Here is a 72089-nt window from a genome sequence, read left to right as displayed (position 1 = left end):
GTAGCATTTTCAACGGCGACAAATTTAAAATTTTTAAGTGAATGTAAAACTTTATACATAGATGGCACATTTAAAAGTTGCCCTAAACTTTTCTATCAATTATTTATCATTCATGGTGCTAAAAATACTACCTATACTCCTTTGGTATTTTTTCTACTAACAGGCAAGACTATTTCAACATATAAAGATGCGTTTTATAGTTTATTAGAAAAAATGAACGATTTGAATTTAAATTTGGCACCAAATATAATTTATGCAGACTTCGAACAAGCTATACACTCAGCAGTTTCAGATGTTTTTCCTGGTGTTATACGCAAAGACTGTAGGTTTCACCTAGGACAATCAATCTGGAGAAAAATTCAAAGTCTTGGTCTGACTACAGTTTTTAAAAATAAATCTGAAATTGGAAAATTTTTGAAATTATTCTTTGGTCTTTCATTTTTAAAACCCGATGACGTTAATAAATGTTTTTATGAAGACCTAATGGCTATAAAACCTAATGATGAAAGAGTCGATAGTTTTTTTAATTATTTTGAAAAAAATTATATCTCGCTGGAAAGTAAATTTCAACCGGCAATATGGGTAGATTTCTCTAACTCGTTAATGCGTACCACCAACGCATGTGAATCGTTTCACTCAAAATTAAATGGGATGTTTTACTCGTCGTATCCTAACATTTTTCAGTTTGTTGAAGTATTGAAAAATGTTCAAACTGACATCTATATTAAAATACGAAGTTCAAATTTAGGAAAAAAACGAAGAGAGGATTTAGAAAAAGAAGAGTTTATTAAAAAAATTATGACTGAGTTTGAAAACAAAAAAATAACACGTCTTGACTTTGTTCAAAAATTGGCCAACAAAAATTTACCAATACATAAATGATATATAAAAAATCAACATTACACTTGAAAACAATACATAATTTATAATATACAATTAAAATGTTTAACCACTACACCATTTATATAAATTACTCATTACATTTTAGAACAATAAATAATAAAAATTTTTAACCAAACCATTTCTACAAATGACAGTCCTCAGTCTGTAAAATTGGGAAGGAAAATTTGTATATTATTAATCAGGACGCAACTCGTATATGTAACGAGAAACGCAACTCGGATGTGTTGTGGAAAAATCACGGACGCAACTCGGATATAGCGATTTATATTTTCGTATTTTGGGACGCAATTCGTATGCAGCCATATATACAAGTATAAATATATTTATAATATAATATATTTATTTATTCTATTTATCTGCGACAATCACGGATTGAGAGTAACAGAATGACCACTATTACCAATTTGATTACAAAAAAGTAGGTAATTCATTCAATTTTATTTTTTTTTATGCTTAAATCAAATATTTTATCATTTAAATCATAAAAAAAAAGAAAAATATTATAATTCGGAAATTAACAATTTATATGATTTTTTATGTATAATTTATTTTATGTAAAATATTTCAACCTTAGGTATAAAATATCAAAATATGTTATGAATTTTCAACTACAAAATTACTAGCCAATTTTCGTGTTTTGACATATTTCGTAAATATTTCAAATGTTTATGCAATTTTTTTTTTTTATGTCTAGCACTGACACCACCGACCAATTTTTTTACCATTATTTCTGGTCAATGTAATGTAGTTGAAACGTTATCTCCACCAGATAGTTCCACCACTATGCTAGAAGAGACGATAATAAATTCACCATGTTCGAGTTTAAATAACGCTAATAACAGTTTTTTATCAATTATTAAAACTCCGCGTCGTTCAATGAAAAAAAATGTACAATCCCTAGTGATGTCACCATCTCAAGATTCAATTAATGAAACAGTAAATAACTCGAAACTTTTTATTGAGATGGACACTGATATATTAACATATTAACACCAAAGTCGACAAAGAAATTACATGAAATGTCAGGGCGTAGAGTAGTGGATATTTTTACTTTTATCCGAGATATACAAAATGAGCTTTGTGATCATGGACCATTATTTGGATGTTCGTTCAAAGATATGGATATAGTATTTGAAAAAAGATGTGGACTACAAAGTACGATTTGTTTTAAATGTAAGATGTGTGGATTTAAAAAGTTTATTAAAACAAATAATTATGAAAGTTCGGGAGCAATAAATGTCAATGAGGCTGCGATTGTGGGTACCCTATCAGCCGGAGGAGGGTATAGTCATCTCTCGCAAATATTTTCAGCTATGGAAATTCCAGTAATGAATTTTAGTTCATATAGAGTCTATGAAAATAAAGTGACGGACAACTTTGAAAAAGTTGCCTCTATAATCATGCTAAATGCAGCGATGGAGGAAAAAGCTTTAGCTATACAAAATGGCGATATTGATAAAGATGGTGTTCCGTTATTGACAGTTATATGTGATGGTAGTTGGGGAAAGAGATCTTATAGAACTATGTATAATTCATCTTCTGGAACCGTAAGTTAAATTAAAATAATTAAATGACTATATTATTAATTGAAGACTCAAAATTTAATGCACTTTAAAAGCACTAAATAGCATGCATTTATGAGATTAAAAAAGTACACATCTGCTTTATAAATATGCACTTTTTTTTTACTTATAATTTCATAAACACAAATATTTTTTACTAAATTGTATTTTTTTTTTAGGCTGCAATAATTGGTCAACGAACCAAGAAAGTATTGCTCATGGGAGTTCGAAACAAATACTGTCTTGTTTGCGCCAGAGCATCAAATTTCAATAAAGAGCCTGTAGAGCATGTTTGTTTTAAAAACTGGGACGATAGCAAAAGTTCATCAGCTATGGAAGCGTCTATTATTGTAGAAGGTTTTAAAACGAGCGAAGCTTTGTACGGCGTTCGTTATGCTAAATTAATTAGAGATGGGGACAGTAATGTATATAAAAAAATTTTAGAGAAAAACTCTATAAAGATCTTACTGTACAAAAGGTGGAATGTAGAAACCACTTGTACAGAAATTTTTGTAACAAATTAAGGGATATTGCCAAAAACAGAAAATACAATGGTGAATTCCTAAATACTTTAAATGGAAATGTATTTCGACTTAGAAATGCTGTCGCTAAAGCCGTAAAATTTAGAAAAATATCTAATGACATCGCTGGTCTAAGACGAGATATCGAGAATGCTTCGTATCATGTTTTTGGAAATCATAATAAATGTGATTCATATTATTGTCAAGGGCCTAAAGAAAATGAAATCAATAAGGTCCCGGAAATGGAGAAAAATGGTATATTTGGAGAGATAATAACTACTATGAGAGAAGATATTTATTAGTACAATCTAAATCTCTCATTCAGGACTTAGACAGTAATATTGTTGAAAGTTATAACGCAATCGTAGCAAAATGTATTTCAGGTAAGCTCACGTATTTTTTTATATTTATTAGATTATTATAGTGAAGTTATACAATTTATATGTAATTTGTTGTAGACTATACGCCTTATAGTTATTAAATACTTATAATTTAAAAATTTCTAATATTTAACAATTACTTTTTTTATAATTTTATTCATAATATATATAATATGTATATATATATTAAAATCTTATTTTAGATTTTTTATTAATAATATAATTATATTATAATTTAAACATTACTTTTTATAGGTAAAAGAATAAATTACTCTTTAAGGCAATCATACACAGGACGTTGTAATGTTGCTACGGTGACATATAACACAAAAAAACCAGTTTACACTTACCACAAACTTATCCACAATAAGAGCCCTGGAATTTTCACTAAAAAAAAAAGAAGAAAGGATAATGTTAGCAGCACGAGCGACTTCTTCAAGAAGACGTGGTATAGTACGTAGACAGTTATTTCCAGCAAATAAAACAACAATAGTGCGGTCAGATCCTTCTTACGGAGATAATGCTGAAAAACCTGATATGGCAGATGATTTTGAAGCTGAAAAGGAAAAAAATACTTTCTTCCTTAATTTTAAACGAATAAGAGAGGGCAACTTTAGAACGCGAAACTGTGGATCAAAGTCTTTCGAACAAATGGATAGAACGACGAAGGAAAATGCTCTCAGCTTCTAATTTTGGAAAAATTATTAAAATGAGACAAACCACCGGCTGTCAGAGTTTTGTTCAAAATCATTTGTTTGGTGGAGTGACTACAACTACCATGGAATATGGCAAATCAAATGAAGAAATAGCACTGAGCACTAGAAAAAATTTTAAATATAAATATTATAAAATGTGGTATTTTCGTAGACAGTGAAAATCCATACTTGGGTAGCCTCCAGATGGTCTAATTGGTAGTGATGGTATAGTTGAAGTCAAATGTCCTTCATCGGCAGAGCATTTAACGCCAGAAGAAGGTATAAAACAAAAAAAAATAACATTTTGGACATTAAACAAATCTGGAGAAATTGGTGGAATTAATAAAAAAACATAATAGGTATTACCAAGTGCAAGGCCAACTGAATGTGTCAAAAAATATTTTGTCAATTTGCAGTTAGGACTCCCAAAAACATTAAAATCGAAAAAATTGAACGCGATGAAGATTTGTGGAAAAGTTGTATGGTAGAAAAATTAAAATATTTTAATCTCAACTGTATATTGCCAGAATTAGCGGACAGCCGATTTTTAAGGTCAATGCCGATAAGGAATCCACAAAAAATATTAGATGCACAAGAAAAAAAATTGAACAGAACAGGTAAAATTAATTTTTATATTTTGAACATAAGAAACGGATAAAATAATAAAGAAATATTTTTTTTTTTGTTCAGGCAACTTAAAGATAAAATAATAACCTAAAAAGTTATAATCAAGATCTACCTACCTACCAACCAAATACTAGCAATTGTGAATTGATAAAAATATTAAATATGCCTATTATATAATATATATAATATATATAATTACTATAGTATTGTATAATATTTGAAATATAATAATATAATATGATCATAAAACAATTCTAATTCTAATTAAAACTTGTAAATGTGTAATATAAACCATCGCCGTAACCATATATATTTGTTTTTACATTATTTATAAAATAATAACCTGATAAATATAAATCACATTATGTTGTTTTATGTTTCACAAAATTATTATTATGCACTTATCTTTTATGTGATAAATGATAATACTTATTATATTATTTAGGTAAACATCATGTTTAATCAATAATTTAGTTTACAAATTAGAAATATTTGAGCGAAAATATGCATCAAATACGTTATGGTCAACTATATTAATACATTGATGCGAAATTGCGAAACGTCAACACGACTAGAAGACGTAAGATAATGATTAGGAATTTATGATCACCTCTACAGTCTACCGCGCGGTCTGGTCCGTGATTATACAATGCGTGGACTCCGTCGCGGCGCCATCTCTGGAGCGTTGTATGCATTTTACTTTTACTATTACGTCCCTTTAAGGGTCTTCGACAGTAAAACTAAAACGTAACAACGCTCACTAGATGTCGTAAAACCTCTCACGCAATGCTTTATACCACGCCCACTTCGGTCGCTTACCGACGCGTGAGCGAGTGATTGAAACCGTCTCCGGGAGCGGCGCATCATTCTCTCAATACTACTCGTATTGACTACACAATTCAAGCGCGACGCAACGTTCGATTTATTTAATAATTTACGGTACGCTTCGCATACGCTTTGGTAATTTTATTTTTACAGACGCATAACCTATTATACTTTTATTGACCTATTATTATATACGCTTGTATTCCAATATTATTACTATGCAAATCAATAGGTATTTTGGGGATATAATAATTTAAATGTTCCACCTCTCACGGTCAGTCGTCAGTGAATAGCATTTAGTAGAAACCTAGTACAACCGGCAATACGAATGTCCCTTAGTCATTAATTATATTAATTTATGTTTGTAATGTATATGTGTATATATAAGTAAGACAATAAATCATAAACGAATATATAAATAATATTTTTATTTTATTTTAACGTATAGACGATTTCATAATATGTTAAGGTACATTGTAAAAAAAAAACTTAATATTTGTATATACTTAAACTATATACTTTAACAAAACTCAATATTACTTAAAACAAAATATTAAAGAAGCTTTAAACGTTTATTTTTTTTTTCTTCTTGTGCTCTAATTATGTACTCTGGATTCCGTATTGGCATACTACGTGAGTGCCTCGGGTCGACCAATTCCGGCAAAAAGCAATTGAAAAAAAAATTTTGAAGTTTCGGCAACATGATAGTAGTCCAAAAATGAATGTCCCTTTTAATTATTTCATACTTCATTCCTTTTTTTGTCCACACGGCGAGAATACAATAATCCCTTTGACAAACATTTAACTGTCCCTGTACTTGGTAATACCACTTATGATTTTTTTTAATTTCATAAGTGGTCCCATTATTAGTTTTTTTCCAACAGCTAATTTTTTTTTTTTCAATTCCTTCTTCGGGAGTCAGATCTGCAGCTGATTGAGGACATTTTATTTCGACCAAGCCATCTTCATCAATTAATCCATCTGGAGTTGCTCCAATGAAATAATTAAACTCATCAATGAACAATCCACACTCTCTTATTTTTATACTTAGTAAATTTTCTAAACAAATTTTAGCTTCATTTTCATGATTTCTTCCATACTCCATTGCTATTGTATCAACATCACTAGTATAAATTAAATTTTTTATTAGATTTTCACAACCCGTGTCTGGACGACGGTTAATTATGCTTCCAAAGTTTGAAGCAGTAAGTAATTTACGCCTAATGTCCAACCAATTCTGACAAGAACTTTGGTTAACAGTTTGTCTTTCTATTACCTCTCTTTGTGCAGCAATTTTTTTCATGGACTCAATGACTTCCAATTTTTCTATATTATATTCATTTTCATTCATATCTGGTTTCATTGAATTTTCTCCATATGAAGCATTTGAGTCATTCACACCAAATAATTTTTTTTTAAACCTTTTATTTTTCGTCAAGCGATTATTTTGACGAAATTGATTATCTCGTCGTGTTATTTCCATTTTCACTGATGGCAATTTTTTAAAGGGACTATTTTTTAAAATTGTCTTGTGCAAAGAATAAAAAGGTCTTTTAGAATTTTTAGTAACTGTAGCAATCGCACAACGTCCAGCGTATGACCCTTTTAGAGCAAAATTCACTCTTTTCCCTCCTATAAGTTTTGCAATAATGGCATTAAAAGATTCAACTATATTGCTGTCAACATTCAGTATCAAGCTTGAAGTATGTCTAGCAAGATACCTAATAGGTTGCATTACGCTATCTATAAACACTCTATCTGTACTAAAAATTTTTTCCATGTAATTAATATCGTTTGAATTATTATCGTCGGTTATGTCACAAAAATATTTTGAGCAACTACTATGATCACCGAAAACATGATTGACAACATTTAAAATATCATTTCTGAGTCCTATAACTGAATTTTCTTTTTTTCTATATTCAATAGCTTTCACTATACCTTTTCGCATTCGTAGAATATTACGTGATAACAATTTTCTATGAGCTAATTGACCTGCTTGTTTTTTCGTAGTTATATCTCTAAGTTTGTTACAAAAATTACGAAGAAGGTGGTTACGGCATTCAACTTTTTGTACAGTTAAATTTTTATAAGGCCTTGCTTCTAAAATTTTTTTGTATACGCTTGAGTCTCCATCGGCTATCAATTTTTGATACCTTATACCATACATAGGTTCACTTTGTTTAAAACCTTCAACTATTACAGCTGCTTCCATACCCGACGATCCATTTTTATCCGACCAATTTTTAGTGCAACAATGTTCTTTAACTTCTTTTGAACCAAGACCAGAACGAATACAGATTGAACAGTATTTATTTTTTACTCCCAAAAATAAAACTTTTTTCGTTCTATACCCAATTATTGCAGCCTAAATATACAAAAATAAAAACAATTTTAAATATTTAATAAGAACATAATATAATCTATTATTTAATTATAATATGTACAATATTGTAAACAGTATCTAGAAAAATTACAAGGTTTCTCATGAGTAGTTCATATTATAACCAAAAACTCTAAAAAAATGTATCAACACAAGTTCTTATAGGTATAGATATTTTAAGTTCAAATTTCGACAAAATTAGTTATTTAAATGAAGAATAACGATTTTATTTATTTTGCTGTAACTAAAAAATATTATTTATGGGTATATTTGAAACATTAAAAACATATTATATTATTACATTTTATATATAAAATGGGTATATACCTACACACAATTTTCAAATGCAATGTTTTTGGCAAAAATTAATTCAACCTACTGTAATATACTTAGGTATACTAAAAATAGTAAAATATATTACTTTTGTATAGCATATCATAAATTTATTAAATTAAAATAAGAATATAATATCAACTTACAGCGCCTGATAATGAATTGTAAGTTGACCTGTAAGACCGTTTGCACCAGGATCCATCTGCAACTACTGAAATAAGGGGAGTTCCGTCAGTATCTATGTCTCCGGCACTTACGGCTAGTTGAGCTTCTTCTTTTGCAGCTGCCTCCATTTCTTTAAGAGCACATTCATTAAATGATTTGCAAACTATATCATGTGACTTATTGTACACAAACTGACTTAAGGGAGGTATTTCCAAAGAAGCGGTCATAGTTTGAAGCTGACTAAATCCTCCACCCACATTCATTATACCAGCTACTGCAGCAATATTTATATCCGTCATATTCGCTTCTGAACTTTCCGAGTCAATTGTATATGTTTTCAGACAAAAATTGCATTTAAATGCAAAAGATGATTTTAAACCAATTTTTTTTTCATTGACACAAACCATGTCCTTAAATGAGCAACCGTATGGGTCGTGATTATCTTTTTCTTTAATTTGTTGACATATATAAGCTAAATCTAAAATTCGTCGTCCAACTATAGTGTGTTCATGATTCTTGATAGGTGAAATACTTGTTTCTAGCTTGTGCGTATCAACATCAGAATTTACGTCATATTCCATAGACGTAGCTAATGGTTGGGCTAGGTTAACATCATCTTGAGATAATGAAAAAGAGACTTTTGCAGCTTGGGAAATAGCAGGTGTACAATTTTCAGTTAGAGCAGGATTTGGAACTACATCAACAGGTACAGGTGAGACTGAAATTTGTGTATTTGAAGAAGTTTGATCACTGTGCTCTCTGGATAAATTAAAAGTATATACGTATATATAAAACTAAACCACAATTAATTATATATCTTGTTAATCATTAAAATGTTCGTAATATTTACACCATACTAAAAATGTAGAAGTTAATTTAAAAAAAAAACCGGGAACTCGCTCTGCTGTATAGTAGGGTTGTAGTGGACTTCGGTCATAGATTAAGTCACTATAATAATATGGTTAAGTCTATGATACATTTTATTTAAATTGTAATATATTTTATTTTGATACAAGTAATTTATTTTTCAATTAGGGTGGGTTGGCGGTTGCATACAGCAGGTTTAACCAAATTTTTTCAAAAACCTATAGCCTATATAATGAGTAAATAAAAGGCCAAATCAAACATTTGGCGAAGGTTTCCTTTTTATATGACTACTAATTAAAAATAAATTAAAAAATAGACCTATTTATAAAACTACTATTTTTAATAATAACAAAAATATAAAACCGTTTGATAGTGAATCGTTAATAATTCATGTGTAAAAAAAAGGGCAAAAAAATCCAAATTTTGAAATGGTTATTATTTGTTATACCTATAGTATAATAATATTCAATATGACGTCTATTTTAGATTCTGAGTGGAGCGATGAATGTATTGATTTTAACAATTATGTATGTTTTATTTTTTTTTATTTGTGTCTGTGTACACGATAAGTAGTCGAAATAATGCTTCGATTTTCTACTTCAGTATCTTGTTCGATGGGAAAGTGAATCTAGTTGGTGCATTGGGGAGGTCAAATAAATACGTAATTTTAAACAAAAACAAAAAAAAAAAATTTAAACAAAAACTGAATTTTTCACGCAAAATCGGTTTTTGACAAAATCCGATTTTGGTTTTTAGTGTAACTTTAAAACACATGACCATGACATTTTCACTGGTTGTTTATATTAGCATTTACTATACACCATAAAAAAATATAATAATAAAATATGTACCTTGTCCATCGACTTTTAAACAAGCTTTGTGAACCTATTATCTTAGATTTCTTCTTTTTTGATGGAAACCCTCTCTTTTTTTTGCATATTCTCGTATTGGAATTACTCGAATTCATTTCAATGTTCACGTTTGAAGCTCAAGACGGAAATGATTTTCATAATAATAATCAATTAGTAGGCTGTATTGTGTATACAAAAGCAATGGATAAAAATAGCCAGGCGGGCGGGCGGCAGCTGTCGTGTTATCGCTCGTGCCGCGAGTCGCGTCCGTCGACGCATTTCCAGGAATAAGGAGTGGGGGATTTAATAATCTTGGTCGCCGTTGGAATTGTTGAGCAGCACAGGTTGTGCAACAAATTATTTTATATCTATCATTATATCAATAAACATGTTCTAGTATTTCCATATTTACGGCTTCCGAGGCAGGTTTAGAGAAATAACATACCTATACAAAATTAAAGCCAAGATCTTAATCTAAGTTCACACCAGATACATTTTGAAATAATCTAATATTAAGCTTTTTATAGCTGTTTTAAATTCTTAAAATATCAGTTCCTTAATAGCTTGTATTTAATTAAAAAATATTTATTATTAAAAATGATCTGGTGTAAACACAGAAGACTAGGTAACGAGTTCAGAACAGTTTTCAAAATTGAAATCGAATAGATTGAACCGTGTTTATTTTTGGAAATTCAAAGACCATTTTAGCGCTTGAAAAATCTAGTGACGAAGACCCTTAATAACAACACAAAATGTAATAAATATTCACTATTTTAATAATATAATAAATGCAAATGTTTTCGAAAAAATATTAATTCAGCCTACCGTATTAGTATAATAATAATAATAGTAAAATAAATTACTTGAATTTAGCAATATCATAATCATGAATTAATATAGGTACTTTGTAATATTAAAGTTATTAAATAGGCCGAAAGACCGTTTTCGCTCAGAATCTTTTTCGTATTCAATGATTTATCATTTATTTAATATTTAACACATAACAAAGTTCACTTCAACAAAATTACAAAAATGGGAACGTCGATGTTAAGTAAATTCGTAGAAAACTCTAAATCTGTTCTCAGAATTATTATAGTTTTAATAGTTTTATCAATTCGTTGAAAATAGGACACATCTAAATTCCCATGTCGTATGTTGTGCGTGTGTTAGTCGATGACAAATATCACTGCCGTCGATCACCTTTAGACTATAAATATTACAATAAAAGAACTAGCCACTAAGGTCATTACAGAATATTAAATAATAATTAATAAACACGTTCGCAATGTCCACTTCCATCTAAATTAATCGCTCAAACAAATAATAGGTACATTTTTATTTGAATGCACGCATCACAAATTATATGTAGCATGTATATTTTTAAATATGATTAAAATATCAAATCCATCACGTGTTTGTATTCTTAATTATTAATCGTTTATGAATAGTAGGTATACCAATATATTATTAGATGATACTTTTTTTTTAATCACTATTTATTTTTTTATTTGGTATGTTTTTACTGTTGAAGGGGTGAATATTTCACTTTGGTAATTCAATTAAAACTACTTAATTGCCGATTTTGTCTTAATATAAATAATTAAATAATTTAAATAATTGTATTTAATTTTAGTTTTTGTTTCTAAACGACTAAATAATTTAATAGAGACGTAATACAAAATATGCCACCCGCGGCCGAGGTATCGAACCATCGACGGCTGCGACCTTTAACTTTTAACCACTCCGTCCCCCCGTTTGTATATTTATTTATATCTAAAATGTATTATTATGTAGACAAAGACAATTGACAATGTAATGTACTATTAAAATTATTAATCTGCCTGTGTTAAACAAAACAATACATAAATAATAAAAAGAAAGAACTTTATACCAACACAATAATTATAAATATTGAAATTAAAATTATTTAGTTATCGAAAGTCATTGTTATGATTCTGTTTGTCAGAATTTAGCAAGTCATAACCAAATTTTTATGAACTTATAAAATGTACCTAGATGTGGAGTGGAACGATAGGTACCTATTGATTTTACAATATCGATGGCGACAATGCAAAAGGGCATAAGCGACACTTTTTATGAAATTGACTTTTTGTAATTAGGGCATAAGCGACGTCATTCTGTATCGATTGCTCTTACTCATTTATCGATACGATTATTATTTACAATATAAAACGAAAATTTAGATTTAGACATAAGCGCCAAAAAATTTAAATTAATTAACAGGTATGTGTATAAATAGGGAATAAGCGACATTTAGTTTTAAATGTTAGCATAAGCGCCATATGATTTTACTTTATGGGGCCAAAGCGACAACATCATTATTATAGTTAATAATAGACTTTATATAAAAAAACCATTTTCTGTTATCTGTTCGGTTGACGAACAATCTTAAAAATGCAATATCGTATGAAGTTATTAACATTTTTATTCCAAAGAGAATATTTATCTATGTTTCTATTAAAATAACATGTCATTTATTTATGATTTATGATTATGGATTATAATATTATTAGTTTTACGTGTGAATATTCACACAATAAGAAGAAAATTAATACGACATGAGCTCCAAAATACTAGTATTAAAATTGGTGTTGGTGCAAAATAATTTGATACATTTTTATAATTTTATACGTGTACCAAATTTTTACAGATTGCGTGAAAAAGATACGCCAGTTCGTTCTATTTACAACGACGCTGTACGACCTTTAATGGACGCTGGATACGAGTTTGTCGCAGAAGTTCCTACGTTTGACGAAGTGAAAGCTGGGTTTTATCGTGCCCGAAAACAATTTAAATGGTCTGTTCGCGATCCACAAACCGTAGAAGAACTTGAAATACCAGCTGACCTAGTAGCTTTGAAAGACGGGACTTCATTCATTGTTCTGGATGCAACTATCGACCAGACAAGCAGAATTATAATTTTCGCGTCTGCATCAGGTAAAAGTGCATTGAAAGAGTATTCCGAATTTTTTATAGATGGAACTTTTAAGACTTGTAGTAAGCAATTTACACAATTGTACACGTTTCACATAGCTGCAAGCTCTAGTTTTTACGAACGCAATGCTTTCCCCATCGTTTTTGCTCTTTTGTCCGATAAAAAGCAACAAACGTACCATCGCCTTTTTGAGGAAATGAAAAATATTGGATGGAATCCACAGTCCGTACACCTCGACTTCGAGATAGCTACAATAAACGCCTTAACAACTATTTTTCCTAAAATAAAATTACGTGGATGCCATTTCCACTTCACACAATGTTTGTGGCGAAAAATTCAGGATGTTGGCTTAGCATCCGTATATAAACAAAATGAAGATATTCGAATGCATGTTAGGAAGTGTGGAGCAATGGCTTACCTTCCTATTGATAAAATTGACGACGCTTGGCTTATAATTCAAAGTAATGCACCTGATGACGTGAAGCTATCTGAATTTAACGACTATTTTGTTGAAAACTGGCTCGACTCCGCCACTATTTCTAAGGAAATGTGGAATTGTTACAATGAAAATCACCGAACCAACAACATCGTCGAAGGATGGAACCATAAATTTAAAACACTGGTGGGAAGATCGCACCCGAGTATTTGGGTTTTAATTGAAAAACTAAAGACAGCAGCAGCAGAAAGTGACCATCGACTTTTACGCACTGAATTAAATTTAGAAGGGACTAAACGTAACAAAAAATATACAAAATTGGACGAGAGAATCAAACGTATTATTCAAAATTTTTTAGAAAATAACGATTTAGACAAATGCCTCAAAAAATTGTCGATAATCGTCAAATTAGATTAAATTGATAGTCCAGTCCTAAGCCTGACCAAGTGTGAAGGGAAATGAGTGTGTACGCAAATACAATTAATGTCATTCTGGGTAATTACATTGTACGCAAGTGAGAACATTTGTAACTAAAAATAGACTGTACGCAAATGAGACGTACGCATCTGCACCGGATCCATTAAAATTATAGGTAAGGAAATGAATGGGGCGTAAGCACCAAATTATATAATAATAGCCAATTCTAACTAATACTAATGTTTAACTAAAAAAATCGAAGAACAATTGTCTTAAATAGAGTATAACTCATCTTTTTTATTCTTATCATATTTTTTTTAATTAAAAATATAATCTACAAAATGTAATTATTGTTAAAAAATAGTTTTTTGGCTCTCCTGAATAATTTTGAAAATGTCGCTTATGCCCTTTTGCATTGTCGCCATCGTATAGTGTGCTTTAAAATCCTTTTTTGTATCTGTCATCATGTTTTGGAATAAAACTGTTTCAATCTTCAAATTTGGAGGGTAGTTTACTGGTTTCTGGTAAAAAAAAATGGATCTGGTTAGTACCTAGGTAGTACCTAGCCAAACCTAACCTATTGTGTTAAAAAATGTAATAACGATTTCTCATAAAATTTGTTTTGTTATATTGTTCTAATTCAAAGAATATTTATCACAGAAGCTTGAAACATTCCTCTTTAAAGTTCAACTATAATAATCAATTTTTACGTTGGTAATTTTTCGTTGTCATGGTTACTTATTAACAAAAAGATATTGATAATTCATAGATTTTTCTTTGTAGAGGAAAAATATCGAGTAGCGGGCTATGGTTTTTTCTTTATGTTATTAAACATTTGTTACTCGGCCAAAGATCTTGATAAATCAATACAAAGTCATCATAAATTATTCTTAAGCAATTTAAAATTATAGAAAATAAATATGTACATTTCTTATGAAAATGTAAAGTTTAAATGTTGATTACATTTTAAATCTATATGCAAATTAACGATTTAGTTATTTTATTGTAATTCAAAATATATTAATCCTATAGGAACTTACATTTTACCATAAAAATAGGTATCTATAAACATTATGAACATTTTTTTTCTGATTTTGTATCAGTAAAAATAAATGTATGTACATACCTATAATAGGTACATAACAGGTACAATTGTGTAAAATAGATAGTCTATATAACAATTGTACCATTAAAAACTTTTAGTAGTTGATTTTTTGTTTCCGACAAATTATTATTGATGTAATTTAGTATCTAACCTATTACAATTAACAACTACTATAGCCAGGAATGGATCTAGAAATCTGAAAGTGGAGGGGGACCAACATTATTTTCAGAAAAAATACAATTACAAATTTAGTACCTACATAATATATTAAGATAATATATTAAAATAACGATATCACAACATTTTTAATAAACATAAAAAAAAACTTGAAATGGACGCTTTAAATATTAGTCGCCTTTTAATAGTTTTTAAATCTATTATCCTGTATGGTACCTCCTACTAAAGAATTCATATTTTTACCTAAAATTGGTTTGACATCAACAAGATGAATATTATTTATTATTAAATTATAGTCTGTTATTTTAATAGTTTTAATTTAATTAATTATTAGGTACTAAAAAGTAATATTAGGCACGTAAGATAGCATTATATTAGGTACTTTATTTATAAACACATAGGTACATCCCAATTGGAAATTAACAACGGGCGCAGTACCGCGCCAGTTCTGGTTGATACTGGCTACAAAATAGGCCAAAACTGTTCGTTTGAATTATTGAACAGTGGCAAACCATCTATGTTAAACAATAAACTTATACTATCATCAATGTATTCTTCAATTATTATTTGTTTCAAACTTTCTTCAATACCAAAGTATACATAGGAGCCATTCGTGTTCTTTGAGCTCATTATAGTTTTTATATTTTTATTTGATTTGGTTTTCAATAAAGCAACTGCTGATTTTGGGAGATCATAGAAATGTTCGGACCGTAACACGTCTAATAAGCTATCTATTGCTTCAACTGTCAAGTTATTTCTGAACCTAAAAGCCTAACTTTAAAGTTTCCCACGGAAAGAAGTTAGGTACTGTATCATTTTCATCCTGATTGACACTTCCTTGACTAGAGCCTTCATCTGAGTTTGATGATTCCAGAGATGATGAATATGACATAGGAGATTCATTATGATCTGGGGATCGGTCAGTGACCAGTGTACTCAAAAGAGGAATTTGTTAAATTACCAATGTTTTTATGTTCCAACGATATATCTGAGGAAGAATCTGAATTTTCAATTATAATTTGTTCAACAACACTTAATTTGTTACTTGGTATCATACACAATTCTTCAACAGCTGACCGTTTCAATTGGCGATGTTTTTTTAATCTATTATACGAAGACATTTCCTTTAATCTTCTAAAAAAACTCAGTGTAATTTACAACCATTTATTAACAACAAATATGTATTAAAAACCAACTTGCAAATTATTCAGTTAGGTATACCTAATTAATAGAACAAAATATACAAAATGCTGATTAATAATATTTACCTAGGCTGATGTGCTGCTGCTTTATTAAATTATTAAAGTTACACCATAACGATTATCAATTTTGTGTAGGTAGATAAAAAACCTAGTGAGAAAAGAGTTCAGCAAATAGTTTTGATGAATACCTGTAAAGTAAAATATTGGCTTATAATATTAAATGTTATTTAAATTTAAGAATAAAAAGTGTAATTTATTAATATATAGATTACTATTCCGATACCTTTTTGTCTATATCTAAAATAGCCAATTGTATATTTAGCTTTGATTTAGTATTAACATAATATTATAAGAAAAGTAGAATAATATTCAAAGCTGGGCACTAACTACTTAATTTTAATTCATATTAACTTTGTAACTTAACTAGTGTCTAGTTTAATGTGTAAAATAATCTAACCTAACTCATTAAAAAGAATAAGTAACTAGGTATTTTTGTAGTTTTTTTTTCATTTATTGAATGTTTCAATGTCTTATTTTGTTGTATTCTAATCAAAACCAAATCTATCACGCATTATTTGTTAATGTATCTTCAAATTTTTTAACACTTTGACGTAATTTTTATTTTATTTTAAAGCTATTTAATTGTCCTATCAACCAACATAAGCAATCAAACCTGAAATATGCAAATTATTTTATTAAATTGAAATAAGTCAACATTTAAAAAATAAAAATCAACCAGTAGTAATTATTAAAGTATTTGGAGTTATACTTTTAAAACTACTATTTTTTGATAAAATAAATGTTTACTTTATCAATTTAATAATAATTATTTGAAACATTTCTGGTTTAGTTGTGTATGCTGGTTGATAGGACAGACAAATAGCATTAAAATAAAATGAAATTTCATCAAAATGTTGTACAGTTTTGAAGATACATACACAAATTGCGTGATAGGTATAGTTTTGATGAAACAAAAGCTAATTGCCAATAACTTAAAAAATAAAAAAGTTGGACCCACTCTTTAAAGGGTATTTATTCATTATTTTTTGGTATACTTTAATATGATGTTGGCCGGTCAATTCCCCCCCGAAACACATTGTAGAATACACTAGTACATTTGAAAAAATGGTTTGTTAAATTTATATTTTAAACTAAAAAAAAAACAACTTCTACTCTAGCTTAACTTACTATTTTCACCAAACTAACTTCTATCTAATTTTGAAATTTGGTAAATTTCAGAAATTAACTTAAAAGGTTGTCCATTAACTGACACCGATTCTGTTTCAATAATCATATTAACTGTCTAATTTTGTATTAAATTTAACACATGAGGTGAACAAATTATATAGGTACTTAGTACATTAGTTAGTTAACTAAACATAATAGGTACAAAACATAAATGACTATGCAACAATAAATTGATATTGATATTAGTTTTAGAGACACAATAAACTAAGGAATAACTGACTAATATTTGAGCAACTATATATATATTTTATAGTTGTAGGTATAACTCAATAGTATATTTTAAACAATTAATAGATGTGTTTCATGAAACTGAAAAAATTATTGGGAGTAGCTATTACTCATATTTTTAATATTATGTTGACGGTCAGTCACTACTATAGCTATGTAGTATAGAAATCAATAGTCATAACTCATAATACTATAAGTCGTACTATGATGATGACTGCTATAATAGTATTTAATATTTAAGTCATAAAATAATAATATTATGACTCATTGGTGGTTCTACCACACCAACAATTTTAGCGCCCCTCATTATTGAAAAATTTAATTTGTAAACAAAACTGTACATAACTGTACGTTGACTGTATGTGCCTGGTATAAGTCCTAGAGCAGTAGCGTTTCTTAAAGCTTCACCACATTGATAATTATCTAGATAGTATCATACTGTTACTTACTAATAATATGGGTAAAAAAACCCAAAAGCCAGAGTTGAACCAAAAACATTAAGTATTAAAAAATATTTAGTTTTTATAAACACTATTGTACTTGTGCATCTATGGATCTATGGATACACAATTTAGAGTGTCTCCCAGTTGTGTTCAAAGGTAATTTCCGTCAACGTGTTCATAATATTTTAAAACAATTGTCAATCCACTGATGACCAGTGTAAAATAGATTAGATCCATTTTTACCAGAAAATAGTTGTGTTTCTGACAATTATCGTCGACCTAACCTAACCGTTATGGCGATAAAATTGTTTTTTTAGTCTGAACGGAGCTTTACAGTAATAATAATAATAAGAATACAAACTATAGGTACTTACCGAAAACGTATAAAAAATAACTCTGTATAAAACTAGAAAACGGATAAAAGTCTGTATACAATGAATAATGAAATAGTAAAAATATGATAATTACATTATCGAACGTTACGTTGTTGCAGGGGCGTCATTTCAGCTTTTGAAAAGGTGGGGCAACTTATTAAATTTGCCGACTTCATAATATAAAAAAAAATTTAGGTTACCTATGTATTTAATTTTATGGACGTATAGACTATCAATAAAATATTTTTTCGGAACAAAACATGTAAGGGATCAAAATTAGTAATGAATTATGATGACATGATGATAAACAATAAAGAACATAAAACGTTTCAATTTACCCAATTAAATAACAACATTAAAGATAGTAAAACATTAATTCGTTTACTTACAGGATTAGTTACCTATCGGCTATCAATAAGTTTATTGGAATAATAATATAAATCTAATTAAATAAATACTTATTATTTAATTATTTGTATATTTAATACTTTACAGCAGTTAAAATAACTTACAATGAAAACATAAAATTATCGTAAATGTAAATTATGTAAATTAACATAAATTAAAATTAAAAATTAAACGCATTAAACTATTAATGGATATCTTCGATTCTTAAGATTAGCAAACATATCGACAGCTTCTTCCAAGTTAACATGACTCTCCTTCAACATTAATTACCATTAAATATTAAAACACATAATCTTTCATCCCCAGTTGTACTTCTTAAGAATGATTTAACGCGTTTTAAAGAAGAAAAAAATCGCTCATTGGTAGCTGTAGTGACAGGCAAAGTTAATAAAATAGTCAAAAATTTTAGTGTTTCTTTAAATGCGCTTGTAAGTTCCGATAGAGTTTTAAGTAGGTATAAAATAAATATCTGATTTTAGTATGTTTTTATAATATATATTTCTTTCAGTAGGTTATCAAAGTCAAATTATTTAATAATTACTTGTTTTTGGAAATTTTTTCGAGCTAAATCAAAAGGATTATTTGGTGCTCCGACATGTTTAACCCGTACACGTTTTCCTCCATGTATTTTATTTTCGTGTTTGCTACGATAGTCGTCGTCAAACACACCGCCACAAATCAAACATTCTAGTTTAATTCTTTTTCTTTTTTTTTAAAGAAACATCACTCATTTTAATTACTAAGTAATAAACCACAATCACGTTTGAGTTATGAGTACAATATACAAATATATCAAATAAACAAACACGTTACGTCGTTACACCGTCCAAAACATAAGCAATTTTTGACTATCATCAATTGAACACATATTATTATTCTAAATTGTATAATAATTAATAACAATAATAAAAGTAATAATACTAGTAGTACTGATTAGTGGTTAGATGTCATCATGGATTATGGAAGTCGGCAATTGGCGTTCGATGTTATCTACACTAACAATTTGTTGTGAATCCATGATATCTATTTTTAGAATTTTTCTTGTTTTGCGCATTAGCGATTATCATAAACCGAGGAGCCAGTGTTTCCCAACATTTTAATAAACCATAAACCATTTAGATTATTTGATTTCTCAATACAAAATAGTAAATACAAATTTAGTATTTACAGATTTTAGCATTTGATCACCGGACAAAGAATTGCCGACTTTTTAAAATTTCTTAGAGTAGGGCATTTGCCATAGTCTGCCCCCCCTCCCCCCCAAATGACGCCTCTGCGTTGTTGTTCGTTGTAATACGGTTAAAAGTTATAAACGAAAGTAATAAATCACGGACAATCGACGCTAGACATAATAACGCATGAGTAAATGACGACGCGGCGCGTTGTAGCGTGGTGGGGAGTGCGATGGTCTTGGACTGCATGGGCCATGGATGATTGTTATTGCGTTATATTCGATAATTCGGTATTCCCTGCATACAATTAAATACCTTAACCGCGAGTGAATACGGAAATAACATTATTTTGTCGTCTCTGCGACTCGCCTTACACATTCGCAACATAATATTTATTTTATCAAGATTTACTTTTGCTCGAAATTAAACTACTCGTTTAATTAAGTCATTCAAAAGTGAAAAGAGCATTTAAGTTAGTGTTACACGTAGGCAGTACCAAATTATTGTTTACGCACAGCACATCCCTGAAAATTGTTCCTACAAAATATACTAATACAATATATTTCATACTAAAATTTAAATAGTATAATAACAAAATATTAAAAACAGTGGCGGTAAAGTCTCGGCGGTGTATGGGTACCATAGGCCGTAGGGGGACCATAATATTATGCCAGTATTCCACTCACGCTCGGCACAACTATAAGATACACTGGCTGGCCTTTACTCACAATTCATCCAGTACCCGTAATATACCAGTATTGAGTCATTACTAGCCCAGAGTACTAGTTTTCCAGCACTAGTGTAGTACTGGATAATTCTGTGGCCAATACTGTGCCCGTAAGGGCCTGCCAACTTTTGGGTAGCCAATGCAGGCGCAGTACTACGCCCTTTGCCAATGTCGGCGTAAGACATAAATTTCCAATTGGGATAACTATTATGGCACTTTGAGTTAAAAAGTCGACCAAATTGTTTGCATTTACACCGATTGGTATTACATAATAATATATATAATACACATAATGCCCAGCCAATGTATGAAAAAATTGAGTATTAAAATTGTCATTCTTACATTGCCCAAAATGTTCGGGTATTGTCCGGGTTTCTTACTTTGCCCGTAACATATATATATAAGTATATATTATAGTTTAACAGTGTTGGGAATTATCTAGATAAGATTTTTTGAAAAAAATTATCTTTTAGAGTATCTAGATAATTATGTTACGATTTATCTAATGTTCATCTTAGATAAAAAATTGGCTTATCTAGATAAATATTATAGTACCCCTACACAATTATAAAACCAATGTTACTAAAATTCTTAAATAATATAAATTATTTATAAAATTAGAAGAATTTATTTCTTGTTATTATTGTCAACGACGGTATTACGATAATACGAGAACCTGTGTGCGGGCATGCACTATATATCGTTCTCTACTAGCCATAAATCATGAGCTTATTACAATTAATTAGGTATAGGTTTATTTCCCCATCCATTTCAAAAATAAATTAAAATTAACTTCGTAGAAATGAGAACGCACCAGAACGCTGATGAAAACCGGTTGAACCTCTGATAACGATGCGTCGATGCGCGATGCAGTGCGTTTTTTGAAATAGTATTATAGCATATTATTTCATAAGACTAAATTTAAAGTTAAGACAATTTAGATCAGTACCCCTCATAGACCATAGTCCATAGTAGTATAGTTTATTACCCCCTCAATTCTCATCGACCATAGTAGTATAGTTTAGTAGCCTCATATTTTATTTAATCAGTTGATTACCTATACCATCATAATTTAATATATGTAAATTTATTATACTAGGTAATGTTCAGTATCTAAAATACATAGGTAGATTTATGTCTTAAATTTAAAATAGGTGGATAAGTGGATGTCACTCTGCTGTACAGTACGTTACAAGTGGGTCACTGTAATGGATGGTGTTAAATTTGAATTCAATGATATAATATCATTGTATAAGAAAAGCGATTCTGAGCGAAAACGGTCAGTCAGCCTATGATTTTACCTAGTATATTTGATGATATTATTGTGAATAAAGTAATTTATATATAACCTATTTACGTGGAGCCTTGTTTTAAATTTTCAATCCTTAGCCATAAAAGTTAAAAATTTATAAATTTTTAACCTCAAATTAATAAATTATAAATTTGATAAATGTTGTCAAAATTTGAACTTTGAATGCTTATAAAAAAAATTGTGCCTATGTATTTTTAATATTTTTCAACTGCTATTAGAACGATATATCAGGAGCCTTATATTAAATTTTCACGCTTTTTTACCCAACAAATAAAAATTTATTGATATTCATAGAAAAAAAAAACTAAAAAAATTGAAAACTGACAATGTCCGTAAACAGCTCAAAAAGAGTCAAAATATTTTCAACATTTTATGGTGTATAGAAAATGCTAATATAAACATTCAGTAAAATTTTCAAGTATCTACAGTCATTCGTTTTTTAATTACAATAAAATAAGAAAATTGTTACATGAGAAATCGAGTAAATATCAAATGTTGTAAAAATATAAATTTCAGACGCTCATCAAAACTTAATTTAAGTTTCTTCTAGACATTTTTTTGTTTGATAAAGGTAGACAAACTTATGGATAATCTTGTATTACATTTTCAAATCTTAGATTTAAAAAGAAAAATTTTTATGAATTCTCAACTCAAAATAATTTGCTATTTTTCGTGATTTTTCCGTATTTTGTCAAAATTTGAACTTTAAATGCTTATAAATAAAAACTGTGACTAAGGATTTTTAATTTTTTCATCTGCCTTTGAAACAATAACCTAGGAGCCTTCTATTAAATTTTCAAGCTTTTTTACTCAACAGATAAAATTTTATTGATATTTATAGAAAAAAAAACTAAAAAAATTGAAAACTGACAATGGCCGTAAACAGCTCAAAAAGAGTCAAAATATTTTGTAAATTTTATGGTGTACAGAAAATGCTATTATAAACATTCAGTCAAAGTTTCATGTCCCTATGGTCATTTTTTTTAGAGTTACACCAAAAACCAAAATCGATTTTCTCGAAAACAGATTTTGCGTAAAAATTCCCGTTTTTCCTTAATTTTTCTTTTGTTTTTCACGTCGCGTTTGAAAACTACTGAGAAGTTTTTACTTTTGACACCCCAAAGTACCAACTAGATTCACTTTCCTATCAGAAAAGTTACTATTGAAGAAAATCCAAGCACTTTTACTGTCCTAAAAGGTGATGACAGACACAAAAAAAAAAAAAAAAAATAAAAGCAAATAAAAAATTAAAAAAAAAACACACATCATTGTAAAATCAATACATTCATCGCCTCGCTCAGAATCTAAAATACAATATCATTTTGCTACTTGATAGTAGCAACTTGCTACTATGGCTTGATTTTTAGAAAAATGTAGGTATACTTATATGGTCACAAATCCTATATTTTTTACTTAACAAATTAATTTTGTTTTACTGGTATCATAGTTTTTACTTTTTACAATGAAAACTTAATATACATAAAAAAAATAGTCATACACTCATACATCACGATTAATCAAAGTACCTATTATAATATGTTAATTAAATATATGATACTAAAACAACTTTGTATAAAAATTAAAAATAATTAGATCTCATTTGTATTTAAATAATAATTAATGTCTATGTTAATACTATCTTAATTGTTTCAAAAATTAAAAAATTTTAAATTTCATTTTTAACATTTAACCAAAAAATTAAATTAAATAAAAAATAAAAATTCAGCCTCGGTGTCGTGCTGTGAATACCACAAGAAACATATAAAAATATGAACACTAATTCTCATCGACAATCAACTTTTATTTTTATTTATTACTTAATACACTATAAGCGCTCTAAACATAGGTACAGCCAACCTAAAACGTATACTTTTTATATTTATAAGAAATTATCAAAATTATTAAAAAGAGAACAATTATTATAGGTAAACGTTACAATTGTAACATTATAAGTTGTAAGTTGTAATTAATTTGATCTCGATGTACGTGGCTGCTTATGATTGAAAAGTTTGACAATATTAGGTTTTGTTTTTGACAGTTGGAGTTGCAAGTCAGTTTCTACATTGATGTGGCTGCGGTATTTGGTTTTAGTTGTAGTGTAAACCGAAAATCCTAACTCAAATTTTCATAAGGTTCAATTTGAAATAAATAAAAAATAAAAAAATATTTTCTTATGATCTGTGGTGTTCTTGAAAAATAGGTAGGTACTCGCGGTACATGAGTCACCGCAGTGCACTGTTTGGGAACCCCTACAGGCAAAAATAATAGTTCCAAGACAATAATTAAAACTATAGTAATATATTTTTTTACTTAATTGTCTACAACAATTTACGTAGTGATAGTAAACTTTTTATTAAAATTATAATAAATAAATTCATTATTATAATATAATATTTTTAATACGGTATAATATACTATCTGCGTCTCAAATTGATAAGAACAGGTTTCTTGCGTGTTGAATTCGAACATTTCTAGGTTCGGACGAAAGTTATACCTGTTAGTTAAGGCTTTAGCCAGAGATGGTAGCGAGTCCAGACCCCCGACCCCCCTTCCGATTTTTTAGTTAAAAACATATTTATACTTCCCCCCTCTCCGCCAAAAAAAAAAATTTTAATTAAATATATATATTTTGCATTTAATATAAAATGTTTATAAATTTTGCGTTTGACGTCGCCTTTGTGAGCTCTAAATTGCCTCTATTTCGATTTTAAGGGTGGTTTCTGACAACACTTAAGTCCTCTTAAGGTATTTAGTTTTTTTTCAGATGTACGATAGAAAAAGCAGGTATCTACAGAAGAAAATATATTTCTAAAATGAATAGATAAAAAGTGTGGGTCATGAATAAGTTGAATTTGAATTCAATGATATATCATTCAATTATTGTATGTGAAAAAAGATCGTGAGCGGAGATGAGTAATGAGTATAATATTATTTTGGTAGGCTAATTAAATTTTTTTTCGAAAAAATTGCATTTATTATATTATTAATATTTCATTATTACAATATTATCAATAGCATAATATATTATTCTTATTAATGTTTGAGTTAATGCGGCATTACCGTAGAACAATGTGAATAGGTGCATGGTATAAAAAGACAATAGTATAAGAATTTGGTAGATCAAGTTTTTGGTAATTGGTTTCATGCATCTACGTTTATTCGTTTTTGAATTAAAACAAAATAAGAAAATCGTTTGTTGAAAATCGTTATTTCCCCTGTAAATGCGTTTCCAATTTTGTCAAAATACTAACTTCTAACATTCATTAAAAATTATTGTGGATTCACGCTCAACTTAATATTTTAATTCCAGTAATAATAACTTATTTAATAATAATAATAATAATATTTATTGTCACCAAATTATCACCCTCATCCGAATTTTGAACTTTAAGGACTTTTTTTTGTCTCAATATTTAGCGTGCAATTGGCGTGAATTTGCGTGACCTATTTCGAAACCGTAAACCCAAAGCCCCAAGTACCGTGGGCTTTTCCCCTTTATTGCCATTTCCCCAGCCCCCCCCAGACGACAAAAACATTTTTTTTCGAATATTTTTCAACGCCAATATTTAGCGTGCAATTGGCGTGAATTTGCGTGACCTATTTCGAAACCGTAAACCCAAAGCCCCAAGTACCGTGGGCTTTTCCCCTTTATTGCCATTTCCCCAGCCCCCCCCAGACGACAAAAACATTTTTTTTCGAATATTTTTCAACGCCAATATTTAGCGTGCAATTGGCGTGAATTTGCGTGACCTATTTCGAAACCGTAAACCCAAAGCCCCAAGTACCGTGGGCTTTTCCCCTTTATTGCCATTTCCCCAGCCCCCCCCAGACGACAAAAACATTTTTTTTCGAATTTTTTTCAACGCCAATATTTAGCGTGCAATTGGCGTGAATTTGCGTGACCTATTTCGAAACCGTAAACCCAAAGCCCCAAGTACTGTGGGCTTTTCCCCTTTATTGCCATTTCTTTAGCCCCCCCACCACCCACCAGACGACAAAAACATTTTTTTCCGAATTTTTTTCAACGCCAATATTTAGCGTGCAATTGGCGTGAATTTGCGTGACCTATTTCGAACCCTGCATTCAAAGCACCAAGTACCAGGAGCGATACCATTTTTTAGATATTTCTCCGCCCCCCCCCCCTAAATGACAAAAAAATTCTTGGGCTTTGCAAATACGAAATACGAAGAACATACGAAATAATTTACGAAAGTTATAAACTATATAAATATATAGGTATGTATTTATTGTTTATTTATGTAATAATATGTTTTTATTATTATGTAATTATAATTTTGTTAATAAAACAAAACCATTTTAAATTTGAATTTCAATTGTACCTACCTAACGTCACTTTGCCTATCGCCTAAGCCTACGGGATAACCTAGCTAATCAGATGATTTTTCCTGCAAAAATTCGAGCATTTAAACTGTTTCTACTCAGCGTCGAAGACTAAATTAAACATTATTTAACCGTTTTAATTCGTATGAATATTGTGTGTAATAAACCTTAAATCGCTTATTTGTACCTACGTATTCGGTGAATTACCATTTTTAGTATCAATAATATTATATACCTACATAATGTAGGTACTCAATTATATTATATCCATACACTTTTTAAATATTATTTATTAAAAGAAAATTAGTGATCTGACTGTTATTATATTGCATATAATTAACAAAATTGATCACAGAGATGACAATATTATGGTATGAAGAAAATTAATACATTAATAAATATATTAATAAAGCATTATATACAATTGAACGTTAATTATTAAATGTAGACTGTAGAGTATATTAATCATTATAAAATCCAGTATAATATCATAGTATTTAGCATTATAATGGTCAGTTTAATATAATATTGTCTTTTATTTATTTATTATTATTATTATTATTATTATTATTATTATTATGTATGTATTTTTGAATAAATTAATTGAAATCATACTACAGAATTGTGTTTATGTTAGGCTATATACGTGAGTACCTATATTTATTAATGTAGATTATAACATTATGCTAAAAAAAATAGCCGTTTATACCATTCATTTAATTTAATTATTTTAATGGTTATTGGTTACACCGTTTGTGTGGTTAATTCAATATTGAATGATCAATATGATAGAGTACTCATAGTAGTTAACTTACCTGTCAATAGTAACATTTATGTATATATATAGTATGTGTAGCAGTACAGTCAGACTGATGTCTGATACTAATGTTGTCGATGAACAGGTATATACCTATATAGTATACTATATATTACATTACATATTATAACATGTAAGCTACTCATGATGTAACTGAGTAGCTATTTAATTACCTCTTCTAATTTATTATAAAAAGTATTGTAGTACCTATATTATCTGTAGGAGTATTCGGAAGTTGTCGATCAACGTCTCTGTAAAAACCGTCGTCTACTTGAGCTTAAATATATTATAAATAAAGGTCTGTTTGGCTACCGAAGACAAAGCAATATGTACAATAATAATAATAATAAAAGAAATATTTAAAAAGTGTATGGATATAATATAATTGAGTACCTACATTATGTAGGTATATAATATTATTGATACTAAAAATGGTAATTCACCGAATACGTAGGTACAAATAAGCGATTTAAGGTTTATTACACACAATATTCATACGAATTAAAACGGTTAAATAATGTTTAATTTAGTCTTCGACGCTGAGTAGAAACAGTTTAAATGCTCGAATTTTTGCAGGAAAAATCATCTGATTAGCTAGGTTATCCCGTAGGCTTAGGCGATAGGCAAAGTGACGTTAGGTAGGTACAATTGAAATTCAAATTTAAAATGGTTTTGTTTTATTAACAAAATTATAATTACATAATAATAAAAACATATTATTACATAAATAAACAATAAATACATACCTATATATTTATATAGTTTATAACTTTCGTAAATTATTTCGTATGTTCTTCGTATTTCGTATTTGCAAAGCCCAAGAATTTTTTTGTCATTTAGGGGGGGGGGGCGGAGAAATATCTAAAAAATGGTATCGCTCCTGGTACTTGGTGCTTTGAATGCAGGGTTCGAAATAGGTCACGCAAATTCACGCCAATTGCACGCTAAATATTGGCGTTGAAAAAAATTCGGAAAAAAATGTTTTTGTCGTCTGGTGGGTGGTGGGGGGGGCTGAGGAAATGGCAATAAAGGGGAAAAGCCCACAGTACTTGGGGCTTTGGGTTTACGGTTTCGAAATAGGTCACGCAAATTCACGCCAATTGCACGCTAAATATTGGCGTTGAAAAAAATTCGAAAAAAAATGTTTTTGTCGTCTGGGGGGGGGCTGGGGAAATGGCAATAAAGGGGAAAAGCCCACGGTACTTGGGGCTTTGGGTTTACGGTTTCGAAATAGGTCACGCAAATTCACGCCAATTGCACGCTAAATATTGGCGTTGAAAAATATTCGAAAAAAAATGTTTTTGTCGTCTGGGGGGGGCTGGGGAAATGGCAATAAAGGGGAAAAGCCCACGGTACTTGGGGCTTTGGGTTTACGGTTTCGAAATAGGTCACGCAAATTCACGCCAATTGCACGCTAAATATTGGCGTTGAAAAATATTCGAAAAAAAAATGTTTTTGTCGTCTGGGGGGGGCTGGGGAAATGGCAATAAAGGGGAAAAGCCCACGGTACTTGGGGCTTTGGGTTTACGGTTTCGAAATAGGTCACGCAAATTCACGCCAATTGCACGCTAAATATTGGCGTTGAAAAATATTCGAAAAAAAATGTTTTTGTCGTCTGGGGGGGGCTGGGGAAATGGCAATAAAGGGGAAAAGCCCACGGTACTTGGGGCTTTGGGTTTACGGTTTCGAAATAGGTCACGCAAATTCACGCCAATTGCACGCTAAATATTGAGACAAAAAAAAGTCCTTAAAGTTCAAAATTCGGATGAGGGGGGGCTGTAGAAACGTTTCTACAGCCCCCCCCCCCCACTTTGTTTACATTTTTAAACCTGACCTAGTGCCACGCAAATTTCAAAACCAGTCACGCCAATTCACGCTAATTGCACGCTAAATATTTAACCGAAAAAAAGTTTGAAATTCGAAATGGGGGGGGCTGGAGAAACGTACGTCCTTGATTGTCGACACATAATTGAAACGTTGTAGACATCCTCTATTAGTTGCTGACATTATTTGACTTTCAGTAAGGTTATTACACGCAACCAAGATTTTATTTTTTAAATCTGCTAGATTAACTGGTGGATCTGCGTAGACTACTGTTTTTAAATGTCCCCACAAAAAAAAATCAAGTGGTGTAATATCTGGAGATCTTGCTGGCCATTCAATGGGTCCATAGTGCCAAGCCATTTTCCCACATATACCCGATTCAAGTAATCTCGAACAATATGCGCATTATGAGCAGGAGCTCCGTCCTGCTGAAAATAGAGGGTTTGACGAGTAGCTAATGGTAAATTTTCTAACATTAATGGTAAAACATTTGTTAAAAATGATAAATATCGTCTCGCAGTTAAGTTTTCTTCATAAAAATACAGACCTAACAATTTTCCACCAATAAGTCCACACCAAACATTAGTACCCCATACAGTTTGGTAACGATTATCCACTGCCCAATGGGGATTGACATCTGACCACATACGATTATTTTGTTTATTAATAACTCCATTGTTCGTGAATTTAGATTCATCAGTCCATAATATCTGATTTAAAAATAATGGTTGTGTATCGATTTGAACTAGTAACCAAGCAATGAAATTTAACCTTCTTTCTGGATCTGCAGGTCGTAAATGTTGAACTAAGTCAGGTTTGTAAGGATGCATTTTGTGTTTTTTTAAAATTTTATGTACAAGGCCAAATGAGATTCCAACTTCTCTACCAACATGTCTAACCGAAGATCTTGGATTCAATCTAATGTAAGCTAAAACTTGAAGTTCCACATCTTCATTAATATTGTTTTCTCTAATTTGTTGGTTACGGACTACTTTTACAGAAAATGCTCCATGATTAATCAATAATTGTTCTATCTTAATAAAAAATGTATGCGGTGGATGGTACCGACCTGGGTATTGTTCAGCATACATTCTTGCTGACTGCCGAGAATTTCTATCGCATTTACCATAAATTAATAGCATTTGCACTTTTTCTTTGTTGTTCATTTTAACCCAACTAATCGTACTAGTATGACAACCAGCATAAAAATGATTCATTTTATCTAAACTTTCAAGTATAAATTTAATAATCACAACGGTTTTTCTACCTATAAACAATTACAAATTAATGGGTAGATTTAATTTATCGCTTAATGGTATTAAACATCTAATAATACTGAATATTAATGTGCAATAAATGCATATTATTGTTGTAACTTCTGATTATCTAGTATTAAATTATCTGAATAACTATATGTAAATTAAGATTATCTTATTATTTAAAACCTCGATAACTTCATATTTTATAAAATAACTGTTGTAATCAATTTTAATTAAATAATTTTATATCCATATTATGTTAATTGTAAAAATGTATTATTTATTAAGATTTGAATGGCTCTCATTCAGTCAATTTTAGTTGTAAAGCCATGGTTAATTGGTCAAAATGACTTAAAAAAATTCAGTATATCCGAATTTGGTATCAAAAATACCAGTTGCTATTAAAAAAAAAATAAGTTGCATTGCGCATGCGCGTACTGAAGGGGTTAAAAATTTGAAATTTATCTGAAAATGTGTATTTATATACCACTAGCTTGTAAAAAAAAATTTTATTTATTCAAACATAATCCGGCCGAGAAATGCAGTGTTCCCTAAATTGGTGAACACACGGTATATATATAATCGTAAGTAAATGAAATGTTAATATAGCATATTCTGTGGATTATAATATACTGGTATAATTAGAAGATTAAATAGAATTATTTGATAATAGTAATTAATTTTAACACGAATTTAACTATTAACAGTGAAAAATATATTAATTAATTTCTAAATTAAAGTATAGATTATTGAAACAGAGCATTATTTATATATTTTTTATACATCTTGAAACTCTTAAAGTTATGAATATTAAAATTATAAATAGTACAGTATTGAATGAATTTATATCTAGGGCTTTGTTGCCCAAATACTGTGTTCATTTTAGGGACGACGACATTAGTATTAACCTTAAAGCGAGTATTGTAATTATGACACGAAATATCAATACATTTTATCATATTATAAAATAGTAAGCAAATGTTTTTTGTATACAGTGATTTTAAATTTAATATCTTTAGCTCTTTGTATAAATTAACTGTAGGAAATAACGTAGGTTTATTAAAAATAAATTTAAGAAGTGAGTTCAAAGTGACTTCAAGATTCGTAAAGTGAGTGTGATATGTCCCTCCCCAAAAAGAAATACCATAAGAAAGAATTGATTGTATTAATGCATAGTAAGTTAATTTTTTTAATTTGAAGTTTAAAACAGATTTAAGAGATTTATATACATAGAAAAATTTTCTAAGTGAATTATTTAAATAGTTTATATGAATATCCCATTTTAATTTATCATCAATAAATATTCCAAGATATTTAACATAGTTTACTCTTTTTAATTCACTACATTTGCATACATTATTTTTAGTATTATTGTTGATACAACTATTAGTATGAGCAATGATTTTATAATTATTTAAATGTATAGATTTTTGTATACCAAAGTGAATGTAGTTAGTTTTTTCACTATTAATCTCTAGTGAATTATTATCTAGCCAGCTTTTAACAATACGAAAACTTTTCTCAGCCATTTTATATAAATTATTTATACACGGACTCTTTAATAAGATGACGGTATCATCAGCAAAACAAATTTTGTTTCCAGGAGAATCTTGATTAAGAAGTCCATTAATGTATATTATGAATAATATCGGTCCTAATACGGTACCTTGTGGCACTGAGTAATCAATTTCTTGTACATTACTATAATAATCATCTATTTTAACTCTTTGTACTCGACCATTTAGGTATGACTTAAATAAATTATAAGCAGCACCTCTTATTCCACAGTAATACAGTTTTTCGAGAAGAATTGTATGATCAACTGAATCAAAAGCTTTCTTAATATCTAAAAAAATTCCAAGAACATGTTGCTTGTTATCTAGATTTTCATATATATATTGAGTGGTTTTGTATAGCGCATTATTAATCGAAATATTACTTCGGAAACCAAATTGATTATTGTGAAAAAAATTATGTTTGTTTAAAAAGTCTAATAACCTACTTTTAAGGCACTTTTCAAATAATTTAGACAGAGTTAAAGTGAGCGATATAGGCCTGTAATTCGAACATTTACTTTTATCGCCATTTTTGTAAATAGGTATAACTATAGATTCTTTAAATGATTTAGGGAATTTCTCATTAGAAATAAAGCTATTAAATATTATAGATAAGGGTACAGCTATAGCATTTGACGTTTTTTTAAGAATATAATTAGATATCGAGTTTTCAGAAAAGGAATTGAAACTTTTAATACTATTTAATAGGTTAAGGACTTCAAGTGTTTCAATTGGTTTTAAAAATATAGTTTCAGAAATATAACAGTTTTTGTTTAGTGTATCAAAACTTATAGGTTGGAAATTGCTAATCTTAATATTATTAGTACGCTGCCGACTTTAGAGAAGAAACTATTAAACTCGTGTGCTATGTTTTGCTTTCCAGTTATTTTTTCACCATCGTTATTTCTTAGATTGCTAACATTCGATTTTTTTGATTTATTAGTGTATGATACATCTTTAATTAAATTCCATATTTTTTTAGAATCTGAGCTCGCAAGATTTATAAGATTTTGATAGTAAAGGTTCCTGGCTAGCTTAATTGTACTATTTAATATGTTCCTATATTTAACGTATTTACATTTAAGTAACGTATTGAATGGTTGTTTGAGTAATTTCTTATATAATTTTTCTCGATTTCTTATTGACGTAATTAACCCTTTAGTAATCCATTGTTTAATTTTTTTATTTTTAGATTTACAATGCTTAATATTGGTTGAGGATGAATTAATAAACGAATTTAGCACCTGATTAAATTTTTCAAGCATATTATCTACACAATTATAATGATTTAGCCAATCCCAATTCTCGGTACTAATTAGCATATTAAGATGGTCAAAGTTAATAAGGATCCGTTCAGTATAATTAATACTATTGTTTCTATCGATGAGAGGCGGTATCTCGTTAATAATAATAGTGCTAAAGTGATCAGTTATATTACATTTAAGGATATATGCAGTAAATGTACTACCATTTATGATAGCGTGATCAGCTATAGTCTTAGATTGTTTTACAAAAATATGGTCAATACATGTTTTAGAATTACCATTAACTCTAGTGAAATCGTTAATTGCAGAGGTAAATCCAAACTTGGCCATTGTATTAAGATATGCATTAGATTCGAATGAATTGGAAAACAAATTGATGTTAATTATATCACCACAGATTATATGATTACTTTTAAAATCATTATCTGAAAGATAGTCATCTAATGAGGTAATAAACTGTTTAGTATTATAACATTGTGACCGATATATACCTGTAACTATATACTGAAACCCACCTTTATTTACTGATAATTGTATTGAACTGCAGTTATCAACAATTTGAGTAGAAATGTTGTCAAATGTACAGTCATCACTAATACATAGGCGTGTCTACGGTGGCAGCCTAGGGTGCCTGGGCTGCCCCAGCAATTTTTGAAAGGTGCTGGTCAACCGAGCTTCAATCAGAAGGGTCACAACATTTATTTTTTTTTTAAACTTGATTTTTTTGTGTGTATAGTTATAATTGCCATTTACTTACAAAGATATGTTCAACAAAATTAGGTAGATAATATCTTTATTTAACATGTATTGTCAAATTAATTTCCTGACTTCAGAAATCGGAAAAACCTACTATAACGACTTGAGGCAGACGACCTTGAGAGGTAGGTATTATGTTTAATTTGTATCTAGGTGGTGTAATCCAAGGCTGTATATGAATAATATTTCTGAAGTTACTGTAGATTATTATTGTAAATAGATAATTCAGACTTTTTTTAAAATTATATACATATTTCACTGTGGGGGGGGGGCTTAAAAAAATACGGCTTTGGGTGTATAGGGCTTTTTTTGGTTCACTAATAAGGTCATTAGCTAGGCTGCCCCTGCCGATGAAGTCTAGTCACGCCTATGCACTAATAAGTACGGAAACCCCATCCGATTTATTTATTAATCCTAAAGAATGAAACACTTGGTATCCATTAATTTTTATATCACACTCGTCTTTCATCCATGTCTCACTTAAAACTATTATATCAAATCTGTTGTTTATGGAACTTAGGTATGTTATTAGTTCATTAATATGTGCTTTAAGGCTACTAATGTTCATCGAAAATACACTAATACAGTTTTTATTAAATTTTATATCGTCAATATAATTAACTGATATAGTTTTAACATTGTTAATATCCATAATATAGTTAAGTAAAAAATTGATATCGGTATTATTCATATTTTTCATAAAAATAAACTAAAATACTAAAATTGATTAAGTTTTTGACTAACGATGAGGCTTAATTATCATTCCATAGTTGATCAAATGATTTTTCGGTATCAATTGCCATTAATTGGGACAGATTAGTAATACGCGTACCATACATACCTTATACTTATTAAGAACCTTGTTTTTCATTTATAATAGTTTGCCCACAAACCACATTTTATTTTATAACAAATTGACTTAATGAGTAATGTAGGTTATATATTTAAAAATTACACATCAAAGTATACAAATAAATTATACACCCATATATAAATAGAAAATATCAAATATGTTTGTAGAAAAAAATTATTTACAGACCTAAAAATCATTTTTTTGTCTTGAAATTTGTCGTATTACTACAGTCGGCCAAGATAAAAATGATAATTACATATTAGTTAGTGATTAATGACAATGTACAGTAACGTCAGTAGGTAAGTAGTTAGTAAAGATGTAACGATTATATAAATATGATTTAGTTTCAAAATTATTAACATTGTGATAACTGATAACCCTGGTCAGTCTCAACTAATATATTAGATTATTAATTATTTACAATAATATTGTAATTAATAGTGTATCTAGCTAGAACCGGCCACAGTCGCTATGCGAGAAATGTTTACTTGGGTAGGCACCACCTACCTACCGCGCGCGTCGTGAAGTTAAACAGTCCTGCGACGAACAGGGCGTCACAAACAACAAAACACAAAATTGACGAGTGGACAAATTAACAAAAACGAACGAAATTTAATAAAATTGCCAGTTACAGGGCGCAAATCATCGAAGGAAAGCACAAACAGGACGCCACTGATTCAATAATAATATAGGTAGGTGTATTAATATATTAACGCCATGAACGGAAGTGATTGCGACGAAAATAACGCATGTGTCCTGATGCCGCTGAAAAAGAAACGCTGTCCGCGGGAACCGGAAGAAGACGGCTGTCCACCGGCCCACGCTGCTCGGTTCGAGGATTCGGTCGAGTGGAAGTGGACGAAATGTACAAGTGAAGGCCTATTCCGGACACTGGGCCGGTACTACGATGAGACGTGGTTTCCAACCGCGGTCAACGAGTGGTGTCAGCTGTATTACCGGTGCAACCACGCAGCCGACTACTGGTGTCACCGAGACGAGTGGCTGGCCGGTGACGAGGAGATCCGGCTGGCTGTGTGGGCTGAGGTACTTAGACACCGAGACCAACACGACGCAGACCGTTCCGAACAGTGCGACACCGACCTGATGTACGTCGACGACCGAGTGGACGCCGCCAAGGTCAGTCCGTTATCACAATGTTAAGGCTTGTGTATACATATTTTTCCGTTAAGACAGGCGACTTGAACGCCTGACAAATAATTTCTTCACCCTATTCCTGTGGTTGATTTGATAATATATTGTGTATCTTACATCCTTTTACACTTGTACGCGTGGTTTTTTAATGATTATAAATCAACTAGCTGTCCCGCCCGACGTTGTATAAGACAAAGATTTGTATTTTTAATAAATATATTTGTACAAGATGTATATGCCATATTTATATGTAAGTTAACCAATTGCAACTATTTAGATAAAGAAACAAAATTTGCTTTTTTCGTAAGCTGAAAAAAAATCATGCTGATAAAATTTAAATAATACAAATTTTAGATTATATAAGTGTATCTTGGTTTCGGTGTATCTACCTACCTAAGTTCACAGCTAAATTTGCGTAGTTTTGCGAACTAATTCGACCAAGGTGGACAACTAATTTGTGGTGGATTGGATTTTGGATATAGCAATAAATTGATATAAATCAAACGTGGTTGAAATTTTAATTCTTTAAACTTTCCTGATATCTCAAAAAACAATTTTAAATTAAGTAGTTTTTGAGTACCTAAATAATATATTAATATCTATAAATATACATTCATCTCTTATTTAAATTAAAACTATTAATTAATTTACTATACTTTAGAGGACTTTAGTTAATAAACTAGTGAACCAAAATTGATAAATTACACCATCAACATTTTCAGAAAAAAGTTTTACTAGAATCCATTAAAAAATATAGTTTTTGCCATTTAAAACAATTCATTTTGATTTTTCTGTTGATACAACTACTGAACTACGTACTTAAAAATTTTAAAATTGGGATAAAAGAATGCGTCTTGGTAAAAAAAACACTTATTTTTTTCAAAATTCCATATTACTATCAATTTATTGATTCATAAGCATTAAAAAAACCACCCATATAACGCTAGATTAAAAATTCTGATATTGTGTACCCGGGGTCCTATTTTTTAGTACTTGAAAATACAATTATTATCTGAAAGTGCCAGAACGAATTTATGTACCTACTTGTTAGTTATTATGTTTAGTGGGTTATCTTTTCTTGATAACTAGAGTTATTTTTATATAAAAAAAATGTATGTTCATATAATTTCACATTAGTGCCATATAATTTTTGTTCAATAATACCCAATTCCACCTATTTGTATTTTTTAACGCGTCCACGCACCTTGTATACTGACTGCATATTATTGTTATAGATAATGGAAATACACGGGGCCCTGAACGAGGCCAACGATCGGATCGACTTAAAGCGTAAGGACGTGCAATCCCCCTGTGTTGAGAAACCGAACGCCGCAGAAAGGAAACGGGCGGAAGTCGAAGCGGCCGAGATAGCACTGGCCGACCCGGACGAGGAACCGGACTGGGTGGAAATGCGGCGCAAGATGCGCGGCTCGTTTGCGGCATTAAATCTGGCCCGGTGCGATGTCAGCGCCGAACTCCTGGACCACATCATGATTGAGCTGTGTAAGTATTGGGCAAACGCGCCGGAACTAGAGCACGAGATCGATCCGCTGCTGGAACGGAACATCATGCGTGAGGTACAAAATTTCCGATACAAACTCTTCAATGTGGCCGTCGAGATCGAACCAGAGCTTGAAGAATCGTGCCCGGAAGCGGAGGAACCGGAACCGTGCTGCATACGACCACGGTCGTCATCCCTGCCACCGCCACCGCCACCACCGTCACCCGTCTGCAAGAAACCGAAACCTAGAACGGCGAGCTGCCGCATTCGCAGACCGGCCACCAACAAGTTGGCTGAGGCCAGGGCTCGGCAAAACCGTGAAAATGCGGCCATGGGTCAATGTCGTAGGTAAATCCACGACCGACCGATATTTAATAGTCTAAATTTTACTCTCAAGTTGTAGGCTGGGACAATGTATATTTTAATAACAAAATTAAATTTTAAATTTTATGATATCTCACGTGTATTTTATCGAGTGTAGAGTATTCGGTGGAACGGATTTATGGGGATGGCGTCAAGTGGGAATCCTATTGGATGTTTTCAATTAGGATTTGAATTTGTCGTTTACTATCTACTTTATATTGAGAAAACGGTCAACCATTTCAATTAATAATAATAATAAGTTTTGGGTAAGTTACTTTTAATAAGTAATTAAGTTACTTTACTCGTTACTCAAATAAAATTATAATGAAATTACTTAGTCTTCCACGCAAGATATTCATAGGAAACCTATTTGAAGGAATCAAATTAAATAAAAAATTTAATTAACTGTTCTCATGATATAGGTGCATTTAGACATTTAAAATGGCAAAACCATTGAAAACTGAAATGTGGCGAGTTAAAATCAAATATATATAGGTACATATTAGATTGGTAAACCGTAAACATAATAATATCCGCATTATACATATATTTTTTTCAATTCGCAATAAGTAGGTAGGTACTTAATAATTCGAAACTATAATGCGTTATTCTATAGAAATTGCTTTTCAAAAGTAATTTCCATTACATTTTCGTTACTAGGAAATAATTCTAATGAAATTACGTAACGCGTTACAAGCAAAGTAACGCCGTTACAATAACGCGTTACTTTCGTTACGTTACTCCCCAACACTGATAATAGCTTAAATATTAAATTGGTACAAGCCCCGTATAAATATGCTCAAATTATTTTTATAAAATTCTATTAGGTATGCAAAAATTTATAAAAACATTTAAAATGAAGAATAAATATAGAAATGAATAATATAAATATTATAATTACCACGCATCGACACCGTGTTATATAATAATATATAAATATCATAATTAATTTGATTTCCAATAGTGCCTTCTAAAAGTCAAATAAGTGCTTGTAATTAGTAATATTTGAATACAATTCTAATGTTCGAACAATATTCTTCTTAATTTTTATAATATTTTTATAAGTACCTATACACATACCACTTTATAACGTCTGTAACTTTGTAAGTACAAAATAAAAATAAAAAAAGTACACGTATTTTCAACTATAAATTATATTTGTATGAAATGTATTTCACTTTGAAATGTATCATAATTATTTATAAAATATTAATTGTATAAATATAAGTATGTTATTTAAAAAGTACGAAAATAGTTCAAAATACTTTTTCAGTATTCTAAATAAAATGTTGAATACTTAGGTATCTCCAAAGAAACGAGTACACAATGCGTAGCCGCGTAGGCATTAAAATAACAAAACAAAGTAGTGTTGACACGATAATTTATTGTGCTTGAAGAGAATTAATCAAATGAATAAAATATACACATTATTTTTAATGAGCTAAATTCCGCTCTGACAACTTGGCCTTATCGTTACTTGAATCAACATTATTTGGTAAAACATAAATTTGAATGTGAATAGTAAATTTCACTGAATTGATACTTAACAATTTTAACAAAAATATTTTGATTAGTATTATAATTTATAAGTACATGCTTAAAACAAGTTAAATACATTTTAAAATACACCTACCAATTACAATATTTTTACACAATTCTTATTTTAGTAAGATTAAACCAGTAAACGTAATACAAGGATAACTAAACTTAACTTATTATTTATAAGTTACTCTAATCCAGGTTATTGAATTTGCTTTCAATCACAGGTCATAAAAAACAAGATTTATTAAGTCTTTCTGCATTCATATTTCATATAATATAATATAATATTATTGTTACATTTATAATAAATAGAAAAATATGTTGAACAGGTAGGTATAAAGTATTTGTTTATTGTTATAATATTATGTCTATGACATATGTACCTACTTTTGTTAACGTGATTACTGACTACACAAATGTTGGCAAAAGTCATTAAATAAAATTAGCATAGTAATATCTATTTATAATTATTACATTGGTCTTGGCTTAAATTCATCAGCAAGAATAGACACAAATTGGAAACGAGAGATAAAGCCACAATTTAAATCTAGAATTTGGCAATCAACAAAATGTTTTTTTGAATAAATTGTATTTTTATTCGGTTCAATTGTATTGCAACTCCGTATCGAAATAACCGTTTCCGTTTGTATGGTCTTCAGTATTTCGATAAATTTGAAAATGTTTGGATGGGACTCATAGAAATTTGCACTGAACTGGGAATGGAACGATTCACATGCATCAATTGTGTAATTAAAACTAGAACTTTGATCTGCCCAGATTTTGGGTGGAAAACACGAATTTTCGTCGATATAGTTTTCCACCAGACAGTCCAAAAAGCGTACTAATCTGTCGTCACATGGCTGTATCTCGGCGAGTTCGGTTGCAAAACAATCACCCACCCATTGTTCATCTAGAAATGGCAGTCCGAATAATTTTGTTAGATAATTACTTATTGGCGGGCACTGGACGTATGCAGTAGAAAGCCCGTGCCGATGGATCATTCTGTACCAGGCTTGTCCTAGACGAACTCTGCAAATCTTAACCGTAGTTCGTGGCCAGATTTGATGCACTGCGTTGTGTAAATTTTTCTCAAAGTCTACGTACACGATTTTTATGTTGAATTTGTGGTTGAAAATCATACAGTAGTTTTGAATTGTTTGGAATACTTCTTCGTATGAACCTTGATACTTGTTCGGTAACAGTGAAAACAACACCGGAATGCAATAGTTGTTCTTTAAAACATAGACCGTAAATAATATATATAAAATATCTTTTCCATATCGCAATGTGCCATCCACATATAATGCATCTGACTCACTGATAAATTTCATATTACTTTCAGTACAAAATATTATTATTTCTTTTTCTTGGTCGTTTAATAACAAAAATTGATCATTTTCATTTGTTTTTATATTCAAAACCCCTAATTCTGCATGCAATTCCCGTCTGTTATGTGGTAATTTAAGAATTGCAGAATAACGTGAATTATACATATTTGTGTTAATATAAACAACATCGGTATATTTTGTAATTATATTAGTACTGTCAATCGGATTTTGTAAATGGTAAAGCAAAGACGGATGAGAACCGTAGATATCATAAACAGATTTATGATTTGATGAGTTACTTACATTCTGATCATTTATTATTCGTACCGGATCCGGGCTATGATTGTGTATCAAGTTTGAACTTAAAATATAACGACTATTATTGAAACATTTGGCATAAGCTTGACATTCTCTGTTTGCAGTACATATATAACTTTCAACACTATGAGGTAACATTTGATGAAAATCAAATTTATAGTTATTAATTACAACAATTCGTTTGGTTTTTGCACTCATAATATTTGTACGGTAATGTAACATACGGTATGATACGGTGTGATTAACACAAATACGTAAATAATCGTTGTTGCGAACACGCGGGCACAATAGGTACTGATTGACTAAGAGTAAATATTTTTCAGAACTAAAGGAATACGAATTGAAATAGACAATAGTTATCACTTATCATAAAACACTATAGTCGTGTATATTTTCCTTTGTATTTATATGTACCTATATCAAAGCATTCGAAGCCAACACCGTTTTTTATAAATTTGAAGATAACCGAAAATAATTTAATACTATAGGTACATATTATTATAACAATATCTATTCGTGTTTATAACTCGATATGTTTACTTATTGATAAACTTTGGCATTATTATTTTCGGAGTCATTAATAATGTTATATTCTATTGAACCCAATTATTTTTAATTCACGACTGGATTTTAAATATAAAAATTATTTGTTTAGGTGCCTATATCTGCTTATTTCAACATAGATTATCTGTATAATACCTAGTTGTATTTAATATTTAATAATATAGGTTCATATTAATAAATAATTATGTACAAAGAGACCTCGAAGGTAACTTTTTTTTTTAATGTATATGTTATTAGTTATTACACATAAAATGTAACGAAATTTATTTTCGTTGTCAGTATGTATCTACTCTTTATTTTTGTGGTATTGCAAAAATTAAATTTATAATTTGGTTATTTAATTTATGTGAGTATTTCTAGTTATACAATTAAATAATTTTAATAATACCTATATTGCTATTTAGGTACCTACATTAAATAAATGTAATATAAAAAAGGTGGGTAAGTGGATGTCGCTCTGCTGTACAGTAGGCTACAAGTGGGTCACAGTAATGGATGGTGTTAAATTTGAATTCAATGATATAATTACATTGTATAAGAAAAACGATTCTGAGCGAAAACGGTCAGTCAGCCTGTGATATTACCAAGTATATTTGATGATATTATTGTGAATAAAGTAATTTATATATAACCTATTTACGTGGAGCCTTGTTTTAAATTTTCAATCCTTAGCCATAAAAGTTAAAAATTTTTAAATTTTTAACCACAAAATAATTATTAAATAAAAAATTTGATACATTTTGTCAAAATTTGAACTTTAAATGCTTAAAAAAAAATTGTGCTTATGTATTTTTAATATTTTTCAACTACTATTAGAACGATATATCAGAAGTCGTATATTAAATTTTCTCGCTTTTTTACCCAAATAATAAAATTTTATTGATATTTATAGAAAAAAAAACTAAAATATATGGAAACTGAAAATGTCCGTAAACAGCTTAAAATAAGTCAAAATATTTGGAAAATGTTATCGTGTATGGAAAATGCTAATACAAACATTCAGTCAAAATTTCATGTACCTACGGTCATTTGTTTTGAGTTGCACCAAAAACCAAAATCGCTTTTCTCAAAAACAGATTTTGCGTAAAAATTCCCGTTTTCCCTTAATTTTTCTTTTGTTTTTCACGTGGCGTTTGAAAATTACTGAGACATTTTTACTTTTGACCCCCCAATGTACCAACTAAATTCACTTTCCTACCAAAAAAGTTACAGTTTATTTAACAAACCCAATATTATTTTCTAAACATAATCAAATTTGTTTTTAAAAACGTTGAATATTTTTATAAACTATTTTGTTACATAAATTATATTCTAATTGATGATGATAACATAAAAAAATATTTAAATATTTTTCAATTTACTACACACATTGGTGTTTATAAAAATAATCATATCATGGGCCAATATTATATTTCGTTCAAAGAATAAAATTAATGTTCTGATGATTGGATCGGAAAAAAGTATTTTTTAATAAATAAAAAATTCAAATAAAAGTATTCGAATACTTTACAAGACTGTCCCCCTCTAACTACGCCTATAGCCCCCACAGGTTTTATTTTTGCTATAGAAAACTGTCAAAGCCTAAAAGTAACAGTTCAATTAATAAGTGTGTGGTGTGTCCCCTGAAATCAGATGTATTTTAGGCCCTGTGGTGGTACTGTGGTAGGTGATCGTTCGTACTCTAAATAGTAAATACCTAACTTAAAAAGTATTTAAATACATTTACTTAAATAGTTAATACTTTACAAGACTGCTAAACACACCATGACACTACATGTGTCAATAAGCGTCATGTTGACTACTAACAAAAATACTAACACCTAGTCACGAAAATAAAGTACACGGTTTAATAGGTTGGAATGGTTAGAATGGCGAAAAGTATGTAGAAAGACATATTATGCAAATACCAAAATAGTGGAAAAATTTACAATTTTTTCCATTATACTTAGATACATATCAGTGGCGTTTCCTGACTTTCGACGTTAGGCGTTAATGTGTGATTGATTAGGAACCCCCCCCCCCCCCCCTTATGAAAAATAAATTCCCAATTCAACATATTATTATTAAAGTTATTTATTTTACATACTTTTTAAATTTTTAAAAATACATAAAAATATTTATAAAATTTAATTATTACACAAACTGACAATGTTTTAATGAATATAATCTATTATATATTGATTTTTATTTGAATTGAATGCCGAGTGCATGACGTATTATCTGTCGTCTTTTTAATTTTTACTGTTGTTAAAATGTCAAGATCTGGACACGGTCTACCATTTTGAACTAAAACTTTTTTTTCAGCAAATGAAAGTCTTGAAAAGCAATTTTGTTTTAATTGATTTACAACTTCGCTACGGTTACACATACCTATTGTTAATATGGAATAAGTTTAATAACTATACGACACGTAATACGTATTGTAAATAATCAGTACCAAGAGTATCTTAAACAAAAATAAATAGAATACCTGGTAACTGTCTTGAATTATCAATCAATTGCAATAAAATTCATAAAAGATAGAATAGGTAGTACATGCTAATTAACAATAGTACAATACTGATGCAGTGATGCACAGAAATAAACAATAAGTTTTTGTCGATCGGCGTTGCAGTACGAGTGTACAACGTGCAGCCGCGATGATCCCCACTACTAATTGCCATTAGCCGAATAGCCGATTAGCGGCTGGTCGTTAATTTCATTTTCAACGACTTGGTCTAGTATTAACATTGCACCGAAGTTAGCCGACAATATCACGACAAATTACGAATGTGGGATATTAGATACCACGAGTCGTTGTTCAAAACATTAACGTCCTACACGACACAATACATAATATTCCGCAATCACACCATCGCGCCCGCGCGTCGTAGCTGCAGACGGTGCATACCGCTGGTCGAATCCCGAGTTAAAAATAGTTTATTTGTTGATTATTATTTTTATTTATAGAGAAGAGTACCTACAAAACAATTATTTTAAGATTTTGTAAATAAAATTATATTACTATGTAATATGCATTACAAATTTCCAAATTACAATATTACACATGCACAATATGTTATGACATCAATATTATAGGGCGTTAACACACAACTTGCACACCCAAAGAAAACGCCACTGATACATATTATAATATTTCAAGGAGACTGTATAATTTGACTTATCTGCGGAATGGCAATGTATGCAAGGCAAAGCGCGCAATTGTGAAATTTTAGATTAAAGTAGTAAGTATACCAGCTATAATGCTATATCATTTTAATAATGTAATACTTTTTATATACAAGTAGTTTCACAGTATGAATTATGGGTAAGTTTTTGGTCTCTAACGTCGTTGCTGTAGAAAGTAAATATTACCTTTTAGATTCTGAGCGAAGCGATGAATGTATTGATTTTACAATGATGTGTGTTTTTTTGAAAAAATTTTTGTGTCTGTCATCACCTAATACTAAAAACACGTTTTAAAACTTGGGACACACATTTGTCATTCAGGGGACACAAAGTGTGTCAGGGGACACGGTATTTTAGCCCCTGTACCACCATAACCTAACCTAACAATTAGCCGTGCTCTGTTTACCGAGTTGTTTAACTGCATTCCTACGTACGACAAATCTTTTTACGAGTTGTAATCATTGCGTTTTTATTTGATTTACGTTTAAGTACATATTCCAATGATGTTTGAGGTGTGAGCACATATCATTACAACTAGTCAATAGTGTGTGGTGTGTCCAATGTACATCGCTTAATTGATTACGCATATTGTGTGCATACCTAGTAGTCCTTTAGAAGGAACGATGATCGCCATCCCCCCTCCCACCCCATTGGGACCTGGAAAATTCATTTTAATATGTAAATTACAAAATATCATAATTAATGACAGTTATTCAGTATTAAGTAATTACAGTAATCGGGGCATAGGTACTATATATTTACGTCCCAAATTGACAAGAGACGGTTACATGTTAGTTATTATTAGTGGCTAGTGATGTATTCGAACTATTAGGACACAATTTACCTATTGTATATTATATTGGCGGGTTATTTACGTCCTAAACGATAAATTAACGATTTCGTATCTATAATATTAGATAGTTAGGTACATAAGAAAAAAAAATATAACTATAAGTATGTACGTTATTATTATATTTGATAAATAAAATAATCTTAAATACTCATATAAATAACATGTAAGTAGGTATTTAATAATTAAAAGAATTTTGAATATTAATAAAATAAAACATTATAGTATAAGTGGGTAAATATTGGGTAAAATTGTATGACCTACATTAAATAACATACTATTAATTTCTTTGTTGTATTATATTTGATAGTACCAGTTGAGTTCCAATAAGTTACATTTTATCTTTTTGATCACTTCTGTAATTTTTTTGGTTTAATAAATCAATCGATACCTATAAGAAAATATTATTATGTTTTAATTTGCAGTTCTTTTAATTTTTTTATGAAGACGAAAATATTAGGGTGTACTTCAGTGATATAAACGATTTGAATTTAAAACGAAAAAATTCTTATTTAACTCTTAACTGCACATTTGAGTTTCCATTTTTATTTATTACGTAGGGTAGGTGCTAACAAATACCTATTACCTACTACCTATAACACGTCTACGGGTTTTAATGATTATGAAACTTCGGGTGAATGTAAGTTCCCACACGAGATATAGCAGGTAAAAATTACTCCTGGATATCCCACGTTCCCACACGAAAAAAATTACACTTGTACGTAAGTTCCCACACGAAAAAAAATTATACCAAACACCAAGGCAAAGAAAAGTAACTCAACTTAATTTAAAGTTAAAATTTTCTTATTTTCAAAATAAAAAATTTCTGACACATAATAATGTTTATATAAATTGCTTATAATTTTAACTTATAATTCGTTAATGCTCAGCCTTGCCAAACACAAACTTCCTTCCCACTTTATTCAGACTTAGGAGTTAGGACTTACAACTTAAACGTAGTTGGTGTGGTTAAAATTTGTTTTGTTTTTGTATTGCATAAAAAAAGTCCAATTCAATTTTGAATTGAATCTAGTCCGTATAATGTATAATAAAAATTAATAATATAATGTGTATAATATTTGTATATGTATAAAATAAAAATAATAATAGAAAAAATCAAATTTTATTAGGTGTATTACGATAGCTCAAACACTGCACATAGTCATACTGTGTAATTTTTTTCCGTGTGGGAACTTACGTACGGGCGTATTTTTTTTCGTGAGAGAACTTACATATGTACTCGCTTACCTGCTATGTTTCGTGTGGGAACTTACCAAACCCTGAAACTTCAAAGTACAAATTGTCTCACTGGGTTACATCTAAAATATCACATACGTCAGATGTCATATTTTCCAAGAAATTAGCTACTTTAAAAAGTTTAAGTAGCTGGTGATCAAACACGATTTTTTTTAGGTATATTATTTATATTACTGCATGCAGTATAATAATAAATTGTATAATTATATTCTCTATTATTTGTATTTTTCGGAAAATTGTAGTTTTACTTCGCTAATAAATAATATACTTTATATATAAAGTGTGTTTAAGATTACGCACGCGATCAACCGAAATTGGTTTAATTAATTTTTAATACTATTGACCCAAGTTCCTCTAAATTATAAGCGTGCAAACATGGGAGGGGGGGGGGGATGAGCAGGTGGGCCAGGTGCGAGACATACCGAAATTTGTATACATAATAATACATGATCTAGACATCACGATTTTTGATTTTTTGTAAATCATAAAACATTAATAGGTAGTTGAAAAATAACATTGATACTCAATGATAATAAATAATAATAAATTAAATGTCCCTAAAAATAAATTGATAACACATTACCATTACAGATTGCGAAATTGTATTTATTTAAAATTTAAAACTGTGTTGTACAATAATACACCCAAAAATACGTACATAATATTAATTTTTTTAATCCCCTAACTTGTTACCTATTGAAGTAAGTGTGTATCAAGGCGAAATAAGAACTAACACAAACTGTATAGTACTTAAATACCTAATACATAATAACATTTATTACAAATTCATACTAGAGCCAATCCCGTGTTTAATACGATAAACAAAAAAAATAGTTATCATACAAAATCCAGTTTTTTCATTTTTTGGATGCTCAGTTCATCGATAACCTCATCTGGCATTATTATTGTATTGACCGGTGACATGCCAATAAAGCCAACACATTAAGGAATAAGGGCCCGTATTAAAATAGGTTAAACCGCGGAATTCGGGCGGTAAAATCAGTGGGTTAATAATTCATTATGTGTAACAGAGGTTTAAACTATGATTGTAAAACGGGTCTTTAACAAAGTATATAAAAATTACTACTTAATTTAAAATGTAGTTATTACTCAATATTAGATAACAAAAATTGATAAAATATTTACTTCTGTCATATTTTGTTATTAAGTATTATTAATATACCTAATAAAAACTTGAAAAACATCGTTCAGGTGGAGCACATGTTAATACAGGAAAAGTACAAAATATTTTCAAGAGTTCATGAGTATTTGGATAAAACTCTTTATTACAAATATCTAAAGCATGTAACCCAGAGGTGAATACAATTTTTTCAGTCATTAACTACACTTCTAAAAATAAACCCACGTCCTTTGGTAAATCTACAGTCTTCATAGTAATTTTGTTTTATTTCCGACTGTTTATCGGGTTTATTATAAGCATGAAAAATAATTCGTAAAAAAGTAAAAAAATACAGTACCCCATACTACCATAGAGGTATATGTTTTTGTTGTCCGATATATATGCTGCGAACGACTAGTGGCGTATAGTATATCAGATCGGTAAAATTACCACGGCTAGTGAACATTAAGAAAACAGAAAGAAAAGAAATATCATATTGAGAAATACAGAAAATGAGAAAACTTAACTTCACAAAAAAAAAGGGTCAAAGGGGGATCTATCTCCATATCCCCACCGTAAATACGCCACTGGCCCACCCTGCCACAAATGTCTGTGCACTTTTATGCTCTAAATATTGACTGGTTGGCGGCCCCTGTCCTACGTTATGTTGTACAAGGGTCGAGGATATCTATCACGAACTAATGATGAGATTATGTTTCAAACTTCTTTGTTCAATTCGTTATTTAATATTTAGTGTATTGGTGTTCAAAACTTAAAAATGTACTACCATTTCTATAATAATATATTTAGTTTTTTTTTCTATAACTGTCAGTAAAATATTATTTGTTGGGTCAAAAAGCTTAATGCTTAAAATCTCTAATACAAAGCTCCTGATATATTGATGCCATAGCGGTTAAAAATATTAAAAATACTTAGTTACAATATTTTTCTAAGTATTTAAAGTACAATTTTTGACAACATTTATCAAATTTAAAATTTAAAAGTGGATGTCGCTCATCTGTACAGTAGGTTACAACTGGGTCACTGTAATGGATGGTATGAAATTTGTATTGAATGATATAATATCATTGCATACGAAAAACGATTCTGAGCCGGAGACAGTCTGTTTAGAATATTACTATAAGTATTTTTGATGATATTATTGTAAATAACGTAATTTACGTGGAAACTAGTTTTAAATTTTAAATTCATAGCTATAAAAGTTGAACATTTTATGCTTTTTTAACTACAAAAATAATTTTTTTTATTTTAAATATGATACATTTTGTCGAAATTTGAACTTTGAATGCATATAATTTTCGTTTATTAATATACAAACCAAATAATAATCATGAATTGTAATAAATGTTTTGAAAGCATTATTAAGGATGATTGTTTAACCTGTTCTACATGTAGTAAACAATTTCATTATTACTGCCAGGGCTATAATGAAACAACATTTAATAAAATGTCGAAAAATAGTAAATCTAGGCTCGTCTGCTCGGATTGTAAAATTAATTCTGAATCAGGTATAACAACTAATAAACATAACGTCACATTACAAGGCTTAGCTGAATCAGTTAATTTTATGGGCAACAAATTTGATGAATTCAATAATACTGTTTCCAAATTACTTAATGAAATGAAGGAATTAAGAGAAGAGAACCGGAAAATCTCTGACATTAACAGAAACTTAGTAACTGAGGTGAATATTTTAAAACAAAAAATTGATGATATTGAACAAAAATCACTTGAAAAAATGGTTGAGATATCCGGAATACCTACTTCTAAAGATGAAGATTGTGCCAAGATTGCTGAGGAAATTGCCGCCAAACTTAATGTTGCAATTCATGTGGAAAAAGCAGTAAGAATTCCTATTAAAAATAATCAATTTTCAAAAATTCTCGTATGGTTAAGTCATAAAGATATGAAGTCTAATCTCGTTACAAAATGTAAAAGAAATCGTGATTTATTTGCCAAACAAATTAATTCAAATTGGTCCAGCACTGTGCGAATTTTCATCAATGAACATATTACTAAGGTTAGAAGACATCTATTATTCAAAACAAAAGAAGCTGCAAGAGAAAAATTTTACAAATATGTTTGGATTAATGAAGGTGATATCTTAGTACGTAAGGATGACCAATCTAAGGTTTTTCGTATAAGAGAACTAGGTGATATAGCCATGAAAATACAGTAATTATGTTGTTTTGATTTTGCATTTTTGTACATACTTTATTAATTAATGAATAATGATATTCAATTTTGTATATCTGATATTGATCAGATTAATTCAATTGTAACATTAAATATTACTGATTTAAATTCAATAAATATAGGCAATAATAAATTTTCCATATTTGCTATGAATATAAGTAGTATTAAGTGCCATTTTGATGAATTGTTGGTATTATTAAGTACTTCAGTGGTAAATTTTGATATTGTTGTTTTATATGAAACTTGGCTTTTAAATGATGTAAATTTTATTATTAATGGCTATCAATCTTTTAATTCTCTTGGTGTAAACAATAAGTCTGATGGTGTTACTCTTTTTATTAAGAATAGTTATCAAGTTAAAAATGTTTGTACTAACCTAATGACTAATGTTAATTCAATTGAAGTACATTTTGATATTAATGGCATAGAGTATATTGTTATTGGGTGTTATAGATCCCCTTCAGATAATATTGATGCTTTTTTATCTTCTTTATATAGTTATTTGACACAAAGTTCTGAGTTTAAAAATCATATTATTTGTGGTGATTTTAATATTGATATCCTAAAGAGTAATAATCTAAAAGTAATTGAATATTTAAATATTTTTTATGGTTTTGGTTTTTATTCTTGCATTAATAATGTAACTAGACAAACTAATACTTCTGCTTCATGCATAGATCATTTCTTTGTTAAAAGAATTTTATCAGTTAATATTCATTCTTATGTTTATCTTTCTTCAATTACTGATCATTTTAGTATAATCTTAACATTTAAATTAAATTTTAATCATATACAACATAGTAAATGTAATAATACTAATAATGCTCTATCAGTTATCGATTTTCATAAATTAAATTTAAGTATTAATAACTTTAATTGGGATAGTATATTAAGTAGTAATGACATTGATGTTGATGTTACCAATTTTATAAACAAGATTGACTTATGTATAGCTAATTCTACTAAAAAAATTTCTAGAAAATTTAATTCTTATAACTACAAACTTAAACCATGGATAACAAAAGGAATCATTGTTTCTATCAGACATAGAGAAAAAATGTATGGTCAAAAAATTAAAAATCCAAATAATATTACATTAATTACTAAGTATAATAAATATAGAAACTTACTTAATACTTTGATTAAGAAAGCCAAAAGTATGTATTATCATAATAAAATATATAATAATAAAGGCAATGTCAAAAAACTTTGGGAAACAATTAAATTTGTAACTAATAACTCATCATATAATTCCAAAAATACAGTACATTCTTTAATAAACAATGAAGGTATAAAGATATCTGATAATAAAATTATTCCTAACATTTTTAATGATTACTTTTCCTCAATAGGGATGAATATCTATGATAATATATTAAATAAAAACTATTTTAATGATAATTTTCATGACTTAAATAAGGGGTGCTACATCTATGAAAGTATATTTTTTACTCCTATCACTCATGATGAGATTATAAAGTTTATACAAAAGATTAAAGATCATAGTTCTTTTTATGAAGGCAACTTATCAAATAAGGTTTTAAAAATGACTTCTACATCTATTTCTAAACCTTTAGCAATTTTATTTAATAAAATAGTTGAGTTAGGTATATTCCCTCTTGCCTTCAAAAAAGCAGTGGTTATCCCAATATTTAAATCTGGTGATAAAGGCTTACCTGAGAACTATAGACCAATTTCTCTAACCCTATCAATTTCAAAACTATTAGAAAAATGTATTAAAGTCAGACTGGTCAACTTTTTAAATAAATATAAATTTTTTTCGGATAGGCAATTTGGTTTTAGGGAAGGAATGTCCACTAATGACGCCTTATTTCATATTACCAATTACATTTATGATAATATTGATAAAAGTAATTATGTAATAGGTGTTTTTCTTGATATAAAAAAGCCATTTGACACTGTAAGTTTAGATCTATTAATTAGAAAGTTACACTATGCTGGGATAAGAAGTAATATTTTAAAATTAATTAAGTCATACCTAAACGATAGAACTCAAATAGTCAGGGTTAATAATGAATATAGTAATGTAAGTAATATTTCAATTGGTGTTCCACAGGGTTCTGTTTCAGGATTTTTCACAAGTATTTAAAGATCAAATTTTGATAAAATTAATTCGCTTTATCTTTAATTTCTTTAATTATCTAGTTATTTTATTAAAATATGAAAACAACCGGTTATTGAGTGCTAATTTATATATTTTGTGTTAATTAACAATATAAATATTTTATTATAAAATATGATAATTACAGTCTTTTTAAAGAAAATCTTTTTGGCCTGGTACCTATATTCTGTGGCTGCCCTTGGGTACTGATTCACTATTCTTGAGATAATCTATTAAAATTGAAACACAAAATATTAAAAACAGTTATCATAACAATTAAACAAATTAAATAATTACTTTTGTGATGTTAATGATGTTAGTTCTGCATAGCGGACAAACTCTTCACCCTCTCGCATCCACTTCTCAATGCATACCCTGCAGAAATGGTGCTGGCAGGGCACTGCCGTAGTAGTGGACATTTCATTATAGCAAATTATGCATACTTCAAGAACTGAAAAAATAATGTTTTAAGTTAACAAATATTTACAAAAATGCCATACGCAATGAAAATTAATTTAATTTTACATACTTTCATTTTCTTGTTGTGTCTCTACCTCATCATTTTTAAGTTCCGCATAAAAAGCTTCAAATATATTAAGTCTTCCATTTCTTACAAGTTCTTCTTTTTTTTTTTTATTTATTGTTTATAAAGTTTTTCTGACAATTGGTCATCTAAACTTAAGGCTAAAAGAATATAATATTTGACATTTTTAAAAAGGTTAACATAAAAAAAAAAAATTACAAAATCAGTAAGATTTGATAAATTAGAGTTTAACAATGTTTTATGAGCTTAGATCTAACTATATTTTTTACAACAGTAATAGGTATGTACAATTAAGATTTAATTAAGAATTAATAAATATGAGAAAATAATAATACAATAGACAATTAGCGTAGGAGGTCATGTGGACGTCCACGCTTGAGACGGCGTATTGGAAGAGGGACACTTAGGTTGTAGTATTTAGCGCTGCTAGCGGACTGTAATTGGTTGAAGAAGTTGATTGTTAATTTCTTTATATAATCAGTTATAGATGGTAGCTGGAAGTCCGTGTGCAGTGCAACATTACGTATAAACCATGGGGCGTTAGATATTGTCCTGAGGACTTTGGATTGAAATATTTGTATCTTGTGTATATGGGTCTCAGCACAATTTCCCCACACAGGGACTGCATATAAAAGTAGTGGTTGTAAAATTTGTAAAATTTGTTTGTATATCAATATAGAACAATCCCAGCTTAGCGATGATTGTCAGTTTAACAATGGATAAAGTATCTTTAGTCTCTGGTAGCCTTGTTGGAGTTTAGAGGTGATGTGTGGGTTCCAAGTTAGTTTCCTGTCTAATATTACGCCGAGATATTTGATGCTAGGTGACCAGGGAATGTTATTGCCGTACAGTTTTAAATTGCCGGGAGTTTTGGGGCGACGATTAGTGAAAAGGACTGCTGTGCTTTTTTGAGGGTTCAGTTTTATTTTCCATTTATCTCCCCATTTTTGGATGTCATTCAGGTGGTCTTGGATATTTTTTTGATTAGTTCTTCTACTCTTGGACTCCAGTATCTATGTCTCCCATTATCTACACATAAATTATAATGGTTATTTCATTATTTGTTTATTGTTATACATTTATTGAATAAATTCAGAATATTTTTAAGTTAAGTGAAGTTAGTAAGTAACGTAACAATATCAAACTTATTGAAAGGAAGCGATTAATAAAGTAATCCAAACAATGTTAAGTTGAATTAATAAAAAAAGATTTTTAATACAGTGAATAATTAACTATATAATAATACAATGCACTCAGAAACATATATCGCCAACGGGTTGCATATCTTGACTGCCATAAGAAGTAAGAACTGAATTATAATAATACTATAGCTAATATTTCTAACTGCCATATACACACAATATTGAAAATTTATCAACTCTGCATTTTTGCTTTCCTTATAGATGTATAACTATATAGCTTATCTACAGTATGACAATATTACTTATTGTATACAATATACAGGGTGAAAACTAAATTATAATTTAATATTTCAACTAGACTATTAGAAGCAAGGTTTTCATAGACATAGGTGCAACTAGACCTCTAACTTTGGGGGTGCTAAAATTATGGACACACAGCCTACACCCCTACAATCCTCTTTACACAACTGTCATTGCTATACACACAAAATAATTAAATATTTTATATACCTATGTATTAACAATTTATTTATAAATGTTGAATATTACTATAATAATATATAAAGTATTCAGTAGATACTACAAAAAAAATTACTGTTTTTGGCAGGTGCTAAAGACCCTATAGCTCCCTTTATTGCTCCTATTCATACACTATACAGACATAATTGAATATATTTATAAGTATTAAAATGTTTAACAAAAGTACTATTTAAATTTTTAAATTTTAATAATAAGGTTTTTTTTAGTTATATTTACTACCTACCTTGTAGGTTGTAAGCATGACCACATACTATCTGCCTTCATTGACAGGTAGTTCTATATGAAGCATCTGACCTAATACTGGTGCTAACGCAACTGCTTCTGCTGGTGCAACAACTGGTACTAAATCATTACCTACTGGTACTGGTGCTGCTGGTTGAACAACTATTGGCGGTTCATTATCCACATGCAGTGCTCAATTTCGTTGCTGTTGTTCATATGTTGCTGTAGTATGCGACATTCATGAAGAAACCACCACGTTGATATCAGCCCAAGAGAATATTATTAGGAAGCATGTTGGATAGAATTTAAATTTCTATAATTTATTCGGTGGTATCTTGTTGGCCGTAAATTATTATTTAGCTGAGCCATAATAGTGTGGAAACTCATACTCAGGTGAGATAGTATAGTAATATAATCCATTGTGGTTGGTAGTAGTTGGTGCTAAGTAAATAAGTTAAAAATTAAATAAATATGATTACCTAAAAATATCCATAAGTTAGGGTGAGCTACATTAAATATGTTCCGCAAAGTATTATGAAAACTTTCGAGACTATTGTTATTTTGTCTTGGTAATCCATTGATTGAAATAATGTTTAATCCAACTTGTCTGAGCCAATAGCTGAAAATAAGTATTTAATTGATTAGTAACAATAATAATAAATAGATAAATTACCAATAAGTCTTAAATACAAATAATAAAAATATAAGTAATTTATTATGTTTTTTAGTTTACTATAACAATAATAGAAACTTCAAAATACAATTTGTTCTCATATTTTGCCAAACTGCCTTTAAATGATTTTTTTAAATTAGTAAACTAGGTTAAGTTGTTAAGAATGATTTTTTTTTGTCATTATTAATTATTATTTTGCTTCATTATAACTTCATTAATGAACTTACTTAGTTGTGGCGAAACCAACACCTGTGATTCGTGCAGCCGGAAATATAAACTTGAGAGTATCTCTTAGGACCGTTTCATAATCCGTTATTACGATGGATGGATTGAGGTTGGCCAGATGATGGGTCTTTAAAAAGTTAAAAACGCAGTTGTATGTATTTCTTGTTTTACATTCCATGAGACAGTAGACTATAGGTATAGACTAAACACAAAATATATCAAGTTTTACTGTCTTGGTGCCTATATAATGGATAATGTAATATTTTATGGTTATCATATTATGGAACATTTTATAATTTACACAAGGATAACTTAAGCGTATGTAGAATTTATGAAATCAAGTAATAGAACATTTACTTTGCAATTTAATTATTAGCTATAAAAAGGCTCATGATAATTGTAATTCATATTTTAAATAAATTCTTATTTTTCAGTTATCTGGTATTTTGATTATAAAATATGAAATTTTAATAATATTAAAATATTAAAATTATACATACGTAATTTTCAATCATACAATGGATAATTAAAAACTGACTTCCCGTGTTTGACGGCACAACCTTAAAAGTGGCATCTACATGGACTTCATCAACATTGTTAGCCATAACTAATTGCAATAATGTGGTGCATGAAAAAATCATGCTTGCTCGGACATCAACATCATGCACACAGCCCTTAAACATGATTTCACCACAGCAAGAGCACAGCACGATACAAACGTCCTTCATCAAAAATATTAGCCAAATCAGCCAGAGAATGGGGCAAAGATGGCAGCGATGATACTTTCTGCTGTTGAGTATGGATAAAGGCTAGAGGCTTCTGGCTTCTGGCTTTCTATGAAAACAAAATAGTGTTCATAGAGATTTCTTAGAATTTTGATGTATGTTTATATTTTAAAATTAATTTATTTGTTTTTATATAGATAAATACAAGAGTATTAATAATTCATTTTTATATTTGAAAATCCATGAGATGAATAATAATTATTAATGTCTTACATATTAAGTCAAACAATAAGTAAAATTATGGGTAACAGACCTACAAAGAACCAATTCAAAACAAATAGTTTTGGTCACTGCAGAATATCTACTATTTTTCCTTATAGTGTTGATCTAATATAGAGAAGATGTACTATTTTTTAAAATAAATAATAATATTATAAATATAAGTATAAATGTATTTAATTATTAAATTAAGAGTTAAGTTCCCTGTATCATGCTTTATTTTGAAAATAAACCTTTTGTGACTTCCAGTTTTAATATTTTTATACTTATGATTTTAGTGTTTAGTCCCATATACTTATTCATAAAAGTTATAGGTAGGTAGGTAGACTGAAATAGTATTTATAGTTTGCGTACCTATTGTACTGTTACCAAATTATGTACTTACATTCTAGCTTCTTCATCGTAAACATGCCTCAATGTTACATTTTCTGATGAAGCCCTTCTTTTAAGGACTTACCTTAATGCTCTGACCAATGTTTCATTAATATTTTGCGTTAGGTCGCCATTATGTTCTTTAATAACAAAAAATGTGCCATTCAACAACTTTTTTAATGACCCTGTACAAAAATATCCACCACATCTAGCACATCTGTAATATCTATAATAATAAAAATAAACAATAAATTAGTATTAATTACTAATTAGTAATCTAAGTAATAATGGGGATTTACCTTTAGGTACATAAAAATATTAACTAGAGTATAAAATTCTGTACTAGGTAGGTGGTTCTAAGATAGGTGCCTACACACAATTTTAAACCCTGAACACAATATTATTGAAATATGGAAGTATGAAACATTACATAGCTCCTTTCTACTTCCCAAATACAAGCCCGTTTCGATATTGGAATTGGAAAATGGAAATAGGTATAGGTAGTACATTTAAATAATTTTAAGTTTAAGTTTAAGCAACTTATTTCTACAGTTAATAATGTTGAATATTCACAGAACATTATTCTTAAGACTTAAATACAGATAAGTAGCAATTCTAATATATATTAAGTCAGTTGAGCAATAATTATAACTTATTAAATTATAATATAATTTATAACTATAAATTAGCAATAAGTAGTATACATCTATATAAGTGTAAAAGGGACTATTATAAGGTATACTATGCACAAAGGGCAAACGATTAATGATGTCTATTATAATTTTCTAACTTAAAAATCAATGTAAAGCTCTTAAATATACTCACGTTATTGCTTTTTAGGTACCTAAATTATCATAAATATAACCATTGTGCTTAAGAAATAAAAATATACAAATATACAACATAACAAAAAACTTTTTGCGTTTTGCGCGGGTTAGAACCACTCCCTTGATATTTATAGTAGAATTACTAAAATTCCACAACGCATAGGGAACAACTTTAACTGTGTCGTAGCCTTTATATTATTTGGATAACATAAATAAAATTTAAGTTATCAGTTTGAGAATATTAGGATTTTTTTTGATTTTTTCATTTAATTAACCAAACGAATTAAATAAAAACGATTTATCACTATCATGGATGAAAAATATCATATCAGTTTGGCTTAGAATAATCAACAAATTACATTATCTCTGGCCGCCGAATTTAAAAATATTTAAATTTTTAATATTACATTATTAGATACAAATACAATTTCAAAACTGACTACTGAGTATAAATGTATAATATAATGACATCAATTTCCAATAATATTGTATACTTAGTACATTTATTAGGCAGTCGTATTTAGATTATGAGTCTTAACATAGTTACTAGTAAGACACAAAGTAATAACATTAAACTATATATACTTATGTATTATTTATGTGTTTAGGTAGTTGCATGTAATCATAATTTAAAATTGTTAAATTTTTATTCATTATAATTCTCCTAGGCTCTACAGTCTACAGGTCAACTTATCGAACTTAAATAAACGACCTTACATATTATAACGATTCATTATTTGAATAATTAACAATGGATAATAAACTGTTTAACGCTATTGGTTAATTCAATAATAATTTTCTTCACAGCCCACGTTTACTTAAGTGTAATTTATATTTTTACACTAACCATGATCTACATCTAAAAAAAGTAATAATATTTTAGTATATAATAATAGGGCTCGGATTTATATGTATTAAAAAAACCAAAATATCTAAATATATATGTAATAAAAAATCACTTTATATGTGATTAAAAAATTAAAATATGGAATAAAAAAAAATTACAAAAAAATATAAAAAAAATGCTTTATAAATTACATTATTATCTAATTTCTTTATTTTACTACTATTATTCATCTTGATCTTGAAAACAATGAGATACCATATACATGCTGAAATCGTCAAAGTTAAATAATCTACGTTTAGTACGGTTTGGTCGTAACACAGATTTGTACCGACTGAAGGAGCACTCGACTTCCACCGAGTTAATGGGTGCAAATTTCATATTTGCAATGTCCAAAGTAGTGAGTTCATATATAAATTAAATTATTTTTAAAATCATCTATATTTAATTAATGTTTCGCTTTTTAAATAGAAACTGCTGAAGTAGAATCCAACGTTGATACAACATCTTTTATTTTTTCAAAGGTTTCGCAATAGTATTTGACTGCATTCAACATGTCCCCCCTCTAGTAATTATTGGTTCTGGTGGAAGAATCAAATTTGGATACATTTCTTTCAGCTTTTCTACACGACTTGGAGCTTTTTTAAAAATATTTTTTTTACCTCAGCAATTAACTTGTCTATTTGTCTAATTTAGCTCTAATGGTTTCTCTAATTCTACGAAGTCCATGAGCTAAGCATGTCAAGTGAATCATCTTTGGGTAAAATACATTAATGCGGCAATTGCGGATTTCACCATATACGGCGCTGCATTAGTTAAAAATAATAATACATTTTCGTGTTTCACACCTTTCGGCCATAATAAACTCTTACTTAACTCTTATTTTACTTAATTTTCCAACAATAAGATTTCCAACAATTCTACCTTCAACGTCTATTGTTTCGTCGATCGAAACCCATATAGGGCCATCTTGAATGATGTTTCTAATAGAATTAAGTGTTTCCTGGTAAATTTCTGTCATGTTATTTTTCCTAAGAGTACTCTTGTCAGGAATTAATTGCCCCCTATACTTTGTTAAAAAAGCATTCAATGATTTATTTTCTAACTTTGAGATTGGAATATCCGCATATAAGAACGACAAAATTCGAAATTAAATGAGTTTTTATTACCCGGAGAAGTGGCGGAAGCAAAAAACTGCTGTTTGAATTTTTTTCGTCTTATTTTACTCTCTTTGTGTTTGGCGGTCCCTATATGTTGTACTACTAAAAAGCGTTGTTCAATGGAAACAGATTTTTCACACGTATAACAGTACAAAATCTCACAATCACTCTGAAAATGTCCGTTTGGAAATTCTAGTACATAGTTTTTAGCTTTTCCAACTTTGGACACTCGAACTTTCGGCATAATTTAACACTAACACGGCCAACTCAAAATTACACGTCTAAATAAACGTCCCGTTCGTCGATGTGGGTATACTGACTCGCTGTCAGTACTTCAACGCAAACACGTATTAATCGTTATCTATCATTTATCGAGGTCACAAATGTCGAATATAATATTATATCGACCGTAGATTACGGTCGATTAGTTCAATAATTGGTATTATTTTGCTTACGTACTTTTGGAAACATGGGAAATTTTCTGTATTGAAAAATACAATCGTATATAATTATTAATAAATCGTAAATTAACTAATTGTCGAAATGTGTAGAAATAAATGGAATTATTGAGAAAAATGTAAAAATATGTACTTATGACAAAATATGTAAAAATATGTAAAATAAATAATAGTTCATTACATTGGAAATCGCTTGAAATGAATTTATCACTTACCTAAATTAATTTATCAAGTCACAGTAAAAATATGTATTTACATATAAATCCGAGCCCTAATAATAAATAATAATGTATATAAAATTTAATATTTTATAATATTTTTGGGTAACACAGCCGTAAAATAAAACAGTATTTAAATAAGTTTTTTAATTTTATAATATATTAAACAATGCATACATATTATACAGCACAAAACAGTTTATATACATGTTAGTCACTAAACATTATAAATGTAATGAATACAATTTAAAAAAAATTCAGAATCTATGGAACACCACTGATATAGGCTATTATGGTTTAAGTGTTAAACTGTGTCATTATTATTATTATATTTAAATTTAAACTATTTATTGTAAATCTATATATTGCATTAATCATAAGTTAAATATAAAATTTTATTTAATTACATTTAATACAATTAATAATTATTAGATAGAAAATAAATTTATTAGGGTTTTACTAATGTTTATCATAAAGCTATTTTCAATGTCCAAAAATTAATGAATCCAATTTCCATAACTCAAGTATAAGTGTATAACTAAATGTCTGAAGTCTGAACTACATATTATATGTTGTTACTTTCAAATTCACATATACACATCCTGGTCCTTGAAGATCTGCACTCTTAAAATTGGCTACCTACTTCTTAAAAATTGAACAATGGTAGATACCCCAGACACGTATACATGGGTGTGGGGGGGGGGGTTTATTTTTATTTTTTATAATGAAAAGAAATAGTGATCAACCATCATTATTCAATTTTGGTGTAAAAAAAATTAAAAATAACGAAGAAACTGAAAGTGAATCGAGTAATATTGAAAATATTGCAACCGAAGTTGATGTACCAAACACTTTGCAGACCCAACTTGATACAAATATAAACAATGAATCGTTAAAAAATTATTCTCTGGATATTGAATTATTTTTATCAGCTTCTAATAATATAAATGATGCGAAAAACGAGTTATTAAAAAATCCATGGACACCACCCAAAAAATACCAATTTCCCACCGAACAACAAAGGCGGCTGAAATTTCAATTAGATTGGTTAAACGGTTTTCCTTAGCTTGTTTACTCCGAAAAAGTGCAAGGTGCCCTATGTAAATGCTGTGTACTATTTTCCAATAACATTGTTGGTAAAGAGATCCATAAAAAATTAGGCGCTCTGATTATAAAATCAGTAAATAAATAAGAAGGAAGAAATTGTTTTATTATGTTGCTATACAATTTGTATTGCTATATTTTGTTATTATATTATTAAAAGATAAGGTACTAAATATTGAAATCGAAGCACTCTTTCTGGTATAAATTTTGTAAAAAGGATAAAAAAAAAAAAAAATAAACACCATTGTAAAACCACTAGCTTCATCGGTCCGCTCAGAATCTAATATAGTTATGTTATAACTCATAACTAGAGAGCGGATTTGTATGCATTTGCATATTTATTCTGGTTGATCGCATGATATGCTAAGTGAGCACACAATTTGTTTCATGACATGACGATTTAAAAAATGAAACTTTTTAGCGCATATTTTGACATTTTTCTATTTTAAGGGCTTATTTTACAATTTTAATAGCATATTTCATCTTTTAGTGCATATTTCGATGTTTTTTAGACATATTTAAAATACATAGTATTATAATAAAAAAAAAAATATCATATTTTTGTAGTTTCGATTAATATCAAAATAAATTAATAGGTATACTTCTAGGTATAAACGGGTTTCCCAAATATTACCTTAGATCAATAATCGGGGTAATAAAATACATAATAAGATAAAGATTTTAAAGATTAAAATTTGTTTTAGGATACATTGTTGATATAAATTGATTCCTATTTTTTTCTTATAGATTAAAACTACCTACAAAAAAAAAATAAAGTAGTATTTATAGTAGGGTTCGATAATTTTTTTGCTAATTTTATTATGCATATTTATACTTTTTGTGCATATTTTAACATTTTAGTGCATATATTTATGCATATTTGGGATTTTTTAGTGCATATTTGGTTGGTTTTTATTAAAAAATGGGCACTATCGAATAGTCACTATCGAACTATTCGATAGTAGTTCACTATTCGAACTATTCGATAGTCATTCCAAAACTATTCGAATAGTTAAAACATTCGAATAGTCACGATATATTCGATAGTTTTAAAACTATTCGAATAGTCGAATAGTTTATTCATTCGAATAGTTGAATAGTGCGAATAGTTTTTATTCATTCGAATAGTTCGAATAGTTCGAATAGTCGAATAGTTCGAATAGTCGAATAGTACGAATAGTTTCTTTTTAGAGTTTTAGACCATTACATTTTTTTTCATTGTTTTTTTTCTTAGTGAATTTAGAATTATCAAATAAAAAATTCGTAATAGAGTATTTACTATTTACTATTTTATTCGTCGCTAAAAACTAAAAAGTAAAAACCCGGATGGTTACACATATTGTTAGGTATATAGTATATACTATATACCTATGCGCGGATTTATACGCATTTGCATATTTATTCTGGCTGATTGTATGATATGCTAAGTGAGCATAAAATATTGTTTCATAGCATAACGATTTTAAAAATGAAACTTTTTTAGTGCATATTTTTGCAAATATTTAATATTTATCCATTTTTTTTTCTATTTTGAAGGCTTTATTTTACGATTTTAATTGTATATTTGCCATTTGGATGTTTTTTTTTAATAAATCATATTTTTTTATGAATATTTTTTATTTTTTGCATATTTCAACGTTTTACTGTTTTAGCGCATATTTAAAATATTGAAGGGCATATTTGGTTGGTTTTTATTTTTTAATGCATATAATTCTATGCTCTAGTAATAATTTACGAATTGAAATATTCGAATAGTCCATCTCCATAATAAAACTATTTGAAATTGAAACTTATTCGAACTATTCGATAGTGCTATTCGAATATTATTCCGAATTATTCGATAGTGCTATTCGAATATTATTCCGAACTATTCGATAGTAATATTCGAATAGTCTTCCGAACTATTCGATAGTGCCCATCACTCTTTTTAATGCATATAAATCCGTGCTCTACTCATAACTTTTATAAAAAAGTTTTCCCAAAATATATTAATTCATTTATTGTTGATCTTAGATAACTTTTCAACCTTCGTATTGTATGATAAAATTTGTTTTTTTTAACCATGTAAAAATACAACATTTAACATGTACGAGACACGAGTCAATGGTAGGGGGTCCGGACGCCATGGACTCCCCCCCCCCCCCGTAAATACGCCACTGCATATCCAATAAGTTAAAAAAGTATTTTGTTGGATTTCATCATTGATTAAAGTATTAAAATATTTTATACATTTTGTTCATACATAGCAATCTACATAGGTACCTACATACAACATCAATATTAGTATTGAATAATAGCAGCATAAATGCTAAAATATCGGCAACAATTAACAATTAATTAGGTGTCCCAATCAATTAGGCGTTAGGTAGGAATCATTGTTAGGAGTGGTAGCGAGATCGAATCCCGAAACGGTTGAAAATCCGCAGGAATTTTTGTATATTTTGTCATTTTGAATTTTTTTCACGTAGTTTAATATTGTATTCCCAGTACTGAGTAAGTACTAAATGCAGTACCAGCCCAGCACTGAAAGTCAGTACTGAACACTGTTATTATCTCAGACATATACCAGTACGGTGCCACTACTGACTGCCAGTAGCGTGCCTCAAGTTAATGCCCACCTTTGGCGCAGGGGCTCACGGTAATTCTTTAATTATAATTTACAAGCTTTTTTCCTCGCTAAATAATCATCAATTAATTTTTAGATGATTTACGCAGTGTTATAGCCTATAACGAAAAAAGTAATGGACAAATCTGAGGCCCCTAAATAAATTCTAGCTATCGAGGCCCAGGGGCCATGGCCCTCCCTTAATCAGGGTATGCACCTTCACCCCTTGCGATTTCAGGTGGCACCATCAACTAAGATCCCTAAGATTCCTTTGTATATATTGGAAAAAATGCAGTTTAACTCCCGACCGATTTTTTGGAATTTTTTTTTTTTAAATATGTGTTTTGCATGGCTAATTTGATGGTACTTTAAATAAAAATAGCTCAAATTTCATTTGGAAGTTGTTAATGTCAAAAAACTTCAAAATGCTCAATTTTTCCAAAAATTGTGTTATGGGGCTTAAAATACCAAACATTTAAATATTTGGGGGTTTTTTTTATATACTCAACTTTTTGGTGGAATCAGAATATACCTATCGTACTTACTTTTTATGTTATTATTAATAAAACACGTAATACTGAATTATCAAGTTATTTCAAATATTTGCATATTAAACAATTAACTAAAAGTTAATTTTTTTGACTTTTTTTTTATTCGGTGTAATAACCTAAAGAAATGTTGGTTTAATCAGAAGTAAATTATATTTTTTGATTTGGATGAAATAGGTTAAAATAATAAGCAATAAAAAACCTAAATGTACAGATATAGGTAATGTATACTAATGTTTATTGTATTATGTCAATATCCTCGTCATCAGATACGCCGAGCCCATATAATTATCAAATTTTTGTGGTTCATATAACTAACTGGCTAAATCAAAAAAATCGCAAGAAAGCAAAGCTGCTTTTGTTCCCAAGTAACAAGATTTGTAAATAACCATTTATTTTCTATATGTTTGGCGTATGATTTTATTGTTTACCTACTGACATCACTACACCAGTTATATGCAATCTGAAAATTTTAATAGGGGACAACATTTTTTTAAAATTGATATTTGATATTATAATAATGACGAATTTGAGACTATCAAAAATTATTCAAAAAGTGGGACTAAAGCCCCTTAGCTCTCTGGGTACGTACTAGGTTGCACCCTCTACATCAGGGGTCGGCAACATTTTTACCTACATGGGCCATAATTTGTTTTAGTTTTTTATGGAGGGCCGCATACAAAATTAAAATATTAAAAAAGGTGGGTAAGTGGATGTCACTCTGCTGTACAGTAGGTTACAAGTGGGTCACTGTAATGGATGGTGTTAAATTTGAATTCAATGATATAATATCATTGTATAAGAAAAGCGATTCTGAGCGAAAACGATCCGTCAGCCTATGATATTACCAAGTATATTATTTGATGATATTATTGTGAATAAAGTAATTTATATATAACCTATATACGTGGAGCCTTGTTTAAAATTTTCAATCCTTAGCTATAAAAGTTGAACATTTTATAGATTTTTAACTATGGCCCCTGTTTGATTTTAATTGTAGCACGATGGGCCGGTGCTCTGTGGTTTTAGATTAACCATTATTATAATTCATTAGCGAAAAAACATACATATATTTATAGAAAATTATTGTCTCTAAAAAATTATCACAATGATAAATTGGTAATTAATAGTTGAAATACATTAATAATATAAATATATATGTGCATGTGTGGACAATACATATTACATAATACTATGTATAGTACATATGTACCAGTAGGTAATAATGATATATGCATAATGTGCAGTCTAAAAAATTAATGTTACAAAATTGATACAATTAGAACTAAAATTAAAAGTGTAAATTAAATAGTTGGTTCTAAAAAATATCCTTAAATTATATTCCCAGATAAAAAGTGTTACTGAAATTGTTAATATCTAAAAATGATCGTTCCTAGGATTGTTTGTTACCGTCTTAGACTTCCTTGATTCTGTCATTCTGATAGCCCTCCTTGTGGGAGGCAAAGCTAAATTATTAGAAATTTTAAATTTTGACTTCCCGAATGGAGCAACTAGATTCACTTTCCCATCAAACAATATAAGAAAATCGAAGTATTTTTTCAACTACTTATCGTGTAGAAAGACAAAAAAAAAATTACTAAATTACAAAAACACACACTATCGCTCCGCTCAGAATTTAAAACAAAACCAAACTTAAACTAACAATTAAATATGGTACATAGATGTTGATATGAACTATCTTAATTTTGGAAAGTTTACTTCATCTAGGTACTTATAAATATTGTGGTTATTTCACAGTAGTGTATCCAGAATTTTTTTAGGGGGGCACACACTGTCTGAAATGTAGGAAGTCGATTTTAAAATTTCGAATTTAAAGGATTTAAAATAACATTTTTTTTCAAAAATCCCATGAAATAATTGTATTTATTTTGGGCACATCTGATTTTAAATCAAAAAAGTGATTCCTAAAGAGCATAATCTAGAAGCTTATAAATTCAACCATTTTTTTGAAATTACAATCTAACTTCAGGAAGTATGTTTAATTTACTACCGCTTTTAGTAGTTTTCATAGTAAACAATAATAATATATTTCATTTTTCGCAAAGTATTGACATGTACGTGCGTGCGCGTCCGAGAATTACATCTGGCGGCGGTTGCCTGACGAGGCATTACAGCGATTCTCGGAAACACCTACTAATGCTATAGACAGCCCAAATGTTCATGTCATGTGAATTGCCTAATTATTACTCCTTAAAACATGATACGCTGGAGCCTCCATAATGCGAATAATTTATTTATACTTTTAGTCAGTCATTAAGTTAATACATAATAATATGTACATAATAATAAATACCTATTAATAGCGATGTAAATAACGGTGATAGTGACTAGTGGTATAAGCACAGAATATTCATTGATATATCTGGTATAAGACATATTTTAGTATGCGTTCATATTGTATACGAATAAATATTATATATCTTAAAAAAAAAATAATATCAAAGACGGCCAATGAGGGGGGGCATGGCTCCTTCCCCCCCCCCCCCCCCCACCCAACTAGATATGCCACTGCTATTAGGTATATTTTGCATCAGAAAACACTGGCGATTTACAAATTTACTTGTAAATGTAGCGTTCCCAGCGTTCCGTTTTAAATAAAACAAAGGTTACGCTAAAAAAAATTTAAAAAATAGGGAGGATAAGTTATAAATTCATATATGTGATATTGATAGTTAAATAGTTAAGTAATGCTGTCCAAGATCTTTAAGCAATATTGTAGTGGAATTAATTCATGGGATAACAATAATATAATAATTATTATTATTTACATTTTTTATTGATCCTTTTAACTTTGACAATAATAAGAATTAACTTATTTTATGATAAATGAGTTTCAGTATAATATACAAAAAAAAATGTGGGTAAGTGGATGTCGCTCTGCTGTACAGGAGGTTACAAGTGGGTCACTGTAATGGATGGTGTTAAATTTGAATTCAATGATATATCATTGTATAAGAAAAGCGATTCTGAGCGAAAACGATCCGTCAGCCTATGATATTACCAAGTATATTTGATGATATTATTGTGAATAAAGTAATTTATATATAACCTATATACGTGGAGCCTTGTTTAAAATTTTCAATCCTTAGCTATAAAAGTTGAACATTTTATAAATTTTTAACTACAAAATAATTATTAAATTTTAAATTTGATAAATGTTGTCAAAATTTGAACTTTAAATGCTTATAAAAATAAATTGTGACTATGTATTTTTAGCCTTGCATTAAATTGTCACGCTTTTTTACCCAACAAATAAAATTTTATTGATATTTATAGAAAAAAAAAACTAAAAATATTGAAAACTGACAATGTCCGTAAACAGCTCAAAAAGAGTCAAAATATTTTCAAAATTGTATGGTGTATAGAAAATGAAAATATAAACATTCAGTACAATTTTCATGTATCTACAGTTATTCGTTTTTGAATAACAACAAAATAGCAAAATCGTTACATGAGAAATCGAGTGAATATCAAATGTAAAAATATGAATTTCAAACGCTCATAAAAATTTAATTTGACTTTCTTGTAGACATTTTTTTTTTTGATAATGGTAGACAAACTTATGGATAATCTTGTAATACATTTTCAAATCTTAGATTTAAAAAGAAAAATTTTTATGAATTCTCAACTCAAAATAATTTGCTGAATTTTCGTGATTTTTCCGTACTTTGTCAACATTTGAACATTCAATGCTTATAAATAAAAACTGTGACTAAGGATTTTTAATTTTTTTCATCTGCCTTTGAAACAATAACCTAGGAGCCTTCTATTAAATTTTCAAGCTTTTTTACTCAACAGATAAAATTTTATTGATATTTATAGAAAAAAAAACTAAAAAAAATGGAAATTGACAATGTCCGTACACAGCTCAAAATAAGTCAAAATATTTGGACACGTCGCTTTTGAAAACTACTGGGAAATTTTTACTGGCATTAAGACTTTTGTTAATACAGATGAATAATATGGTCCACTGTAGACCTTTATGTTTCAATATTATAAGCAGTTTGGAAAAAAGATTTGATCTTATTGAATAAATTATTTAAATTGTCAAATACCTCAAAAGAACTATTTATAACTTTTGTAATTACTTAAATTATCTTTAGGAATATTACTTATAGGCTGCCTAGATCCTGTACATGAATTTCTGCTGAATTTTCGTAGACCAGTAGCGTTGCGTCATAGTTTGATGTTTATTGTATCACAGAATACTGAATAGTAGAATAGTTGAAGATGAATATTTAGATTTCACTATCTTAACACCACGATGTATAATACCACGTCAATAGTATTATAATATAACAATATAATCTACATTGTGTTATACACTAATTATCGTATTTGATGGTATAGAACTTTTGATTTCCATTAGGATTTTTGAATTGGAGGAAAATAAAATAATTTATTGAAAATAGTACCACAGAATTAGTACCATAAAATTCCATATGATAATATTCCACTTTTTCCAATGCACATTTTTTCTAAAAACCACTATAACTAATGTTAATTTTTTCCAATATTGGTAAAAACTGAAAAATGGAAAAAGTTGTTGTTGGAAAAATTAAAATATGGAAAAAGTGGTAGATTACTTTGGAAATAGTGGTTTTTGGGAATTAAAAAACATAGAAAATATTGAGTCATTGAAAAACGTTCTTTTGGCAATTGAGTACAATGGTAAAACTGGTAAAAACGTTACTGGATAAAATGGTGTTTGGTAGTAAATGTAATGTTTATTTTTCCCAAAGTACATTTAAGATTTACAATGGGAAAATTGGTAATATTGGTAAAACTGGTAGCAACCCTTTATGAGCGTTTGAAATTAACATTTTGACAAAATTAATTATATACACGAAAATTGGCAAAATATTTTGAATTATAAATCCATAAGAATTGTCCCATTTATATCTTACCTTGAAAAATTTAATATAAGATTGCCCTTAAGTTTTCCTACAGTTAAGCATGGAAAAAAACTTTACAGAAAAGTAAATTTTGAGGTGCGTGCGATGTTGGACATTGGTCTTATACAAGTATACAACAATATTCTTATTGTGTTGTTATTCAAAAACTAGTAACTATAGATACTTGAAAATTATACCAAATTTTATCTATTTATTTCCAATAAATTACAAAATTTAAAAATATTTTGACTCGTTTTGAGCTGTTTACAGACATTTCCAATTTTCAATTTTTTTAGTTTTTTTTCAAGAAATAAGGATTTAACATTTAAAACTAGGTTCCTTAGTTAAGTAGTTAATTCTGTAACCAAAAAATCTAAAAAAATATATAAACCGTAATTTTTAAGTGATTTATGTTTAAATTTGGACAAAATTTCATATTAAATAGGTTACTATAAGAATAACGATTTTAATTATTTTTGCTGTAATTTAAAAATAGTATTCGTGAATACTTGATACTTCTCAAGTATATAATTTTTATTATTATATACAAATATTGAAGTAGGTATGTTAATATGCAAATAATATTATTTCAACTTACCGGCTACTGTATTAATAATAAGTAATAACAATGCAAATGCCTCTGCTCAGAAACTTTGATTACCAAAAATTAGCCCGTTTTCGCCCAAAATCGTTTTTTCATTGTATACTGCAATAGCTATGGTCTTTCAATAGGTTTTGTCTAAAAAAATATATAAATATACCTACTTCAAGTAGTCTAATTTATTTTAATATTGAATTTGTTAACTTTTAATATATATTTTGTGGGTGGTAGTTTTTTGATACTTTCAAAAGCTTATGTACTTCGATTTACGATTCCAAATTAATTTACTTAATGTCTCAACATTAATATGTACTTTAACAGGCCAATGAGACAAAAAAATTAAAAAGTTGACTCTATAATACACAGAAAAGAGGCTAACGAATTTAAGTGATTTTTCAAAATTTAAAATTGATTACTTGAAGTATCTGTTTATTTTACACCAGCTGCTTATATGTCTAAATGCATGAAAAATCTAATCGCTTAGAACCACTTAAACTGGAAAAAACGTCAGTGTCAAGTAAAGTTTTTCTTATGTCCATGAACATTTGTAAAATCTTCTTATGTCACATTTCAAATCATAAAAAATACCTTTCACTTAAGTACATATATATAATTAATATTTTATATAATTTTTAAAGAATGCAGATATTGAAAATAATATGAATAAAAGTGCTATTGCTCCAAATACCTTCTAGTTATTCGATGTGGTAATAACAAAAACAATGACTAGATACTAATTCAAAGATAAATTAAGTTACCTATACAAAGTTGGTTGAAAATTATAATGATACTATAATAGAGTGGAGACAGTGGAGGGCCAAGCACAATAAATAACATTCTTTGAAAAAACCGCTAGAATATTATATTTAATAATACTATACGGAAAAAAAAAAAAATAATTATAATAATTATGTTATTATTTAGATTACCTATTATTACCTATTATTATATATTACAGGTAAGTAATCCATATTAGGTAGGTACTACATTTGTTGTAATTATAACATTTTATTACCTATACTGGCAAACCTAATAATCAGGGCTCGGAACTTTATGCGTTTGCATCTTTCTCAGGAAGCTGCATATTTCAAATCTGATTCGATACAAATTCGTTTCATGAACCATACAGTTGAAATACAACAATTTATGTTGCATATTTTTGCATATTTTACTAAATTTATATGATTATGCATATTTAAAGATTTTGAGTATATAAATGCATTTTATGGTAAAAATGTAGAAGAAATCTACAACAAACAAGTTTTTGATAGTTGAATATTGTAAATTAAATAATTTAAAAATAAATAGCCGCCGCACACGGTTTCCTAGTCAATATTTTGAATTATACTATACCGAGTAATAGTTGAAATATTGTGTAAATGTTTATAAATATTATAAATTTTAATCGTCTTATTTAATTAAAATGTTTTCAAGAATAAAATATTTATTTTTACCAATAGCTGTCAGTATTGCCGTCGGCGACGCTCGCCCGTATGGTTTATAGTGTTTTTACTAGGAAATAAGAATTGGCCTTTAATGACCGTAATGACCGGCCAGGTTTACAGATTCAGTATTATCAAAAGAAAAATATAAATA

At 29.0% G+C, this 72089-nt stretch overlaps 5 protein-coding genes and 1 pseudogene across 5 annotated transcripts; 3 read left to right on the top strand and 3 right to left on the bottom strand.

The window, feature by feature from the left end:
* Positions 1 to 5421: 5421 nt before the first annotated feature.
* Positions 5422 to 9378, bottom strand: LOC132937272 (uncharacterized). The gene is made up of 2 exons (XM_061004114.1): positions 8376 to 9378; positions 5422 to 7881 (listed from the first exon to the last, which is right to left on the bottom strand). Exons 1-2 carry the CDS (start codon positions 8973 to 8975, stop codon positions 6067 to 6069), a joined length of 2415 nt encoding a protein of 804 aa, XP_060860097.1. The 5' UTR covers positions 8976 to 9378; the 3' UTR covers positions 5422 to 6066.
* A 3313-nt stretch (positions 9379 to 12691) lies between these two features.
* Positions 12692 to 13921, top strand: LOC132946822 (uncharacterized). The gene has a single exon (XM_061016907.1). The coding sequence runs from the start codon at positions 12692 to 12694 to the stop codon at positions 13919 to 13921; it is 1230 nt and encodes a 409-aa protein (XP_060872890.1).
* A 5361-nt stretch (positions 13922 to 19282) lies between these two features.
* On the bottom strand, positions 19283 to 30516 carry LOC132946815 (uncharacterized; annotated as a pseudogene).
* Positions 30517 to 35705: 5189 nt separating this feature from the next.
* Positions 35706 to 37993, top strand: LOC132934463 (uncharacterized). Its single transcript, XM_061000764.1, has 2 exons — positions 35706 to 36125; positions 37376 to 37993. Exons 1-2 carry the CDS (start codon positions 35706 to 35708, stop codon positions 37991 to 37993), a joined length of 1038 nt encoding a protein of 345 aa, XP_060856747.1.
* An 11626-nt stretch (positions 37994 to 49619) lies between these two features.
* Positions 49620 to 50351, top strand: LOC132946796 (uncharacterized). Its single transcript, XM_061016877.1, has one exon. The coding sequence runs from the start codon at positions 49620 to 49622 to the stop codon at positions 50349 to 50351; it is 732 nt and encodes a 243-aa protein (XP_060872860.1).
* Positions 50352 to 55340: 4989 nt separating this feature from the next.
* On the bottom strand, positions 55341 to 57262 carry LOC132936517 (uncharacterized). The gene is made up of 4 exons (XM_061003257.1): positions 57226 to 57262; positions 56337 to 56670; positions 55839 to 56038; positions 55341 to 55557 (listed from the first exon to the last, which is right to left on the bottom strand). The coding sequence occupies exons 2-4, from the start codon at positions 56562 to 56564 to the stop codon at positions 55380 to 55382; spliced, it is 606 nt and encodes a 201-aa protein (XP_060859240.1). The 5' UTR covers positions 56565 to 56670; positions 57226 to 57262; the 3' UTR covers positions 55341 to 55379.
* Positions 57263 to 72089: the final 14827 nt, after the last annotated feature.

This window comes from Metopolophium dirhodum, chromosome 1, assembly GCF_019925205.1.
Source record: "Metopolophium dirhodum isolate CAU chromosome 1, ASM1992520v1, whole genome shotgun sequence".
Lineage (NCBI taxonomy): Eukaryota > Metazoa > Arthropoda > Insecta > Hemiptera > Aphididae > Metopolophium > Metopolophium dirhodum.
The sequence above is the reverse complement of the archived record's forward strand: the minus strand, read 5'-3'. Positions and strand labels throughout refer to the sequence as shown.

Bases quoted from the DNA above. Each gene is read 5' to 3' on its own strand.
- LOC132937272 (XM_061004114.1), bottom strand. From the start codon at position 8,975: ATGGAATATGACGTAAATTCTGATGTTGATACGCACAAGCTAGAAACA. The intron at 7,882-8,375 runs GTAAGTTGATAT...TTGTATATTTAG, and splicing joins ACAATTCATTATCAGGCGCT to GCTGCAATAATTGGGTATAG.
- LOC132946822 (XM_061016907.1), top strand. From the start codon at position 12,692: ATGAGCTCCAAAATACTAGTATTAAAATTGGTGTTGGTGCAAAATAAT.
- LOC132934463 (XM_061000764.1), top strand. From the start codon at position 35,706: ATGAACGGAAGTGATTGCGACGAAAATAACGCATGTGTCCTGATGCCG. The intron at 36,126-37,375 runs GTCAGTCCGTTA...TTATTGTTATAG, and splicing joins ACCGAGTGGACGCCGCCAAG to ATAATGGAAATACACGGGGC.
- LOC132946796 (XM_061016877.1), top strand. From the start codon at position 49,620: ATGTCGAAAAATAGTAAATCTAGGCTCGTCTGCTCGGATTGTAAAATT.
- LOC132936517 (XM_061003257.1), bottom strand. From the start codon at position 56,564: ATGAAGGACGTTTGTATCGTGCTGTGCTCTTGCTGTGGTGAAATCATG. The intron at 56,039-56,336 runs GTATGTATAATT...TTTTGTGTTTAG, and splicing joins ATTGTATGATTGAAAATTAC to TCTATACCTATAGTCTACTG. The intron at 55,558-55,838 runs GTAAGTTCATTA...ACTTATTTTCAG, and splicing joins GTTGGTTTCGCCACAACTAA to CTATTGGCTCAGACAAGTTG.